We start from the raw sequence: 72,089 nt of genomic DNA on the forward strand, positions 1-72,089 counted from the left end.
CCGAGTCTGTCCTTTCCCGCTCCTACAGGCCACCTGGGACCCGGATGATTACATTAATACGATATCATGTTAATGCAATTGTCCAGGTCCTGACTCCCGGCACACAGGAGCAGGAGAGGACAGAGCGAGGGAGCAGCGCAGCAGTGACTCAAGACAGAAAGGTGTGTGGTGGTGGCAGCCTGGGAGGGGGAGGGGCGCACAGCAGTCCAGTCCTGCCCCAGGCCCGGCTGTCTCTGAGGCCCTGTATACCGCTGACCAGCAAACTTTCTGGCCTACTATCTTTAGTATACAGTGGGGGAAATAAGTATTTGATCCCTTGCTGATTTTGTAAGTTTGCCCACTGACAAAGACATGAGCAGCCCATAATTGAAGGGTAGGTTATTGGTAACAGTGAGAGATAGCACATCACAATTTAAATCCGGAAAATCACATTGTGGAAAGTATATGAATTTATTTGCATTCTGCAGAGGGAAATAAGTATTTGATCCCCACCAACCAGTAAGAGATCTGGCCCCTACAGACCAGGTAGATGCTCCAAATCAACTCGTTACCTGCATGACAGACAGCTGTCGGCAATGGTCACCTGTATGAAAGACACCTGTCCACAGACTCAGTGAATCAGTCAGACTCTAACCTCTACAAAATGGCCAAGAGCAAGGAGCTGTCTAAGGATGTCAGGGACAAGATCATACACCTGCACAAGGCTGGAATGGGCTACAAAACCATCAGTAAGACGCTGGGCGAGAAGGAGACAACTGTTGGTGCCATAGTAAGAAAATGGAAGAAGTACAAAATGACTGTCAATCGACAAAGATCTGGGGCTCCACGCACAATCTCACCTCGTGGGGTATCCTTGATCATGAGGAAGGTTAGAAATCAGCCTACAACTACAAGGGGGGAACTTGTCAATGATCTCAAGGCAGCTGGGACCACTGTCACCACGAAAACCATTGGTAACACATTACGACATAACGGATTGCAATCCTGCAGTGCCCGCAAGGTCCCCCTGCTCCGGAAGGCACATGTGACGGCCCGTCTGAAGTTTGCCAGTGAACACCTGGATGATGCCGAGAGTGATTGGGAGAAGGTGCTGTGGTCAGATGAGACAAAAATTGAGCTCTTTGGCATGAACTCAACTCGCCGTGTTTGGAGGAAGAGAAATGCTGCCTATGACCCAAAGAACACCGTCCCCACTGTCAAGCATGGAGGTGGAAATGTTATGTTTTGGGGGTGTTTCTCTGCTAAGGGCACAGGACTACTTCACCGCATCAATGGGAGAATGGATGGGGCCATGTACCGTACAATTCTGAGTGACAACCTCCTTCCCTCCGCCAGGGCCTTAAAATGGGTCGTGGCTGGGTCTTCCAGCACGACAATGACCCAAAACATACAGCCAAGGCAACAAAGGAGTGGCTCAGGAAGGAGCACATTAGGGTCATGGAGTGGCCTAGCCAGTCACCAGACCTTAATCCCATTGAAAACTTATGGAGGGAGCTGAAGATGCGAGTTGCCAAGCGACAGCCCAGAACTCTTAATGATTTAGAGATGATCTGCAAAGAGGAGTGGACCAAAATTCCTCCTGACATGTGTGCAAACCTCATCATCAACTACAGAAGACGTCTGACCGCTGTGCTTGCCAACAAGGGTTTTGCCACCAAGTATTAGGTCTTGTTTGCCAGAGGGATCAAATACTTATTTCCCTCTGCAGAATGCAAATAAATTCATATACTTTCCACAATGTGATTTTCCGGATTTAATTTGTGATGTGCTATCTCTCACTGTTACCAATAACCTACCCTTCAATTATGGGCTGCTCATGTCTTTGTCAGTGGGCAAACTTACAAAATCAGCAAGGGATCAAATACTTATTTCCCCCACTGTATACATAGATTTGTTGCATAAAAAATAGTGGATAGCCAGCAAGAGAATGGTCCAAGGATATTTTAAGAAACAGAGGCCAGGAGTTAGGTGTCACCAGGGTCCTAGGAGGTGATCAGATTGTTGGATCATAACTGGATGCTCCAAGGAACCCTAAGGATTTCTCAAACGGTTATCGCCTCTTGAGATATCCACTGGCACCTCTCGACAAATTTAGACAAGAGTGGAATGAAGGAGTAGCCTAGTGGTTACAACACTGGTCTTGCAATCCAGAGGTGGCCACTTCAAATCCCACTGCTGCTCCTTGTGATCTTGGGCAAATCACTTAACCCTCCATTGCCTCAGGTACAAACTTGATTGTGAGCCCTCCAAAGACAGGGAAATACCCAGTGTACCTGTGTAACTCACCTTGAGCAACTACTGAAAAAGGTGTGAGCAAAATCTAAATAAATAAAATATACTTAATAGATTTTTTTAATATGTGTTTATTTTTACTTAGTTGCAAAATAAATTTTACACAGTGAAACATTTTTTTGCGTTCTACAGATCAAATAGCCCATATTGCTGTAAGATACACCTGCACATTACAAGAACTCATTTTAGGTAGTTGCCCTTTAAAGCTGCCTGTCTACACTGTGGTGTGGCCAATCTTGAATAAAACTTTATTGAAAATTCACATATACCCTAGGAACACCTCTTAGTCCAGCTAAAATAATACAAACAGTGAAAGTAACTTAAATGTATTAACATTCTGATTTTGTTTCTAATGGTAAAGTAGTTCCTTAGCAAGTCTTATATTTCACATATATTTAAGGGGTTTTAAAATGCTGCACAAATTCCAGCTCTTTACAAGAAACATACAAAATATACAAAAAATTATTTTGCAGTTAACATGAACTGAAACTTATCTAAATGTATTTCAGGTTATATAAATTCATCATTTCAGTACGCTGCCATTTCCTGACAGTTAACATGCAATGTATCCAATACTGAGGACATGCCAATTAAAAAGATAAATCTTATAGGGAACATTTTCATTTTTAATTCAGAAATTCTACACTAATCAGAACTGGCTTATTACAGTTGCTAGCTGGGAGTTGAGATTTTCTGCAGTTAATGAATATTCTTGAGACAACTAGGACTATATAGTTCCATCTTGACTTAATGGATGTTTTACATGCTATTAAATTTTTAGCCACCTACAAAAATTCCTGATGTGATTTTTCAAAAAACCACACACTAATGGGTCAATATTCAAACACTGCGGTCAACTGTTTTTAAATCACCAGCCACAGTATTTAAATATATTCAGGACAGCGAGCAATACTGCGGACTGCTGCTGACTCTACAGATAACAGCAATGTTCAACTGTCATCCATACAGAAGGTAAAATTATGTATAATCATACCTGATAATTTTCTTTCCATTAATCATAGCTGATCAATCCATAGACTGGTGGGTTGTGTCCATCTACCAGCAGGTGGAGATAGAGAGCAAACTTTTGCCTCCCTATATGTGGTCATGTGCTGCCGGAAACTCCTCAGTATGTCGATATCAAAGCTCCATCCGCAGGACTCAGCACTTAGAGAATTACACCCACGAAGGGACACTCTGCCCAGCTCACCACCGCCGAAACGGGGGAGGGGAATTAACCCAGCTCATCCCCACACAAGTGGGGGAGGGGAATCCGTCCAGCTCATCCCCGCGGAGCGGGGGAGGGACACCACACCCGCCGATGCGGGGGGATCTGGCTTATCCTGCAACCGCAACCGCGGGAGGAGCTGACTGACCCTAACACCGCCGAAGCGGGAGGGGTACAAAGCTGCCCTACAGCCGCACGAAGCGGGAGGGAGTGCCGGCAGAATTTATGTCTCAATCCAGCCCCGTAAAACGGAGGGGAGAGGAATGCAGCAGCTCACTGTAACACAAACTCGTCTCAACTCTTGAAGAATCCAAGTGAAAGAAGAACTTGAACACGAAGTCCTCCTGAAGTAACTGAAGGCTAAACTTGAACCTAAAATTCAACCAGAATATAAACAGTACAGATATCTGGGAGGGGCTATGGATTGATCAGCTATGATTAATGGAAAGAAAATTATCAGGTATGATTATACATAATTTTACCTTCCATATCATCAAGCTGATCAATCCATAGACTGGTGGGATGTACCGAAGCAGTACTCACCCAGGGCGGGACATAGAAATCCCTGACCTCAACACTGAAGCTCCAAACCGGGCCTCCGCCCGTGCAGCCACAGTCAAACGGTAATGCTTGGAGAATGTATGAGCCGAAGCCCCGTTGCCGCCTTGCATATCTCTTCCAAGGAGACGGATCCGGCCTCTGCCATCGAGGCCGCCTGAGCTCTCGTGGAGTGAGCCTTCAGCTGGATAGGCGGCACCTTCCCCGCGGCCACATAAGCCGCTGCAATGGCTTCCTTGACCCATTTTGCCACTGTAGGCTTAGCAGCCTGCAGACCCTTACGAGGACCTGCAAACAGGACAAACAGATGATCCGATTTCCGGAAATCATTGGTCACTTCCAAGTATCTGATGATGACTCGTCTCACATCCAGATATTCAAGAGCGGAGTACTCCTCTGGGTAGTCCTCCCTACGAAAGGAAGGGAGACAGAGCTGCTGATTCACATGGAAGCGAGAAACAATCTTGGGCAGGAAGGAAGGCACTGTGCGAATAGTCACTCCTGCCTCAGTGAACTGCAGCAAAGGCTCTCGACATGAGCGCCTGGAGCTCGGAAACTCTTCTGGCTGAAGTGATAGCCACCAAAAAGACTGCTTTCAACGTCAGGTCTTTCAGAGATGCCCTCGACAAGGGTTCAAAAGGCGGCTTCTGCAATGCTCTTAGCACCAGGTTGAGATTCCACGCAGGCACCACTGAGTGCAGAGGAGGGCGCAGGTGATTAACTCCCTTGAGAAAGCGCACCACATCTGGCTGCGAAGCCAGGGAAGCACCCTTCAGGCGGCCCCTGAAGCAAGCCAGAGCCGCTACCTGGACTTTAAGGGAACTGAGCGACAGGCCTTTCTCCAGACCTTCTTGCAGGAACGCCAACACTGAAGAAATTGGAGCAGTGAAGGGAGAAAGTGAGCCTGCTTCACACCATGCTGCAAAGATACGCCAAACCCTGGCGTAAGCAGTAGAAGTAGAGCGCTTCCTCGCTCTCAGCATAGTGGCGATGACCTTGTCTGAGAAGCCCTTCTTCCTCAGACGCTGCCGCTCAATAGCCAGGCCGTAAGACCAAAGGGACAGGGATCCTCCATCACCACGGGACCCTGATGTAACAGGCCCTGCTCCACTGACAGCCGCAGAGGATCGTCGACTGAGAGCCTGATCAAGTCCGCATACCAGGGACGTCTGGGCCAATCCGGACCCACCAGGATTACCCTGCCGGGATGCTTTGCCACCCGGTCTAGCACCCTGCCCAACATGGGCCAGGGCGGGAACACATAGAGGAGCTCTTGTGTCGGCCACTGTTGGAGAAGAGCATCTACTCCCAGGGATCGAGGGTCCCGTCCTCTGCTGAAGAAGCGCGGCACTTGGCAATTGGCCGATGACGCCATCAGATCTAGGCTCGGCTGGCCCCAGCGCTTCGTGATGTCCAAGAACGCCTGAGCAGATAGTTGCCACTCTCCGGGCTCCAAGGTATGGCGACTGAGAAAGTCCGCCTTGACATTCATGACTCCGGCAATGTGGGCCGCTGAAAGCTGCTCCAGGTTCGCTTCCGCCCACTGGCAAAGACTCATAGCCTCCTTGGCTAGAGGGGCGCTCTTGGTACCTCCCTGGCGGTTGATATAGGCCACAGCCGTGGCATTGTCCGACAGGACCCGTACAGGCTACAACACCAGTACCGGGATGAACTCCAATAACACCAACCGAATGGCTCTGAGTTCCAGGAGGTTGATAGACCACTTGCCTCTGCAGGAGACTAGAGCCCCTGCGCTGTCCTTCCCAAGCAGTGGGCTCCCCAGCCCATCAAAGAGGCGTCTGTCGTGACGACAATCCACTCCGGGGTCACCAGAGGCATTCCTGCAGACAACTTGTCTGTCTGCGTCCACCAGCTCAGCGCCTTGCGCACTGCTGGGTCCACGGGAAGGCGCACAGCATAATCCTCCGACATCTGAGTCCAGCGCAGCAGCAGAGATAGCTGTAGTGGTCTCATATGAGCCCTGGCCCAGGGCACTACTTCCATCGTGGCCGTCATAGAGCCCAACAGCTGCACGTAGTCCCAAGCCCGAATAGGAGAGGCTACTAGGAACTAGTCCACCTGAGCCTGAAGCTTGACAATCCGATTGTCTGGCAGGAACACTCTGCCCACTTGGGTGTCGAATCGAACTCCCAGATACTCCAGGGACTGAGTCGGGCGCAGCTGGCTCTTCTTCCAGTTGATGATCCATCCCAGGGAGCTCACCAGAGCAACTACCCGGTCCATAGCTTTGCCGCACTCTGCATAAGAGGGGGCTCGGATCAACCAGTCGTCCAGATAAGGATGGACTTGTACTCCTTCCTTTAGCAGGAAGGCCGCTATGACCCCCATTACTTTGGAAAAGGTCCGCGGAGCAGTAGCCAACCCGAAAGGGAGGGCTCTGAACTGGAAGTGTCGTCTCAGGACTGTAAAACGCAGAAAGCGTTGGAGAGGAGGCCAGATGGGAATATGCAGGTACGCTTCCTTGATGTCCAAGGAAGCCAAGAACTCTCCTGCCTTCACTACCGCTATAACAGAGCGGAGAGTCTCCATGCGAAAGTGCCTCACTTTCCAGGCCCGATTGACCCCTTTGAGGTCGAGGATAGGCCGGACAGAACCTCCTTTCTTTGGAACCACAAAGTAAATGGAGTAACGTCCCTTGCCAATCTGATTTTTTGGCACCGGAACGACCGCACCCAGGCGGATCAGGTTGTCCAAGGTCTGCTGCACTGCCACAGCTTGACCGGAGACTTGCAGGGAGAGAGTACAAACCCGTCTCTTAAGGGTTGGCAGAACTCTAGCTTGTAGCCGTCTCTGATGACTTCCAGCACCCACGCGTCTGAAGTTATAGTGGTCCACTCGCCCAGAAACGAGGACAGCCGTCCTCCAATCTGCACTGGGGCGTGGACCAAGGCCCCGTCATTGGGTACGAGACCCTGGGGGAGGACCGGAGGGAGCACCTCCGGGACGGCGGTCTCTGCGAAAGGAATGCTGCTTGGGGGAGAAATTCCTCTTGAAGGAAGAGGGGGCAGAGGAACCCGACTTGCCCGGGCGGTACCGACGGGCTTCCAGCAACCGTCCTCTGGAGGTACCAGGACGAGTACTAGCCCGAGCCCTGACCTCTGGTAATTTCTTGCCCTTAGACGTGCCGAGATCGGTCACGATTTTGTCCAGCTCGACCCCAAAGAGCAGCTTGCCTTTAAAAGGCAATCTAGCCAGGCGGGATTTAGAGGCGTGGTCAGCCGACCAATGTTTCAGCCAAAGCCACCGCCGCGCAGAGACTGTCTGAGCCATGCCCTTAGCTGAGGCTCTCAAGACATCATACAGCAAGTCTGCCAAATAGGCTAAGCCCGGTTCCAGGGCCGGCCAATCAGCCCTCAAGGAAAGATCCGAGGGGGAAGCCCGCTGCACCATAGTCAGGCACGCCCTGGCCACATAGGAGCCGCAAACTGAGGCCTGCAAATTTAGCGCAGCTGCCTCAAAGGACGACCTTAAGGCCGCCTCCAATCTTCTGTCTTGGGCGTCCTTTAGGGCCGTGCCACCTTCCACCGGCAACGCCATTTTCTTAGTCACCGCAGTGATTAAAGAATCCACGGTAGGCCACAGATAGGCCTCACGTTCACTCACAGCCAAAGGATAGAGGCGGGACATAGCCCTAGCCACTTTAAGGCTCGTTTCCGGGACATCCCATTGAGCCGCAATTAAGGTGTGCATGGCATCATGCACGTGGAAGGATCTAGGCGGGCGCTTCGTCCCCAGCATAATGGCAGAGCCAACAGGGGCTGAGGGAGAGACGTCCTCCGGAGAGGAAATCTTCAAAGTGTCCATGGCCTGTAACAACAGGTTGGGCAAATCCTCTGGGCTAAAAAGCCGCGCTGCAGAGGGGTCATCCGCTCCATCCGAGCGGGGATCTATCTCCTCCAAGGAATCCGCAAAGGACCGTTGGGAGACCTCAGACACGCTGCCCTCATCTACATCGGAGGAGACAAAGTCCTCCAAGGCCTGGAAATCAACCCGAGGGCGTTTACCTCTGGGAACCTTAACCTCTTTATCAGAAGAGGGAGCAGGGGCAGCGTTTTGCATGAGGAAAGCCTGATGCAGCAGCAAAACAAACTCGGGGGAGAAACCCCCCAGACTGTGCACTTCCGCAGCCTGGGCAACAGCCCTAGAGGCACTCTCAACCGGCGCTCACAATAGCGGGGGAGAGACATGCTGCGCATCCAAAATGGCGTCCGGCGCGAAACTCCGCGAAGGAGCCGCGCGGGAAGAACGGCGCTTAACTTTAGCCGCTTTGTGCCGTCGCCCAAATTAAGGGCGTTCATGGCATTAATGTCTCCAACCTCAAGGGTGGCCCACGAGGAAGCCGTCCGAGCCGCGTGGCCGGCCAAGATGGCGGAGGCGAGGAGCGGGGGATGGGCGTTTATGGCGGGAAAAAACCGCCACGCCGGAGGAACGACCGGGACATTCATCGGTCACTAAACTGTCACCCATCAAGGGCGAATCAGGTTGTAAAACCCCCACATCCCCTCTAGAAGCGCTCCAGCGATCCGGGGAGCGACCCTTCGCGCCCTCGCCCTCCGACGCCATATGCCACGAGGAGAAGAATCGGGCAACCCCCTGCCCGCTATAAAAAGGTAAAATTACCTGCTTGCCGCTCCGAGCTGTAACGAACTGGTGTCCCAGTGAGTAGCTGCAATGAACGTTTAAAGAAACGTCGAATTAAACGCCTTTAAAGACGTTTAAAAATTTTTTTTTTTTTTTTAAACGGAGCCAGCGGGAGGGGGGAGAAAAGGAGGGACCTGGCACCACCAGGTTTGCACTTGCTCAAAAGAGCCCTCAACCCCAGGCCTCAACAAAACCTAAGGATTAGGCTTGGAGGCCTAGCCAGAGCTGCTGCTGTGTGTGACCACCACCTGCTGAGATAGAGAACATACTGGGGAGTTTCCGGCAGCACATGACCACATATAGGGAGGCAAAAGTTTGCTCTCTATCTCCACCTGCTGGTAGATGGACACAACCCACCAGTCTATGGATTGATCAGCTTGATGATATGGAACTGAGGTTTAAGTTAGGACAGCCTTCTTTATTCACATAGCTACGCGGATAGCATGGAATATCGCTGACTACCTGTAGAGTTATCAACTTAATGGGACAAATGGTTTAATTGCAGGGACCCCTCAATACTATAATAATGCTCTCCCAGCAATATGTAAAACAATCTGGAGAACACAGTTATCTCAATAATATTAATTAAGATCTTGATTGTACCCTCGGCGGTTTGGCAAAATTCAAGTACATCAAAGTTTTTAGTGCAGAACAACCCATTCTATCATCGGTTCACTTTTTAAAAATGTTTTAAATGTAATTTTCATCATTTCTTTCAACTTCTTTAATTATTTTTGCAAGATAGCACTCCCAAATACTCAAACTTTCAATTTTTGTTTATATAGTACTTAGCTGTAATCATGGTTGTAGTACTGTAATTAAAGTACAACTGGACCTACTGCCAACATGGCCAGGTTTCGAGATCTTCAAAAGGGTAGAGATCCGAGCAACATAACTTCCATGCTCTTCACAAGCAGCCAATCTTTACTATCTTGCAAAAATAATTAAAGAAGTTAGAAGAAATGATGAAAATTACATTTAAAAATGTAAAAAAATAAAGTGGACCGATGAACAAATGGGCTGTTCTGCACTAAGAAAACTTTGAGGTGCTTGAATTTTGCCAATCCTCTGAGGGTCCAATCAAGATCTTTATTATTGAGATACTGTGTTCCTCAGATTCATTATGGGCCCCTTTTACATAGCTGCAGTAAGAGGAGCCCTGCGGTAGCATCAGCGCATGGATTTGCTGCACGCGAGGTCCCCTTTCATCAGAATTTCAAATCTCACTGGTCTAAGCAGTACACGAGGTTCAGAGCAAGACAAAGTTGGATTTTTTTTTTTTTTTTTTTTTTTTTTTTTTTTGAGTAAGCACAGGAAATTTCACAGAAACCCAGAAATCTCAGCACAAAAGAATGAAATAGCCATATGGAAAGGATGAGAGAATGCAGATGCATTTTAAAAGTTATCAGCTTGACAGGCAATTAAATGATCCTGATCTTACAATTTTAATTTTGCTATGCTGTCCTTTGTTTTTCCATCAGAGCTGTTTACAATTAAATTCACAAAAGTACAAAAGAAAACAGCCAGATATCAAAAATTGTAGGGAAAACTGTTAATCTAGCTAACTTAGCTTATTCTATTCTTCTCCATGTTAATATTTATTAAGTAATTAGAGTTCACACACAGATTCATCATTTTCACTTTTACTACAACTGTTTCACTGCAGCAGGCAAAAGGCTTCTCTTTTTTTTGAAAAAAGGAAATGGTCGTGAAGTGAACCATTTGTCGCATGGCCATTTCTCGGGGGAGACCTTACCGCCATCTATTTAGGAGGTGGTAAGGGCTTCCGCATTAACTGCACGATTACCGCCAGGTAAGCCCCCGGCGCTAAGAAAAATAAAAGTAATTTTTTTCAGTGCTGTAAATGGCGTGTTGGGGGTAGGCACTATCACCGGGCTCCTGCAGTAGTGCCGGACTGGTGTGCGGCAAATTGGCGGTACAGGTATCGCCGCTCTATAAAAGGGGCCCTATTGCTGGGAGAGCATTATCTGTAGCGTCAGAAATAACTCCTACTCTTCTCCCTTGCTCCATTTTTACACTATGCAGCTCGTGCTAAAGCAGTCTAAGAATTTTCAGCAGCAGCATTCAGACAGTACAACTAAAACCCAGCAGAGTAGGGCACTTATCCATATAGCAGCTGCTGCTCCACAGATAAGTGCTTTTGAAAACCGACATGTAAACCTCTAGAAAAGCACTAGCAGCAAGAAAAACGGTATATGCTGTGGTCGACAGAAGAATATGTTCCCATCTGATAATCCATCTTTGTAAGGTAACTGGGCAGGACATCCTGAACTCAGATTATATTGGTTTGTAGAGCAATGTGGTAACATATTTCTTCTTATAACGGTGGGTAGCACTGAGTACCATCACACCATCCTACAGGAAAAGTTTAGGCAATTTAGAATAGGAACAGAATAATGGAAGGATCATTTGGTCTATTCGGTCTTTAGCCCGCAAAAATACAAACGGGTAATGGCAGCCAGTATGCAAGTGTGTTCTTACCTTGATTGAAAGTGCATAAAGATGATTCAGCATTACATGATTAGGTTCAGGCAGTAAGGCAGGATCACACTGAAAAAATAAAGTAACCCTTTAAACATTAAACATGACTTTTGCATATCTTATTTTAAAATAATTTTGTGGGGTTCTCTTCCAATCCAGAACTTTGGAAAATACATACGAGGATCTCTAATTAAACATTGCTGCTCACCTATAACAGATATCTTTGATCAGGCACACAAGTAAGGGAGCATCACCACATGTCACCAAAGCAGAACAGATCTCCCAGAGCTCAGAACCAAATGTAAAGTCCTGATCATGTGCATCCCTTCCCATGCATAGCAGTCTCCTCAGCACTTCAAGTTTCAAAGCTCAAAAAGGAACGTTACTCTCAGGAAGGAGAAAGGGATTGAGTACCAATTACAAATGAGCAACAGTGCTTTTTCAACTGACAAATAGGGCTGAGTCAGGCACACAAATGGGTGCCTGCCAAGCCCAGGGCTGATCATCTTGCTAAGCACTGCCCCACTGTTCAGGAACAGCCTGATCACCAAGAACATGTGACAGGTGCAAAGCCATTTAAGATAACTTGGCAAACACAGTTTGACCAGATACACCGATTATGGACTGGTCAAAACAGTTGTGTGAAGTAAAAGGTATGAAGCGAGGACCAAGTAGCTGCCTTGCATATGGTACTTAGTTAAGCAGACTTCAGAAAACCCACAGCAATAGCAGTACCAGTATGCTTGTAACAGAATTGGATACAAGATGCTAGACAATTTGCCAAAGTCCACTAAGGTGAGAGACAAATGGCTGTGTAAACTTTCTGTTAAATGTAGTTTTTTTGTGGTAGACAGCCCAAAGTTTGGACGTACTTCAACCGTTGATTCTTACACGGTTTTAGACAGAAAGTGGGTAGCATATGGAAAGGTGCTGTTGACTTAGGTAAGAACTTGGGATGAATATGAAGATCTATTTTGTTGTAATGAAACAAGAATATACAGTTCATAGGCTTGAAGTGTCATTTATTCTTCCAGTCAAGGTGAAAGGTACTGGAAAGAGCACTTCCCGGGTCAAGTGCATAAGTGAAGCAAATTCCATTGCCTCAACCTGTGGCTTAAATAAGAGATACAAGCACAGCAATGAGGTCTCAGGGTACAGGAGGCATCTGCAATGATGGTTTCTCATACACAAGCCCTTTAATTAAATCAAGAAATGATAGGACAGTGAGAAGCTGGGAGCCTCTCAACTTAAGCATGATAGGTTGAAAGAGCATAGAGATATATTCTGATGGAAAATGTGGAGCCTAGATGATAGATATAAGTATTACAACATGGCATTGGGAGAACAGCAAATGAGGTGGGGGGGGGGGGGGGGGGAAAGGCCATTTGTGAAACACCAGATGGAATACCTCTCCCACTTAAAGGCATAGATCGGTCTGTCCCAGTATTGCAATAATGTTTTTATCTACCAGACCTCACTCTGCCCAGTATCCTGTTTCCCACAGTGGCCAATCCAGGTTACAAGTACCTGGCACGATCCCAAAACAGTAAAACAGATTTATGCTGCTTATGCTAGAAATAAGCAGTAGATTTTTCCCAAGTCCATCTTAACAATGACTTATGGAGTTTTCTTTTAGGAAGGTATCCAAACCTTTTTTAAACTTTGCTAATTCCAGAGTTTAATTATAAACTGAGTGAGTCCTCATAGGTAAGTCATTCCATTCCCTTTATCACTTTCACCGTCCTTCTCGGTACCTCAGCTCAATTTTCAGTTCTCTTTCTCCACCTGCTGGTTGATTGGACACAATTATCCCACAGATTCTGGAACAGTGGGAAGCTACGTAATGGCATGATCCTTCCACTCCCTCTACCTGTTCTGCAGACTGACAAAATTCCTCATCTGAACCAAACAGCCCCCCCCCCCCCCCCAAAAAAAAAAAAAAAAAAAAAAATTCAAAAGAACTGGAGTTAACTTTAATTCTGATAAGAGATCTGAGTTGATATGCAGACAGGCTATGCTGTGTGTTGCTGTGGTTGAAATGTCATTTATAACACCCTGGCACAAGCTGTGCTGGGGGATACTAATTAATAAAACTTCAGCCGTGATGTGCTTTTGAAGGCATCAATGACACTCTTCAGGTCTGTGACATTCTGAAGACAACTGCATTTTAAGTCCTACTACAAGAACAAGACTAGTTAACTTTAATAAACTAGGCGCCTCTTATTAAAGGGTGTTAAGCACACAGTAAAAGGCTACTTCATAAATGCATCAAAGGGGTTGTGCGTTAATTTGCCTGTTACCACACATTATTGCATTTTTCTGATTTTTTTCTCTGAGGGAGTGTGGCATAGACAGCGAGGGAGGAAGTATTAGCCAGCTAGCGTGTTATACTTAGCATGTGCTAATTGATTAATGCAGAACGAACCCATGCACTAATGGATACAATAACGTATGACCTGCAATAAAAAAATAGAGGGAACATCCCTAAATGGTGCTGAATTAAATCGGGGCTTAGTGTGTGTGGTAAAATTCTACATTTCCCTGCGTTAAGCCCAGCACACCTTAGTAAAAAGGACCCTTAGTCATTTGATAAATATTTAAAGAAATTATCCTGGGTTTTTTTTTTTGTTTGTTTTTTTTTTTATTTACTGCAATGGTGTTTATTTTATTGTATTTGAATTGTATTTTACTTATTGTAAACCACCCATTAGGTCAAGGCAGTACATAAATTCGTGTTATGATAAAAGTTATCCAGAAATTATCCTAATTCTTACATGCAATCATAACACCCATTTACAGCAAAGTTTCCAAGACTTTTTTCCTCCATTGATGTATCCCCACAACTTCAAAAAGCTCAGGATGGTTACAACAACAAAACAAAATATAGAAATCAACAGACAGACATTTTTAAACGGAGCCAGCGGGAGGGGGGAGAAAAGGAGGGACCTGGCGCCACCAGGTTTGCACTTGCTCAAGAAGAGCCCTCAACCCCAGGCACTCAACAAAACCTAAAAATTAGGCTTGGAGGCCTAGCCAGAGCTGCTGCTGTGTGTGACCACCACCTGCTGAGATAGAGAACATACTGAGGAGTTTCCGGCAGCACATGACCACATATAGGGAGGCAAAAGGATTGCTCTCTATCTCCACCTGCTGGTAGATGGACACAACCCACCAGTCTATGGATTGATCAGCATGATGATATGGAATCAGGTTTTACTCCGAGGATAAGGATGCAAGGTACGTAGATGACAGTAACGTAATAGCCTGACCACAAATAGTTGGCGACAACTGAGGGAGAGGTTGCTTCCTAGCAATCCAAAAACCCTCCAACTTAGTAGAATTGATGTGGAGACCATTGTTTAATAACCAGTTTGAGTCAGCATTGAAACAGACATTAAAAGGTCCAAAATCCAGAGATAAAAGAGAAAATGTATGCCACAATTTCATCATAATAGCCACTAAGTCCCTTGCTTTGGATTATAATGGCTAAGGTGCCAAAAGATTTAGGTTTAATAATTTTTATTGATGAATGCATCTCCAAAACAATTCCATATTAACATAACATCTCAGGCATTTAACATTGCCATCCTGCACTAATACAGCAAAACCGCTATCATCAATTTTTCTTTTCTCCCCCCCCCCCACCTTCCCCCCTCCCCTCCCCCCTCTAAATTACTGTATTAATTAACCCTGGCTTATGCAAGCAATAATGTCATAAATAGCTATTATCAACATCTCTGTCTGCGATTTCTGAAATATATCCATTAGTGATCAGAGTATTATGCAATGAGATTTGTGAACAATAAATGCAAATCCCTGATATCATTCTGTGTGCTTGGTTTTATTCATAATGTAATAAAATTTAAAAATAAATATATATCACTGATGTCGTTCTGTGTACTTAGCTTCATTCCATTACTCTATTATATCAGCCTCCGTCAGCCAGCAAGTCATCACTCCTTAGCAGGAGAATCACAGCAATCCTGCATTATGTCAGTATCTCAAACAGGCTTTACTGGTTATAAATTAAATTGATCTGCATCTTGCATATCCAGGCTCCGCTTACCAAGCTGTTCCATTGCCATCCCATAATACACCCAGAACATCACTCTCAGAATCCTCCATTCATACCAATAGATACATATCGATACGATAATACACTCTTTCCCCCCTCATTGCATGTAACCCCCTTCCTTCAGAAATCACATTCCTTTATCTGGTCTCAGTTTCATCAATTGCAGCATAAGCCCAGCACACATCCCCCCCTTTCCCTCCCTCCTCCCTCTTCCTCCCATCACCTCACCCACCCCCCTCCCTCCCACTCCAGCCTACTCTACCCAGTCTTCTTCCCTATCCCAAGCTACAATGAGAGTGAGTTTACTAGTAAGCTGCGGGCTCTACCTGACAGGGCCTGCACATATGGCTCCCAAATCTCCCAGAATCGTTGTTTACTCCTAGGGCTTCGATGTACCTCACGCGCCTCCAGCAGCACCAAGGCATGAAGTGAATTCCTCCACTGCCAGAAAGAGGGTCCACTTTCCTGGGTCCAAAATTGCATAATACATTGCTTCCCTATTATTATAGCCTTATACATAAATATACCTTCTGTATGTTTCAGATTTAGCCCTCTCCCCCCTGGACCCAATATTAGATTTTTAGGTGCCCATCTAATTGTCTTATGAATTAATGTCTCACAAAATTTCCTAATGTCCGGACACTCCCACAGCATATGATAAAGTGATGCTCTCTGAAAGTTACACTTGCTGCACTGTAAGTCTACCAGCATGGTAGGCCTGTACAGGGGAGAAGTATGCTCTCATAATAATTCTAAATTGAATCTCCCTATGTCGTGCACTGGTCACTTTATATACTATCTCCTTCAGAGCCTGGGCTATATCTCCGCTTCGAACCTCCACTCTCATATCCGCAGACCACCTCCGAGCAACCTCCTCATATCCACGGGGCGGGAAAATCATTCTCAGCTGTTTATAAAGTATTGAGATTGAGGTCTGTTCTCTACCTTGTGGCAGAAATAAATTCACCAATAAGTCATACATCCCTCTCTCGCATCCAGCAGAATTTAGCTGCTTAATGTAACTATGTAATTGATAATAATCATACCATGTCACATTCTCAGCTCCCACTATATTCTCTAAGGCCTCTCTAGATATAATCTTCCCCGAATCCTGCATAACATCGGCCACTAATACTATCCCTTCCCGTGCCCATTTTCTGAATCTCGGTTGTGTATTCCCAGGATCAAAGGCACTATTCCCCACCAGAGGAAGCAGATCTGTATAATGTGGATTCTTATTTAATCCCTTTAAAATATATCGCCATACCCGTCGCATTGGTTGTAACAAGAGATGCTGACTCCATCCCTTAGGTATCCACTTTCCTTGAACATGCATCATATAGTAGGGGTGATAAGGCTCAAACAGCACACACTCCGTACTCCACGCCGTATGTTCCTCTGAATCTAATATCCAGTCCGCTAAATGTCTGGTCAAACATGCCCAATTATATTGTTGGATATCAGGCATCCCTAAGCCTCCCTCTTTCCTACTCCCATACATATATTCCAGTTTAACTTTGGCCTTCTTTCCACCCCAGCAGAATCTAGTCACCATTCTCCTAAGTTTCTTTACATCCTTGATCTGTAGCAATATTGGCAGCTGTCTTAAGACATATAGCCATCTCGGGAACAGCATCATGGCATACATACCAATTCGGCCACTCAGTGTTAACGGCAGTCCTTCCCATAGATCCAATTGATTCCTTGTATAGTTTAATAACTCATCAACGTTTCTTCTATATAATCTTCTCAAGTCCCCCGTTAATTTTATACCCAAGTATTTAAATTCCTGATCCGCCCACTTCAATGGAAATGATCCCTTCCACCTCTCCCTTACCATGCTGCTAGTGGGTAGTCCTTCTGATTTTTGAAAATTTAAACTAAAGCCCGAAAAAGCCCCGTATTCTGCAAATACTTCCATCAGCACCGGCAACGTTTCCTCCGGTCTCGCCAAATGGACTAAAATGTCATCAGCAAACGCCGCAACTTTAAATTCTTGGTGTCCCAATTTAATCCCCTCTATCTCCACATTCCCCAGAATTTCTCTAATCAGGGGATCCAATGTAATGGCAAATAATAAGGGGGACAGAGGACAACCCTGTCTAGTTCCCCGATTTATTGGGAAACATCGTGAATAAGTACCATTAACCAACACCCTTGCTGTCGGGTTCTTATACAGAATGGATATCGCTTGTGTAAAAAATCCCTCAAAGCCATATGCCCTGAGCGATGCGAATAAAAACTCCCATTCAACCCGATCGAACGCCTTTTCGGCGTCGAAGCTGATCAAGAGGGATTCCCCTCCTTCTCTTCGCACTCTCTCCATCGTGGCCAATATCAACCTAATATTCTTCCCACTCTGTCTTCCCTGTATAAATCCCACCTGCGGGGGCGCCACTATATGTGTCAGTACTGTTGCCAGTCTAGCAGCCAAGATCTGAGCCAATAGTTTAGCTTCATAGCTAATAAGTGATATAGGCCTATAGGATTCTGGTAAGATCACATTTCTTCCTGGTTTCAAAAAAACCATAATATCCGCTAGACATAAGGATTGCGGTAATTCCCCCAATTCCACCGACTTGTTAAAGGCATCTGCCAGTGGTTCTCCTATATCTTGCATTAAGATCTTATACAGTTCTGCCCTGAACCCATCTGGCCCCGCAGCTTTATGTAATGCACTGCCTCTAATTTCTCTCAGGACCTCTTCTACTTCTATTGGCTTGTTTAGCTCTTCTTGCTGCTGCACTGTTATCTTCGGCAGTTTAACATTCTCAAGATAAATATCTGGATCCAAATCCTCCTTTTCATTCTTAGTGTACAACTTAGCATAATAGTCATGAAATACATCTAGTATCTCTGCATCAGTATGTACCAATCCCCCTTCCTGTGTCCGAATGGCTAGCACTCTCCTCTGTCCCTTCCCCCTTTTTACTAATCCTGCCATCATCCTCCCTGTCTTATTACCAAACTTATACAATTGGTATCTGTAATACTCTGCTGATTTATTAGCACGCTGATGTAATAGCTCATTCAGAGATGTCTGCGTGGCTAATAATTGCTCACGAAGGTGGTCCGCGGATTGCTGTCCGTAAGCTCTCCTCAACCGTATCAGGCTATCTCCTAATCTTATGATCTCTTTATCTCTTCGTCTCTTTTTTCTGATGCTATACGCTATTATCTCTCCCCTTAGGACAGCCTTTCCAGCTTCCCAAAACAATATCGGGGTATGCCTGTGAGATGCGTTGTGTAATGAATATTCTTTCCACTTTGCTCTGATATAAGTCCAAAACTCCGAATCCTTATATAGATCCATAGGAAATGCCCACCTATACTGTCTATTATGTGAGGTATTATCTTGAAATTTGATATATATAGCCGCATGATCTGATATAATCGTAGGATCAATATCGGCCTCCGCTATATGTGTGAAGCTCTCTTCATCTATCAATAGATAATCAATCCTTGATTGAGTGTGATGGGCTCTTGAGTAGTGTGTATAGTCTTTAGTATTTGGATGCAATACCCTCCACACATCAACCACTCCCAATGTTTCACATAGCAGTTTTATGCCTTTACCGGCCCCCACCATCGTGCTTGCTGTCCCGTGTGATCTATCCAACATTGTGTCCGCCACCACATTAAAGTCCCCTCCTATTATCTTATTTTTAACGTTGAAGTGTTGTATCTTACTAATGATTAAATGGTAAAATTTCTTACAATACACATTGGGAGCATATATATTACTAATGAGACATATATTGCCATTCACTTTTACCTGTGCTATTATATACCTCCCTTCAGGATCAACACACACCTGTTCCACCTCCACCTGTAGAGCTTTATGAAATAAAATAACAACGCCCGCTTTTTTCCCTACTGCCGGGGCCTCCAATATGGTCCCCACCCACCAAGTTCTCAGCTTCTCATGCTCCTGCTTTGATAAATGTGTTTCCTGAAGGAGCGCCACATCTGCCCTTTTCTTTTTAAGACTATGAAGGATTTTCTTTCTTTTAATGGGGGAGGATATTCCTCCCACATTCCAGGAGTATACTTTAAGGCCCATCAACCTCCGTCATCTCTTACATGTCCCCGCTCATGCCTCTTATCCAAAAGCAGGTAGACATGGTGTCCCAGCAGCACCACCCCCACCACTCTGTGTCGCAGCCATTCAACGTTCCACTCACTCACATATCTCCATCTATCATTTTTTGGTAATCGTTCCCCTACTTCCCGCCCTCTAATCCCTCCCCCCTCCCTCCCATATGTATCCTCTCTATTCCCTATTCCCCTATCCTTCCCCCCTAGCCCTCCTGTTCCCAGAACTAGTCACGCTATAACACCTGCACTCACCCACCAACATATCACACATCCCCCCCTCCCTCCTGATTCTTCCCCCAGCTTCCCCAACTTCCCCAACATACAAAACTTTATGTGTTATATCTCTAGCATCATATCTTAATTGTCTCACACTTCCATTCCTGTGTAACTCCTCCGGTGGCCAATGTTACTTAGTTCTTATATGATCAGACCCTGTAGACTTCTGACTTCTACTTCATTTCCAAGAGCCCCAAAGCAGTTTATTTAGCTCTGCCATGTCGTCATCTCCTGCAGTCAAATGGCGTCGAGACGTGCTAGGTACATCCAGAACACTGTCTTGGGCGCACTCCAAAAACACCCGCACTCCCGAAATATATCTGTCCAATCTATCAAGAGTCCATCAGTCATGTTCTCAATCCAAAAGGTCAGGTCAATATTCTCCCAATCTGGTTTCCACTATAAAGCTATAATATAATCTCCAGCGTCCTCTTTTATGCCGCTGTTCCATCCTGCACATTACCTCTGCTTCATTTAAGCTCTCCATGTTGTTGTATATATTCTTTAGCTGCCTCCACCTGTTCAAAAAATTGAGTTACACCATTTATGGTGAGTCTGAGCTTGGCAGGGTATAGGAGTGCAAATTTTATCTTCTTGTTATATAACTCCGTGCATAATGGCGCGAAGGATTTCCTCTTCAATTGCACCTGATGTGAATAATCTTGGAAGCAAAGGATTTTTCTCCCTTCATAGGTAAGTGCTTGCCCACCTCGAAGCGCATCCAATATGTATTGTTTATGCCTGAAATTAAGAGTCTTTAGGATCACCACTCTTGGTCTGTTCCCTGACTGCCTCGTGGTCCCCACCCGATGGGCTCGCTCCACACAGAATTGTGATACTTTATCCTCTATATGTAAAGTCTTTGGCAGCCATCCTTCCAAGAAGTTGGGCAGATCCCTATCCAATAAGGATTCTGGTAGTCCAATCAGGCGCAGGTTATTGCGCCTGCTGCGATTCTCCAAATCATCCAATTTAACCTCCAGATCCTGCACTTTCTTTTCCAGTTCTTTGTTTAACTCCTTCTGTGCCTCCACGCTCTCCTCTACCTCTGATATGCGCTGCAGGCCTTCATCCAACTCTAAGCTCATGCTATCAATACGTTCATGAGCCTCCTCTGTGCGATCGTAAAGTTGTTGAAGCTTCTTGTCCAGCGCTGTCTCAACCGCTGCAGTTACCTCCGCGGTAATTTCTGCTAACCACGCGGATCCCACAGCTAGCTCTCCGATCTCACGCTGGTCGGCCATCTTGGCATCGGCCGGCTTAGTCTTGTCTCTCTCTCTGCGAACTGTTTTCGCCGCCATGCCGTGCCTCTGCGCCGTTTTATCGATCGCTATCGATTTCCGCTTCTTTCATACACCAGACAGCGCCGTTTCTCTCCTCGGGACCGTCAAATTTGCTGATTTTTGGGCGAATGTGCGCGGAGCCTAGCTATCCAGCGTCAGCCCTGCATCATGGCGTCACGTGACCTCCGGTGCCAAAAAGATTTAAAAAAATATAGGCCAATGGTTCTGAAATCTGGTCCTGGAGGTACCACTGATGTGCCTATGTACTGAGCCCTATGCTATAAAATTTGACAGCTGTGAGATATAATAGAATGACATACTCACAGAGAAACAAAATGTATGGTTACTAAGATAGTAGGTACCTTGTTATAGATTACTCTAACACATCTTATCACTTTTCTTCAGCAGTGGCTTCCTTCTTGCCAACCTCCCATACAGACCAGCTCTGGGCATAACCTTGAAATTGTTGAACAGTCAACATTTTCTCCATCTTAGCCAAAGATTTCTATAGTGCTTTTTCAGTGCTTGTAATATATAGTCTTTGCTAAATTTTGGTTGATATATGTTTTGAGCTGCTGTTATGTTACTTTTTGTAAACGGCTGATAAAGAATTTAGGATCTGGTGATATAGATTTATAAATAAAATAAAGCAAACATATCCTGAGGGCTTAGGAGTGAGGTTCCTTACCGTCATGATGGACAGATTTTATAGACATACACAAGTATCTTTTATAAAATATTTGCTTACTTTTCTGCAACCTGACCTAGGCATCCTTTTTGGGGCTTCATATGCAAAATTAACCCATTTGGAGATACTGACCCCAGGATAAGTCCCTGACTTGCAACTGAGGTTTATTCCTATTACCTTATGCACAAAACAAACCCATTTGGAAACACCCCAGTAAACCAGTGGGACAAAGAACCTTGAAGAGGCTGTTTGGGAAAAGTTCTGTGGAAAAAGGATGGAGAGCCAATGAAGAACTCAAAAAGGGAAAAGCTAGTAAAAGTATCAGAAAGAAAGGATTCTGAAATCAGTACTGCAGACTCAGCGATAATGGAGAAGGCAACCAGTAGGAAAACAATGATAAATTTGGATAAGTGGGTTATAAAACTGAAATAAATGAAGACAGCACGGTGAAGACAATAGCAGGGATCATGTGCCTCCCTCATCACATCTTTCATCTCATGAACCCAAGGCAGCTGCAAGGAAAGGAGAAATTGGAGATTATACAGGAGGCAGATCTGATATTGGGGTGCTCAAGCCCCTGCAAAGCTGAGAATGTATGGCAGAAATGCAAGGAAAGAAAGATAATTATGTTAGAAGTGACTAGATTTAACATAGGTAACGACTGCAATACAGCCGATTCACAGTAAGTTAACATGTACCCAGACAATATTTTCACCTCAACTATATATACTGTATCATTTTAATATCTATATAAAATATTATAAATGAACATCTCTTCTATACTCACAGATATGCCAGTGTCTTTGTTCAGAATTACTTGCAGTAGGTGTGGCGGGAGAATAGGTGGCGCTTTAAAGCGCTCTTCAACTTTACAAACATAAGGATCCTGGTGGTATGGCCCAGGGGGTGAACTGGACATCTCTGCTAGGAAAAACATACAAGCTACTTTATAATCAAGATTATTATAAGCCTGTCTAAAGATTATTTTTAAAGCAGCAGTTTGCTACAGGAATTTGTATGTTTCCATGTTAGGCCACATGAAGAAATCAACTACTGTAAGATCCATGTATAACAATGATAGCAGAAAATCAAAATTTAATTGTCCCTTAAAGAAGGAAAAGCCTCAAGCCACTCAAGACCCTAAGGTCTAATGAGCCAGTATAGATCAAAACTGACTTTAATATTGGTCAAATGATTTGTTCCTCATTATTGGCAAAAACATTCTATTATTATGGACACAATATCAATCTTAGTATGTTCCTAAATATAGGCTATACACTTCAGTGCCCTTCTTCAGTCCTCTTTCAAAATCATTTGAAGCCAGAGAGTCTTTGAACGATACACTACAGTCCAACATTTATTGTACTTAGCTGTCGCATTGCTACTGTCCTTCTGAACAGCGCTGGTACTACTCTCAGTGGTGATCTGCTCCTTCCCGTACTTGACCAACGGTGATCAGCGTTTCGCTGAAGCTGGTCTTAAAGCAAAGCTGCTTCAGGGTTCTGTTGATCAGGGGTGTGGCAACACTTAAATGTCGTTGTCAGAGTGAAGCGGAGAGTTTAAGTGTTTCCACACCCCTGATTCAGCTGTGCATGAACATGGATCCAACCTGTACTGGCACACTATCTTTGGAGTGCCCAAAAAGGTATGGAGGACAGCAGCCTCATGGGGAAGGGAAAAGGCTGACCTGTATGTGAATATCTATGGTAAGTAAAAAATTTGTGCTAAAAGCACTAGTCTTTCTGATGACCTTGAAATGCTTTAAGGCAGATGTCCTATAAATTTTCTTTTGCCTTATCCATCTTCCTATGGATTTGCTTCTTTTTTTGGTTCCTCTTCTCTTATGGACTATGGTTAAAGTTGTATTTCTTGTGTGATGTATTACTATTGTTATTTCTTAATTTGTTCTGAATTTCTATTCAAAGATTTTGAACTTTGATATTTTTGTGAAATGCAAATTTAAAAAAAAAAAAAAAAAATTTGCCTAATATTTTTCTTATTCCTTTTCTAACTGGCAGGAAATTAAATTTTGGACAAAAAAATTTACTATTTCACAATTGTGCAGTGACCTGTTCTGTAGGCTCGTTACAAAATCCTTAAATCTGGTTCTATGAACTTTAGCATAACTTTCTAGGAGATCAAGCAAATAATTGAGGACATTGTGAAATTGGAAACAATTGATGGGAAATTCAAAACAAAAGAATTTAATGTGCCTTATCAAATATGCTGAAATTAAACATTTTCTGTTTGCACCAACTCTCAGCAGACTGAAGAGTGACGAAAGCTACTAACTGCAGATTTGTAGCAGTATGTACTGTAACTGAATGACTATGTTTTCCTTAATCTAAATGTGTGCCCTAGTTATTTAAAACATCTTACAGTACTTTAGGAAAGTAATTGATTACTAATTACAAATACCTGCTTAACAGTGACTAATTGCTTTCCCTTTACAGATACCACATTCAAGAATACTTATGGTATGTGAAGAGGTAAAAATATTCATCTTACACACAACTCCAATATGAATATTGCATAACTTCAGCTCTTGATGCTTATTTCAAGGCGGTTTGACCAACTCATGCAAACCACATCCTCTGTCATGTCGTGCTAGTTACCCTTCAAAAGTAATTAATTACAGTTACTGGAATAGTACGTAAGTAATTAACTACTTTATTGGTTACTGCAAGAAAGAAATTAAGTAATTAGTTCTAGTAACTCCATATCGCACAACACTGCTGATCAGATCAATATTAGCTTTCAGGCGAAATAAAACTAAAATATCAGGTTGCAGGAGTTGTGTTAATCATTTTCTATATTACATATAGGATAATATGAAAACCAATAATTCCAAAATTACAGTATTTTCTTTTATCATCACTTTAAACCTCTTGGCATGGCATTTCTTGGCACTGATTAGAATCGCTACTGCATTCTGGCAATATGAAAAATCCATCCAGCTTTCTTCAAGAGAAAAAAGGTGACTACAGACTGCATTTACCTCCTATCATACGCTCAAGCACATATTATAAAATGATTAATATACTCATACCAGATGGATCTGAGCCTTTTTGCGAATCCACCATTAGAGCATCAAATACTTCGAAGTCGGTTTTCTTTACTTGAATGATGTTATTAACAGTGCCAAGTTGGCTGGTTACTACTGGCTGAGAAGAGAGAGGCACAAATCATAACTCTGCTACTTAACATGTTTTAGTCTTAATTAACGTATTCCTTATGTTTCTTACTAAGTAGGATTTTTATGTTTGAACTGCAATAATCATTTTTATGAAGAAACCAAATCTAAGACAGCATTAACTCTAGTGCCAGCAGTAAACAAATGAGCTTATTACAAGCTATCCAGCAAGGTCAGATTTGAGACCTGTTCCTCAGGGCTGAGATCACTTGCAATCCCACAGGACAAAGTAACTAAGGTTCTGTTATTCAGTAATATCTATGGTCCACTGTTGGCTTCTAGAGTACTACCATCCACTGCTGAGGAGGAAGAGTCACTAGAGCTAGTTTCCTTGCAGGCTCGGGCCAATAATTCATTTATATTCCACCAAAAAACTAAGCAGTTACAGTAAAAACATAAAATGAATACAAAACCACATATCAAAACCAATAAAGCGGTGTGCTGGAAAGTCTCACATTACTATACTTCAGATCCCAGGGTATGCAAAAAAAAATAAATACATGGGTCCTCAAAAGTTATTAAACTGTACTAAATTCCCACAAATATCCAGGCAAGTCATTCCACAAGAGCAGACCTGCAATGCAAAAAGCAGCTGCCCTTGTCAGCATAGCATATTTTCCCAGATGCACCACCTCCAAACATTTTGTGTTCACAGATCGTAGTGCGCGTACTGGTTGGTACACTTTCAAAATCTGAATACCAAGGTGCTGTCTCAAATTGCCTGGATGCATAAGGTTCAATATTTTAAAAGATGCTGAAAGATACCAACAACCAAAACAATTGCTTCAATAGAGGTGTCACATGCATACACTTAGAAGACCCAGTAATCAATCCCACAAGCCATCTGCTGACAAAATCAGTTTCAACTTGATCAACAAGCAAAGCTGATAAAAAGAGAAACATTACCTGTCCTATTTGCTCTTGCAAATACAAGCTTGAACAAGGACTAGTGGAAATTAGGTGGGGGGTAGCTATTAAGGTGCGTTATTTGCTCCCTAACACACATTAAAGGACAATAACGTGCATTCTATTACCATAATGAACATTAATGTAAGGTACCAAGCTATGCCTCTCTCTTCTATTCATTTACCAACCACGCCCAGTCTCTCAACACCATTCTGAGGTAGATAAAGACCACATGGCCTATCCAGTTTGCCCATCCATGCCATCTACTCTCCCTATCACTTTCCCTTAGAGATCCTATGTACTTCTCCCAAGCCCTCTTGAATTTTACTGTTTTCAACTCCACCACTTCCACCGGGAGGCCATTCCATGAATTCACCACCCTTTCCGTGAAGAAGTGCAGTGTCCAAGAAAGTGGACAACTGACTCTCTTAGTCACAAAACCTCTAGTTAGATGTCTGAAGTACATGTTCCCAGGTCCTCAATATTCCGGCAGGTTGTTCACCAGCCATGGTGCAATCTTGACAAATGGGAGCTATCCCTAGGAGACTTGCTTGGATAGTGAGTAATTGGGGCTGCGGTGTCTACTCTGCATTGCATCAAGTTCAATACCACAAGGTGCCTCAACCTTTGGTCTATGGAGATGCGAGTGAAAGGTTCAACAAATGGAGAACTGCCTTCTCTGCATACCAATTGTCAAGATTCACCAAACCCACTAGTACGCTAAAGAGATAAGGCAGTTTTGAGACAGAAAAAAAAAGGCATGGCTACACTAGCAGTTACCAGAAACAGGTGACAGTATGCACCTATGCTATGAGGGTTGCTCCTTTGCTCCAGGAACATTTGTAGGTTTTTCATTGCTCTTAATGCTGGGACACAGTAGCATTTCAAGCTGACTGAAGGATTCTTGTAAGTCCACCTTGGTTCAGAATTCCTTTGTGTGGATCTAAATAGTCTTAGATAATGTCTCTTTTTTTCAGATGGAGATGCTTCTTTGTCAGAGGCCAGTATTTATGGAATCTGACTCCGTTCTGTGGCAGGTCACTTGAGTGTTCCGGTTTTTCACTTTGTACATCTTCATAGGTAGGGCCGGTCTTAGCAAGTGCGGGGCCCTATGCAGACCAATTTGATGGGGCTCCACGGCCAGCTACCCCTCCCTCCGAGCTCCAAGGCTTGTCGAGCCTGCACAGTCAATGCCAACTGAAAACCATGTCTTTTTCACAAACACAGATACACCCTAATCCACTATATAATAAGTAGTAATATTTAAACTTTCTATTTAGACAAAAATTAAACTGAACCCCCAAGATGCCAGACTCTGCATACAATTCAACACCACAGAAACAGAAAATGTCCCCTAGTACTGTGCAAAATAAAGACATCAGATGTAAATTTGAAAAAAAATATCAACCACTTTAAAAATTAGCAAATAAAATATAGAAAATAAAATACCATTTTATTGGACTACTACATTTAGCTTTCAGAGGCCAAAACATCCTTCCTCAGGTCAATACAGTATGGTAAAATTATGTATCATACCTGATAATTTTCTTTCCATTAATCATAGCTGATCAATCCATAGACTGGTGGGTTGTGTCCATCTACCAGCAGGTGGAGATAGAGAGCAATCCTTTTGCCTCCCTATATGTGGTCATGTGCTGCCGGAAAGTCCTCAGTATGTCAATATCCAAGCTCCATCCGCAGGACTCAGCACTTAGAGAATTACACCCACAAAGGGTCACTCTGCCCAGCTCACCACCGCCGAAACGGGGGAGGGGAATTAACCCAGCTCATCCCCACACAAGTGGGGGAGGGGAATCCGTCCAGCTCATCCCCGCGGAGCGGGGGAGGGACACCACACCCGCCGATGCGGGGGGATCTGGCTTATCCTGCAACCGCAACCGCGGGAGGAGCTGACTGACCCTAACACCGCCGAAGCGGGAGGGGTACAAAGCTGCCCTACTGCCGCACGAAGCGGGAGGGAGTGCCGGCAGAATTTAAGTCTCAATCCAGCCCCGTAAAACGGAGGGGAGAGGAATGCAGCAGCTCACTGTAACACAAACTCGTCTCAACTCTTGAAGAATCCATTGAAAAACTTGAACACGAAGTCCTCCTGAACAGGAACTGAAGACTAAACTTGAACCTGAAATGCAACCAGAATATAACCAATACAGATATCTGGGAGGGACTATGGATTGATCAGCTATGATTAATGGAAAGAAAATCATCATCAGGTATGATACATAATTTTACCTTCTATATTATCATGCTGATCAATCCATAGACTGGTGGGATGTACCGAAGCAGTACTCACCCAGGGCAGGACAATGAAATCCCTGACCGCAACACTGAAGCTCCAAACCGGGCCTCCGCCCGAGCAGCCACAGTCAAGCGGTAATGCCTGGAGAAGGTATGGGCCGATGCCCAAGTTGCCGCCTTGCAAATCTCTTCCAAGGAGACGGACCCGGCCTCTGCCATCGAGGCCGCCTGAGCTCTAGTGGAGTGAGCCTTCAGCTGGATAGGCGGCACCATCCCCGCGGCCACATAAGCCGCTGCAATGGCTTCCTTGACCCATCTTGCCACTGTAGGCTTAGCAGCCTGCAGACCCTTACGAGGACCTGCAAACAGGACAAACAGATGATCCGATTTCCGGAAATCATTGGTCACTTCCAAGTATCTGATGATGACTCGTCTCACATCCAGACATTTGAGAGCAGAGTATTCCTCTGGGTAGTCCTCCCTACGAAAGGAAGGGAGACAGAGCTGCTGATTCACATGGAAGCGAGAAACAATCTTGGGCAGGAAGGAAGGCACTGTGCAAATAGTCACTCCTGCCTCAGTGAACTGCAGAAAAAAGGCTCTCTACATGAGAGCGCCTGGAGCTCGGAAACTCTTCTGGCTGAAGTGATAGCCACCAAAAAGACTGCTTTCAACGTCAGGTCTTTCAGAGATGCCCTCGACAAGGGTTCAAAGGGCGGCTTCTGCAATGCTCTTAGCACCAGATTGAGATTCCACACAGGCACCACTGAGTGCAGAGGAGGGCGCAGGTGATTAACTCCCTTGAGAAAGCGCACCACATCTGGCTGAGAAGCCAGGGAAACACCCTTCAGGCGGCCCCTGAAGCAAGCCAGAGCCGCTACCTGGACTTTAAGGGAACTGAGCGACAGGCCTTTCTCCAGACCTTCTTGCAGGAACGCCAACACTGAAGAAATTGGAGCAGTGAAGGGAGAAAGTGAGCCTGCTTCACACCACGCTGCAAAGATACGCCAAACCCTGGCGTAAGCAGTAGAAGTAGAGCGCTTCCTCTCTCTCAGCATAGTGGCGATGACCTTGTCTGAGAAGCCCTTCTTTCTCAGACGCTGCCGCTCAATAGCCAGGCCGTAAGACCAAAGGGGGAGGGATCCTCCATCACCACGGGACCCTGATGTAACAGGCCATGCTCCACTGGCAGCCGCAGAGGATCGTCGACTGAGAGCCTGATCAAGTCCGCATACCAGGGACGTCTGGGCCAGTCCGGACCCACCAGGATTATCCGGCCCGGATGCTTTGCCACCCGGTCTAGCACCCTGCCCAACATGGGCCAGGGCGGGAACACATAGAGAAGCTCTTGTGTCGGCCACTGTTGGAGAAGAGCATCTACTCCCAGGGATCGAGGGTCCCGTCCTCTGCTGAAAAAGCGCGGCACTTGGCAATTGGCCAATGACGCCATCAGATCTAGGCTCGGCTGGCCCCAGCGCTTCGTGATGTCCAAGAACGCCTGAGCAGATAGCTGCCACTCTCCGGGCTCCAAGGTATGGCGACTGAGAAAGTCCGCCTTGACATTCATGACTCCGGCAATGTGGGCCGCTGACAGCTGTTCCAGGTTCGCTTCCGCCCACTGGCATAGATTCATGGCCTCCTTGGCTAGAGGGGCGCTCTTGGTACCTCCCTGGCGGTTGACATAGGCCACAGCCGTGGCATTGTCCGACAGGACCCGTACTGGCTTCAACGCCAGTACCGGGATGAACTCCAAAAGCGCCAACCGAATGGCTCCGAGTTCCAGGAGGTTGATAGACCACTTTGCCTCTGCAGGAGACCAGAGCCCCTGCGCTGTCCTTCCCAAGCAGTGGGCTCCCCAGCCCGACAAAGAGGCGTCCGTCGTGACGACAATCCACTCCGGGGTCACCAGAGGCATTCCTGCAGACAACTTGTCTGTCTGCATCCACCAGCTCAGCACCTTGCGCACTGCTGGGTCCAAGGGAAGGCGCAAAGCATAATCCTCCAACATCGGAGTCCAGCGCTGCAGCAGAGAGTGTTGTAGTGGTCTCATATGAGCCCTGGCCCAGGGCACTACTTCCATCGTGGCCGTCATAGAGCCCAACAGCTGCACATAGTCCCAAGCCCGAAGAGGAGAGGCTACTAGGAACTGGTCCACCTGAGCCTGAAGCTTGACAATCCGATTGTCTGGCAGGAACACTCTGCCCACCTGGGTGTCGAATCGAACTCCCAGATACTCCAGGGACTGAGTCGGGCGCAGCTGGCTCTTCTCCCAGTGATGATCCACCCCAGGGAGCTCAAAAGAGCAACCACCCGGTTCACAGCTTTGCCGCACTCTGCATAAGAGGGGGCTCGGATCAACCAGTCGTCCAGATAAGGATGGACTTGTACTCCTTCCTTTCGCAGGAAGGCCGCGATGACCACCATTACTTTGGAGAAGGTCCGCGGAGCAGTAGCCAACCCGAAAGGGAGGGCTCTGAACTGGAAGTGTCGGCCCAGGACTGCAAAACGCAGAAAGCGTGGATGAGGAGGCCAGATGGGAATATGCAGGTACGCTTCCTTGATGTCCAAGGAAGCCAAGAACTCTCCTGCCTTCACTGCCGCTATAACAGAGCGGAGAGTCTCCATGCGAAAGTGCCGCACTTTCAAGGCCCGATTGACCCCTTTGAGGTCGAGGATAGGCCGGACAGAACCTCCTTTCTTTGGTACCACAAAGTAAATGGAGTAACGTCCCTTGCCAGTCTGATTTTCTGGCACCGGAACGACCGCACCCAGGCGGATCAGGTTGTCCAAGGTCTGCTGCACTGCCACAGCTTTGACCGGAGACTTGCAGGGAGAGAGTACAAACCCGTCTCTTAAGGGTCGGCAGAACTCTAACTTGTAGCCGTCTCTGATGACTTCCAGCACCCAAGCGTCTGAAGTTACTCTGGTCCACTCGCCCAGAAACGAGGACAGGCGTCCTCCAATCTGCACTGGGCCATGGACCAGGACCCCGTCATTGGGTACGAGACCCTGGGGGAGGACCGGAGGGCGTACCTCCGGGACGGCGGTCTCTGCGAAAGGAATGCTGCTTGGGGGAGAAGTTCCTTTTGAAGGAAGAGGGGGCAGAGGAGCCCGACTTGCCCGGGCGGTACCGACGGGCTTCTTGAAACCGTCCTCTGGAGATACCGGGGCGAGCACTGGCCCGAGCCCTGACCTCTGGTAACTTCTTGCCCTTAGACGTGCCGAGATCGGTCACGATTTTGTCCAGCTCGACCCCAAAGAGCAGCTTGCCTTTAAAAGGCAACTTAGCCAGGCGGGACTTAGAGGCGTGGTCCGCAAACCAATGTTTCAGCCAAAGCCAGCGCCGCGCAGAGACTGTCTGAGCCATGCCTTTAGCCGAGGCTCTCAAGACATCATAAAGTCTGCCAAATAAGCCAAACCCGATTCCAGGGCCGGCCAGTCAGCCCTCAAGGAAGGATCCGAGGGGGAAGCCCGCTGCACCATCGTCAGGCACGCCCTTGCCACATAGGAGCCGCAAACCGAGGCCTGCAAACTTAAGGCAGCTGCCTCGAAGGACGACCTTAAAGCCGCTTCCAATCTTCTGTCTTGGGCGTCCTTTAGGGCCGTGCCACCTTCCACCGGCAATGCCGTTTTCTTAGTCACCGCAGTGATTAAAGAATCCACGGTAGGCCAAATAAAGGCCTCACGCTCACTTTCAGGCAAAGGATAGAGGCGGGACATAGCCCTAGCCACTTTGAGGCTCGCTTCCGGGACATCCCATTGAGCCGAAATTAAGGTGTGCATGGCATCATGCACGTGGAAGGTTCTAGGCGGGCGCTTCGTCCCCAGCATAATGGCGGAGCCAACAGGGGCTGAGGGAGAGACGTCCTCCGGAGAGGAAATCTTCAAAATGCTCATGGCCTGCATTAACAGGTTGGGCAAATCCTCTGAGCGAAAGATCCGTGCTGCAGAGAGGTCATCCGCTCCATCCGAGCGGGAATCCGTCTCCTCCAAGGAATCCCCAAAGGACCGTTGGGAGAACTCAGATACGCTGCCCTCATCTACATCAGAGGAAACAGCGTCCTCTAAGGCCTGGGCATCCACCCGAGGGCGTTTACTTCCAGGGGCCTCAACCCCTTTATCGGACAAGGGAGAAGGAGCAGCGTTCTGCATAAGGAAGGCCTGATGCAGCAGCAAAATAAACTCGGGGGAGAAACCCCCCAAACTGTGCAATTCAGCAGCCTGGGCCACAGCCCTAGATGCACCCTCAACCGGCGCTCACAAGAGCGGGGGAGAACCATGCTGCGCATCCAAGATGGCGTCCGGCGCGACACTCCGCGTGGGAAGAACGGCGCTTAACTTTATCCGCTTTTTTGCCTTCGCCCAAATCAAGGGCGGCCATGGCATGAACGTCTCCCAGCTCAAGGGCGGCCCAAGAAGAAGCCGTCCGAGCAGAGTGGCCGGCCAAGATGGCGGAGGCGAGCAGCGGGGGATGGGCGTTTATGGCTGGAAAAACCGCCGCGCCGGAGGAAGACCCGGGACACTGACCGGCCTCCAAACTGACACCCAACAAGGGCGAATCAGACTTTAAAACCCCCGCATCCCCGCTAGAAGCGCACACGCGGTCCGGGGAGCGATTCTTCGCGCCCTCGCCGTCCGACGCCATAGGCCACGTGGAGATCAATCGGGGAACCCCCTGCCCGCTATAAAAAGGTAAAAATTACCTGCTTCTCGCTCCGAGCTGTAACGACCTGGTGTCCCAGTGAGTAGCTGCAATAAACGTCGAAATAAACGCCCTTAAGGACGTTCAAAATTTTTTTTTTTTTTTTTTTAACGGAGCCAGCGGGAGGGGGGAGAAAAGGAGTGACCTGGCACCACCAGGTTTGCACTTGCTCAAGAAGAGCCCTCAACCCCAGGCACTCAACAAAACCTAAAAATTAGGCTTGGAGGCCTAGCCAGAGCTGCTGCTGTGTGTGACCACCACCTGCTGAGATACAGAACATACTGAGGAGTTTCCGGCAGCACATGACCACATATAGGGAGGCAAAAGGATTGCTCTCTCTCTCCACCTGCTGGTAGATGGACACAACCCACCAGTCTATGGATTGATCAGCATGATGATATGGAAAGTACTATTACAGTATTCTATCCTGACCTGAGGAAGGCGGTTTTGTTCTCCAAAAGTTAGCCAAAATGTATTAAAATTAGTCCAATAAAAAGATTACCTTGTTTACATGTTCTATTATAAACATTAACACAGCTACAATACTACTTTATCCTAAAGCAAAAAAATAAAAATATTTACAGTTTGTCTCTGGTTTCTGCTTTCCTCATCTTCTTTTCACTGTCTTCCTTCCATCCAGCATCTGTCTTCGTTCTCTACCATCCAGTGTCTGCCCTCTGCTGTCCCCTCCATCCAATGTCTGCCCTCTCTCCCTGCCCCTTCCATCCACCATCTGCCCTCTCCCCCTTCCATTCACTGTCTGCCCTTTCTCTCTGCCCCTTCAATCCACCATTTGCCCTCCCTCTCCCATCCATCTGGGTCTGCCCTCCCTCTTGCTCCCCCTTCCATCCAGGATCTGCCCCTCTTTTTCAGCCCCCAGTTCCAGCCCCACTATCCCACCAGTCCCGTTTCAGCCCCAGCCCTTTTCTCCCACGTTCCAAGCTTCAGCCCCCAGCCACTCCTCCCTGTCCCCAGCCCTTTTCTCGCACCAGTCCCAAGCTTCAGCCCCAGCCTCTTCTCCCTATCTCCTTTTCAGCCCTCAGTACCCACAGTTTCAGCCCCTGCCCTCCAGTCCCAGTACTAGCCCCCTTATCCCACCTACCCTCCTTTTCAGCCCCCAGTTCCAGCCCCCTTCATCCACATGCCTTGTATTAGGGCCCCCCTTTTCAGCCCCAGAACCATTCTCCCACCTGACACACACATGCCCCATTTTCCCACCAGCCCCATGCATGGCCCCTTCTCAAACCCCAGTTCCAGCCCCCTTCCCACACCCTTCTCCCATCTGAGTCCCCCGTACCCCTCCCCCGTCTGAGAACCCCCCACCCCACAACCTTCTCCCATCTGAGTCCCCCTTACCCCCTCCCCCATCTGAGAACCCCCATCCCGCACCCTTCTCCCATCTGAGTTCCCCTTACCCCCTCCCCCAACTGAGAACCCCCATCCCACACCCTTCTCCCATCTGAGTTCCCCTTACCCCCTCCCCACAACCTTCTCCCATCTGAGTTCCCCGTACCCCCTCCCCCGTCTGAGAACCCCCCACCCCACAACCTTCTCCCATCTGACTCCCCCTTACCCCCTCCCCCATCTGAGAACCCCCATCCCGCACCCTTCTCCCATCTGAGTTCCCCTTACCCCCTCCCCCCAACTGAGAACCCCCATCCCACACCCTTCTCCCATCTGAGTTCCCCTTACCCCCTCCCCACAACCTTCTCCCATCTGAGTTCCCCTTACCCCCTCCCCCCATCTGAGAACCCCCATCCCACACCCTTCTCCCATCTGAGTCCCCCCCCCCCCCGACCCACCTACCAACTCTGTTCTCCTGCTGCCACCCACTAACTTTTAAAAAAAACTTGAGAAGCACCGAGTAGCAGGCAGCGCCTCGCGTCTGCCTTGCACGTGCAGGAGATTTTTACTAGCAGGGCAGACGCGAGGCGCTGCCTGCTACTCGGTGCTTCTCAAATTTTTTTTAAAGGTAGGAACAGAACAGCGATCGATCGTCGGGAAAGGGGGGGGGGGGGGGGGGGAGTGGCGGGTGGAGCCCTATGCGGTCGCCTCGCCCTAAGACCGGCCCTGTTCATAGGAAGAAATTGTCTAGCCTGGTACTTGGTCAAAATAGCACCAACAAAAGAGCCCAAACAAAATATCCCTGACAAAAAAAAAAAAAAAACACAAAAGCCCCTGACAAAATGGCCTGCCCCTGAGTGTTTTTCTGAGTCCCACTGCTGCTTTGAGCCAAGGTGTCTCCCCTTTTTCCTGGAAGGCTTCCCTCGTGTCCCGCTTCATCTGATGTAACTTCCTATGTCCATGTAGGCAGGACACAAGAGAGAATGCTTCTGGGGCCAGCCGAAGCAGCTTGTTGATGCTTCCAGTGGACCACAGGAATGTTGGAGGACGCTGGGGTGGAGGAGGAGATGGGCAAGAGAGATACCAGACTGCGGAGGGTGGGCAGGAGGAAAAGCGAGACATGTTGGGAGATGGGGATAGAAGGGGAGAAGAGATACTGCACCCTCAGAGGAAGGGAGACAAGAGTTTTTACTATACTAATTTTTTATGAAGGGCTATGGGCTATTTCGTTACAGGGGCTATTTTGTGAAGAGACTTTTGTCAAGGGCCATTTTGTCCTAGCTACTATCTAGCCTCTTCAGGTGACCCAGTATGCCACTTCGGTGCAGTGTGAGTCTCTCATGCTGTGCCAATAGTTCAGATCTTAGCATTTCTTCAGGAAGAATTTGAGAACTTTATAATTTCCTAAAGAGTTTGGAAACCTTGTCTTATCAGGACATGGAGAGAGGCTTTCTATTACAGCTCATTTGAGTATCATTCGCCTTCTTCAAATAATTTCCTGTACTCTTCCTCCTGTCAGGAGTGTAACCAATTTTTAGGGCTCCAGATTAGGTTTTCCATGTTTCTATGTTGCTAAGAGAACAACTTAAGGATTTTCCCTTGGCCAATTTTATTTTTCACAAAGCAGAGTCATCCTTAATTACAAATGTCTCGTGCAGATCTCTGCCTCCACTTTACAGAAGCAGATATCTTGATCACCACAGTCCTGACATTTTCAAGTAGTAGTACATTTTCCATGTGATTTAGGTTTCATGTTTCTCACCTTCCACAGAGAATGGGTGTGGTAGTGTGACAGACAGAAATGCATGGGATCTTCATAAAATACAGACAGAGGGCAGTGCAATGTCAACAGGAAAGCTTTATTACTGTACAAAAGAAACAGGCCTGTTTCCTCACAGATTTTGCACCCTCAATAAAGTCTCTCAAACACAATCCTTGAACCTTGTCCCTGACAGGTTCCACACTCAATATATACTACTTTTCTTTCTTGATTCAGGGTCCCTGAAGCTTGTCCTGGACACAGCCCCCACAGGGGATGGAAGGGGAAAGGGGGATGGGATTTGATATACCATCCTTCTGTGGTTACAATCGAAGCGGTTACATATTATATACAGGTACTTATTTTGTACCTGGGGCAACGGAAGGTTAAGTGACTTGCCCAGAGTCAGAAGCAGCTGCAATGGGAATCAAACCTAGCTCCCCTGGTTCTCAGGCCACTGCACATGCCACAGGATAAATACACTGTCACTTCCTTAACTCAGGCTCTTGTAGTCTGACACAGATTCACAGGGTTAGTCAGTACTCACTCTCTCAACTCCGAGGTTTCAAGGAAACCTCTATTTCACTGAAGCCTCTGCTTCTGGCAATTACAGGGTAACAATCTCTGCTGAGGGTGACTCCTCTTCCCCAGGCATTGAGCCATTAGAAACACCCTGGGAGTTCTCTGAACTCAGGCCTCTCTGATCTGCTCATTTAACTCCCACCTAGTTTGAGCCCCGCACCTCTGATTCAGCCTCATTATTCCATCCACTCCCTCACAAGGGGGTAGAGAAGAATTAAATCTCTGCATTTGCTCAACACTTGGAGAAAGCGCCTTAATATTCCTAGGAGTGTCCAATGACTTCAGACATTGACAGATTCTGCATGCTGTTTGAAGAATCCACAAAGGATCCATGACTTTTGTGCCTTGGCTGCAACAGATGTTTTCTTCAACTTTGTTTTGAATTTATCAGAAGTTTGCCTAGCTCTTAGATGTAACACTAACCAATGTCTCCAGTGGCATATAAAGTGGTACAAATCTGTAGATAAACTTCTAACCAGAGAAAGATGTTCAATTATTTGCACTTATTTACTAATGAAGGGAAAAGACGAACCTTACAATCATACCACCATCATTGGTTATAAAAATCCTTCATGTTTTTAATCACCACCACCAAATATTTTTATACGTTACTTGTTATGAACTGCTATAGTGTTAAAAATCATTTACTACATTCAAACTTATCAAAATAACTGCTCAATATCAAAACATCGATATTCAAATATTTGCAAACAATTCTCAAACTTTTTCATCTCTTAATATTAACCTTAGGCTTGATATTTCAAAAAGACAAGTGAAAAACTTTTCAGTTTATAGATCTCCCAGGCTTTACGGTGGTCAAGACTGCTAGGGGGTCAAGCTGTCGAACCTTACAGGCCATTATGAACCCAGTACAGGCAAAGAGGCAAGACAACTGGATATCGCTCCTGCTCCAACCCCACTAGACAACAGGGATTTTGCACAGTGGGGCCCACGAAAGTCTAGAAGGAGGAGCTTTTGGGGCAAGGGTGTCTTCAGAGCAGTGAGAAAACTGATTGAAGGGGGAAAACTGATTGTGGAAGACCACTGGAAGGAGGGTTGTGATTAGGGAAGTGTCAGTGGATGAGCCACTAGAAGGGGGGCATCAGTTTGCAGTCAGTTTGACCAGCCTGTTTAATACGCAGCCTAGTAGTACTGAGCCACAAATTAGCAGCCCAATGCTCTCGGGTAGCGTGAATAATGCCGGTTGGGAGGTTGATTGGAAGAAGCGTTATTCATATATCACAGGAGTAAACTGTGTTAATGAGCTACCACAGTCACTCCTGTGGTATATTAAGATGCGATAAAAGCCTGACATTTACCACATCTTAATAATTAACCCTCCAAGACAAGAAACCCCATTTAGAGTTTATTTACCCAGCCTAGTTTAACAATTTTAAGACAGATTATAAGTTTAATTGGAACTTGATATACCACCACTTTGTAGAAATGGAAGTGGTATACAGTCTACATTACAAACATAATAGGAAAAAAATCCATATTAAGCTAGTAACTCAAACAGATATCAACCATAATAAAACTATATATAGAATCCAATGAGCTTTATAATCCTCCACCTGAATGGATATTGTGGTTAAAAAATACCTCTGAGCCAAGATGGCGATCTGGAAAGACGCATGAACAGCAGCTCCTGACCCCTTACATCAAAATCGCGAGTGGGAACCTTCCCTAGTTGATTATGGGGGAAGAGAAAGGGTAAATCCAACTTACCGTGCTCCACAGGACGGGTGAACCCCCTTCCCTCTCGGCAGACGACGTTGGAGGAGGCGGGACTGCTATTACAGAGGACCCAAGCCGGCGCCTCGAGGGGCCCGATGGAATCTTCGGACCTCAGCATAGAGGGAGTGACGTTGAGTCCCCCTCCGATAACAACGCCCCAGAGACCTAGAGGGGAACAGATGGCTATGGAGAGGCAATTGGCGGGAGCGTCCGGAAGTGTAGTCCCTGCCGATAGCAGTGGCGACCCCATAGCTACCTCATCTCCGTTGGAAACATCTTCGCAAATAGGCTCGATGCTGCAAGCTTCTTTGCCTGAGCGACAACTGAGTGAGCCCTCCGTTAGCGTCCGGGAATTAGTTAGACCATCGGTTGTTACAATGGACTCCATTTGGGAGGCAATCCAAGGACTAAACAGCACGCTACTACAAGTGGCAGAAACTTTGCGTGGAGATATGGGGAAGCTATCTCAGGCTCATTCAGAACTTTCCACTAAGGTAACTGATCAGACGAACAGAATAGACCATCTTGAACTTGAGGTAAATTCTATAAAGAATTCTATTTCGGCAGTTATTAAAGATAATACTATTCAAAGGAAAAAAATTGATTATATGGAAAATCAATTACGAAGGAATAATCTACGTTTTCTGAATTTTCCTAAATCCCCTTTGACTCCAGCCAAGGAAATGTTAAAAAAAATACTTTACTGAAGTTCTGGGGCTTCCCTCAGAAGCCTTTCCTCCTTTGACTAGGGTGTTATACATTTCTGGAGCTCGAGTTAATAATGTACAACCTTCTCAGCCTGATTTGAATTTAACTCAGATTTTGGAAAGTTCAACGGATGTCATTACAGAAAGGACAACACTGTTGGTCTCGTTTGCATTAGAATTGGACCGTAATAATATATTTAGGTTATTTTTTCGCCATAACTCCACACCTTTCCTTGGTTCAAAAATTCAAGTGTTTCCCGACCTCTCTCGAGAGACACAAAGAAAAAGAAAAAAGACTTTTTACTATTAAAAGCAAGGGTCTTACAATTAGGTGGGACCTTTATACTTAAATTTCCTTGCAAATGCTATATTTCTTTTCAATCCACTAATTATATTTTCTTTGAGCCGGGAAAACTTTTAGAATTTATAGTGAGTAAAGAGTAGTCTGCTGTTTGTCTGGATTGAATGCTACATCGGCTGCTCCGACTTGATTTCTTGTCTTTCCTGTTGTAAAAGTTTTTTTCTCTTTGAATTCGAGTAGACTGGGGTGGGAAACCACCTCAGTTATCTTGTTTTAAATTTGAGTTCCTAGTTCTTGGATCATTAATGTGGACAAACAAATGTATATTTTTTTTACCTGATTGTTTCTTTTTTTTTTTCAATATTGTATATTTCTTTAAATTCCAATTTATGTATATGACATAAATGAAATGTTAAACTGAATAAATAAAAAAAAATTAAAAAAAAAAATACCTCTGAGGGGTCATGTGTCCATTGACCATCCACATAAAATTTGTACTGGTGCTCTCCTTCAGGCAGATCCAGAATCGCTACAAAATTATTGTGGCTGCAATTAAGTACAAAACATACAAAATTATTGGGGAACTATAACTTTTCTCCTAGTAGCAGTCCACATATTCCTCAGAGATTTTGGTTATTCTCTCCCTAAAACAGAAATGTCCGATACTGAATATGTCTTTACTGAGGGTGGATAAAAATGTATTTATAATTTTTAAAATGTTTTATTTCAATTAAAATTACACTTAAAGTATATAAAGTATATAAAATGCATGAAATTAGTATAATTCACTGTTTTAATATATTTTAAAAAAACAGATGAAAAAATATAACAAAATCTGATCTGACCTAAGGATGTCAAAGAAACATTAGTCATCACCAACTTTTCCCCTTTTCTCTCCCACCCACACTCCCTATATAGCTCTACTAAGTACATTAAACTCCATTTAAGGTTAAAAGCACATATACAATGTTCTCCGTCAAACTGTTACCCAAGGGAAAGATGTTCTGCCAGTCTACTATATCAAACACCAGCTATCTGGAATTCAGTCCCACAGGATGCGAGAAACTCGCAATTATCTCAAATTTAGGAGATCACTGAAACCTTTTGGTTTAAGAAATTATCTTAAAATTGAGATTGGCTACTGTACTGTTTCTTACCTTAATGCTATGTCAGTTTGCAGAGTCTGCCTGTTAAAATCTTTTTGTAATCTAAGGGCTATTGCAGAATAAGCAATAATTAACTTATTAGTCTAGCTCACACACACAAGGAGTGACACAGGCTGCACATACTGCAGCAGGACATGTTTATTCACTCCTACCCTAGCTGAGATAATATTTAACCATCTGACCTCATGTGAACCTTTCTTTAAATTAGTTACCTTAAACTCTAACTCCTTTTACTCTCTTACATATCTGTTTCATCTTTGCTTATACCCTACACTGTCAATTAAAATATTACGTATTGTGTTGGCATTGTAAGTAGTATACTATGCCATACTTTGTATTTGAATATTTTTATTGCTTTGCCTATTGCTCATGTTTGATCTATTCTTACTGTACACTGCGAGTGAATTCCTTCAAAAAGGCAGTAAATAAATCCTAATAAATAAAATGTAATGTAAAAATACATGCTTTCACTTTGGGGTCCTTTTACTAAGCTGTGGTAAAAAGTGGCCTTAGCATGTGCTTACATACGTCATTCCCTTGTGCTAAGGCCATTTTTACCATGTGGGTAAAATGGTTGATTCCTCTATTTCCAGCATTAATGGCCACACACTAATTTTCCCATTAGAGTATGAGCACAACTACACCTAGGGGTCTGTTTCCTAAGCCTCACTAGAAGCTTCTGCGCAGCATTGCCAACAGCCCATTCAAAATGAATAGGCTGTGTCGGCACTAGCGGCTTTGTAAACCCCAGAGCTATTCTGTAGGCAGTAAGGGCTCACACGCTAACCATGTATTAATCTGTTAACATGCGGCAATGTAGCTACACTAATCGATTAGCACAGATCACGCCTACTCTCTGCCCCAGCGCTAAAAAATAAAGTTACTGCAAGATGGTTCAGCGCGCTCCGCGGCAGGCATTTTTTTCCTGGTGCAGTAAGCACACGTTAGTGCTTACCGGCAGCTTAGTAAAAGGACCCCTAAAAAAAATAAATCTCCCTCTTTCATCCATACCCCTTCCCAGAGAAGAATTCTAAATCTAGTTTTATTATAGTAATATTTTACTCTAAAAATAAATTTATTCAAAACAAAAGTTTTTAGTATGTTAAAGCTTAAATATCTAAATATTAATTCTTTATATTAAAAATTAAGGGGTAAAGTTATCAAGGTGCAATAAAAGTTGGGCAGGTTACTGAACTCCCATGGTATCTGATTAACATAGCTTGTGAGCAATCTTGCAAACAACGTTATTCAACTGTACCAGGATCATCTTAAAAGGGACCAGCCACAGTTGATAAAGCTGCCCTCCCTGATACCTTCCACCGATCACAAGTCACCCTTCTGAATGCCCCCCCCCCCCATTCAACAGCACCCATCCAGAAGATCCCCCCCCCCAAACTCAAACCATCCATCACCCTGAAATACCCCTCTCCCAATTTGAAGGGCTGCCCCCTCTGTCTACCTTATGCTTTCCCTGAGGTCCAGGCAGGAGTGATCCCCAGTTGCTACTACTCTTGCCAGCACTGGCAACTCCTAGCGGTAGTTTTACAGTACCACCACTAGAGATCAGGTTTCCATATGCTAAACTACTGCCAGGAAAGGGCTGGGTTTGTTGGAAGTTTTTACAACTGTGGTTGGTCCCTTTAAGATGCAGCCTAGGAGCACCTGGCTGCAGCTTTTTGGCCTGATGCTCCCAGTATGGTAAAGGAACCCCACCTTTTTGGCAGGGTTATTTTTCTAGCTATAAACTGGTTTGCAAGTATTCACCACAAGCTACATTATGGAATTTCCATGGTAATGGACTGTTTTACATGCATTGCCATTCTTTTCATCTCCTTATTATGTACCCTGTGGCAACCTAAAAAACCCTGTATAACAGCACCAAAACTTGCACCAGAACCCTTTAACACGTTAAGGGACAAATCACACACAATATATCTGCAACAATACTTGATAACTACCCCCTAAATGTTATTGGGAGAAAGGTTCAGAGGAAACATGAAAAAACAGGCCATTACTGAGGGGGTGGTAGATGCCAGCAAAAGTGGCAAAGAAAACCATGATATAACTTAAATATGCTAGGATCCAGCAGGCTGATGGCAGAGACGGAATAATTAATTGTTTGAAGAAGTGACAAAGATCAAACCAAGAAGCATCTGTTTACAACTATCGGACAGAAAAGGGCCACCATTTGCTAACGTCACTAAGGAAATTTGTAGGATGGTATTCTGATGTATGAAAATAACTGAAGTGTGTGCTATAAATGGTCAGGTTTGAATAAAGGGAAATTAAAAAATAAAGTGGGGGGGGGGGGGGGGAGGGTGGAGATTGAGAGAGGGAATACCTTATTTTATACAAATTTTCACCCTTGAGTTCCTATTTAAGAAATCATGGATCCCCAAACTGTAAAGAAGGGGGGGGGGGCACACAACAAATCACTGAAAGGGCTTGTGAAGGTGGCTCCCTTGGCCGCTGGGGAGAGGGCATACCTCTCGGAGTTTGTCGAGTTTCTTGCAATGCCAGCATCATCTTTAGAATAAAAGTAAACGTCCCCTTCCAGCATGAAAATTAAAGCAGACCAGACAAAAATGAGCTTCTTAGGGAACAGTCTGGGGACACCAGCACCTTTACTTGCAACCTTTCTAAGGTAAAATTATGTATCATACCTGATAATTTTCTTTCCATTAATCATAGCTGATCAATCCATAGACTGGTGGGTTGTGTCCATCTACCAGCAGGTGGAGATAGAGAGCAATCCTTTTGCCTCCCTATATGTGGTCATGTGCTGCCGGAAACTCCTCAGTATGTCGATATCAAAGCTCCATCCGCAGGACTCAGCACTTAGAGAATTACACCCACAAAGGGACACTCTGCCCAGCTCACCACCGCCGAAACGGGGGAGGGGAATTAACCCAGCTCATCCCCACACAAGTGGGGGAGGGGAATCCGTCCAGCTCATCCCCGCGGAGCGGGGAGGGACACCACACCCGCCGATGCGGGGGGATCTGGCTTATCCTGCAACCGCAACCGCGGGAGGAGCTGACTGACCCTAACACCGCCGAAGCGGGAGGGGTACAAAGCTGCCCTACAGCCGCACGAAGCGGGAGGGAGTGCCGGCAGAATTTAAATCTCAATCCAGCCCCGTAAAACGGAGGGGAGAGGAATGCAGCAGCTCACTGTAACACAAACTCGTCTCAACTCTTGAAGAATCCAAGTGAAAAAATAACTTGAACACGAAGTCTTCCTGAACAGGAACTGAAGACTAAACTTGAATCTGAAATGCAACCAGAATATAAACAGTACAGATATCTGGGAGGGACTATGGATTGATCAGCTATGATTAATGGAAAGAAAATTATCAGGTATGATACATAATTTTACCTTCCATATCATCAAGCTGATCAATCCATAGACTGGTGGGATGTACCGAAGCAGTACTCACCCAGGGTGGGACATAGAAATCCCTGACCGCAACACTGAAGCTCCAAACCGGGCCTCCGCCCGAGCAGCCACAGTCAAGCGGTAATGCTTGGAGAATGTATGGGCCGAAGCCCAAGTTGCCGCCTTGCATATCTCTTCCAAGGAGACGGAACCGGCCTCTGCCCTCAAGGCCGCCTGAGCTCTTGTGGAGAGAGCCTTCAGCTGGATAGGCGGCACCTTCCCCGCGGCCACATAAGCCGCTGCAATGGCTTCCTTGACCCATCTTGCCACTGTAGGCTTAGCAGCCTGCAGACCCCTACGAGGACCTGCAAACAGGACAAACAGATGATCCGATTTCCGGAAATCATTGGTCACTTCCAAGTATCTGATGATGACTCGTCTCACATCCAGACATTTGAGAGCAGAGTATTCCTCTGGGTAGTCCTCCCTACGAAAGGAAGGGAGACAGAGCTGCTGATTCACATGGAAGCGAGAAACAATCTTGGGCAGGAAGGAAGGCACTGTGCGAATAGTCACTCCTGCCTCAGTGAACTGCAGAAAAGGCTCTCGACATGAGAGCGCCTGGAGCTCGGAAACTCTTCTGGCTGAAGTGATAGCCACCAAAAAGACTGCTTTCAACGTCAGGTCTTTCAGAGATGCCCTCGACAAGGGTTCAAAAGGCAGCTTCTGCAATGCTCTTAGCACCAGATTGAGATTCCATGCAGGCACCACAGAGTGCAGAGGAGGGCGCAGGTGATTAACTCCCTTGAGAAATCGCACCACATCTGGCTGAGAAGCCAGGGAAACACCCTTCAGGCGGCCCCTGAAGCAAGCCAGAGCCGCTACCTGGACTTTAAGGGAACTGAGCGACAGGCCTTTCTCCAGACCTTCTTGCAGGAACGCCAACACTGAAGAAATTGGAGCAGTGAAGGGAGAAAGTGAGCCTGCTTCACACCACGCTGCAAAGGTACGCCAAACCCTGGCGTAAGCAGTAGAAGTAGAGCGCTTCCTCGCTCTCAGCATAGTGGTGATGACCTTGTCTGAGAAGCCCTTCTTTCTCAGACGCTGCCGCTCAATAGCCAGGCCGTAAGACCAAAAGGGGAGGGATCCTCCATCACCACGGGACCCTGATGTAACAGGCCCTGCTCCACAGGCAATCGCAGAGGATCGTCGACTGAGAGCCTGATCAAGTCCGCATACCAGGGACGTCTGGGCCAGTCCGGACCCACCAGGATTATCCGGCCCGGATGCTTTGCCACCCGGTCTAGCACCCTGCCCAACATGGGCCAGGGCGGGAACACATAGAGAAGCTCTTGTGTCGGCCACTGTTGGAGAAGAGCATCTACTCCCAGGGATCGAGGGTCCCGTCCTCTGCTGAAAAAGCGCGGCACTTGGCAATTGGCCGATGACGCCATCAGATCTAGGCTCGGCTGGCCCCAGCGCTTCGTGATGTCCAAGAACGCCTGAGCAGATAGCTGCCACTCTCCGGGCTCCAAGGTATGGCGACTGAGAAAGTCCGCCTTGACATTCATGACTCCGGCAATGTGGGCCGCAGACAGCTGTTCCAGGTTCGCTTCCGCCCACTGGCATAGATTCATGGCCTCCTTGGCTAGAGGGGCGCTCTTGGTACCTCCCTGGCGGTTGACATAGGCCACAGCAGTGGCATTGTCCGACAGGACCCGTACTGGCTTCAACGCCAGTACCGGGATGAACTCCAAAAGCGCCAACCGAATGGCTCTGAGTTCCAGGAGGTTGATAGACCACTTTGCCTCTGCAGGAGACCAGAGCCCCTGCGCTGTCCTTCCCAAGCAGTGGGCTCCCCAGCCCGTCAAAGAGGCGTCCGTCATGACGACAATCCACTCTGGGGTCACCAGAGGCATTCCTGCAGACAACTTGTCTGTCTGCAACCACCAGCTCAGCGCCTTGCGCACTGCTGGGTCCAATGGAAGGCGCACAGCATAATCCTCCGACATCGGAGTCCAGCGCTGCAACAGAGAGTGTTGTAGTGGTCTCATATGAGCCCTGGCCCAGGGCACTACTTCCATCGTGGCCGTCATAGAGCCCAACAGCTGCACATAGTCCCAAGCCCGAAGAGGAGAGGCTACTCGGAACTGGTCCACCTGAGCCTGAAGTTTGACAATCCGATTGTCTGGCAGGAACACTCTGCCCACTTGGGTGTCGAATCGAACTCCCAGATACTCCAGGGACTGAGTCGGGCGCAGCTGGCTCTTCTCCCAGTTGATGATCCACCCCAGGGAGCTCAAAAGAGCAACCACCCGGTTCACAGCTTTGCCGCACTCTGCATAAGAGGGGGCTCGGATCAACCAGTCGTCCAGATAAGGATGGACTTGTACTCCTTCCTTTCGCAGGAAGGCCGCGATGACCACCATTACTTTGGAAAAGGTCCGCGGAGCAGTAGCCAACCCGAAAGGGAGGGCTCTGAACTGGAAGTGTCGTCCCAGGACTGCAAAACGCAGGAAGCGTTGATGAGGAGGCCAGATGGGAATATGCAGGTACGCTTCCTTGATGTCCAAGGAAGCCAAGAACTCTCCTGCCTTCACTGCCGCTATAACAGAGCGGAGAGTCTCCATGCGAAAGTGCCGCACTTTCAAGGCCCGATTGACCCCTTTGAGGTCGAGGATAGGCCGGACAGAACCTCCTTTCTTTGGTACCACAAAGTAAATGGAGTAACGTCCCTTGCCAATCTGATTTTCTGGCACCGGAACGACCGCACCCAGGCGGATCAGGTTGTCCAAGGTCTGCTGCACTGCCACAGCTTTGACCGGAGACTTGCAGGGAGAGAATACAAACCCGTCTCTTAAGGGTCGGCAGAACTCTAGCTTGTAGCCGTCTCTTATGACTTCCAGCACCCAAGCGTCTGAAGTTATTGTGGTCCACTCGCCCAGAAACGAGGACAGCCGTCCTCCAATCTGCACTGGGGCGTGGACCAAGGCCCCGTCATTGGGTACGAGACCCTGGGGGAGGACCGGAGGGAGCACCTCCTGGACGGCGGTCTCTGCGAAAGGAATGCTGCTTGGGGGAGAAAGTCCTCTTGAAGGAAGAGGGGGCAGAGGAGCCCGACCTGCCCAGGCGGTACCGACGGGCTTCCTGAAACCGTCCTCTGGAGGTACCGGAACGAGTACTAGCCCGAGCCCTGACCTCTGGTAACTTCTTGCCCTTAGACGTGCCGAGATCGGTCACGATTTTGTCCAGCTCGACCCCAAAGAGCAGCTTGCCTTTAAAAGGCAATCTAGCCAGGCGGGATTTAGAGGCGTGGTCAGCAGACCAATGTTTCAGCCAAAGCCACCGCCGCGCAGAGACTGTCTGAGCCATGCCTTTAGCTGAGGCTCTCAAGACATCATACAGCAAGTCTGCCAAATAGGCTAAGCCCGATTCCAGGGCCGGCCAATCAGCCCTCAAGGAATGATCCGAGGGGGAAGCCCGCTGCACCATAGTCAGGCACGCCCTGGCCACATAGGAACCGCAAACCGAGGCCTGCAAACTTAAAGCAGTCGCCTCAAAGGACGACCTTAAGGCCGCCTCCAATCTTCTGTCTTGGGCGTCCTTTAGGGCCGTGCCACCTTCCACCGGCAAAGCCGTTTTCTTAGTCACCGCAGTGATTAAAGAATCCACGGTAGGCCACAGATAGGCCTCACGTTCACTTTCAGGCAAAGGATAGAGGCGGGACATAGCCCTAGCCACTTTGAGGCTCGCTTCCGGGACATCCCATTGAGCCGAAATTAAGGTGTGCATGGCATCATGCACGTGGAAGGTTCTAGGCGGGCACTTCGTCCCCAGCATAATGGCGGAGCCAACAGGGGCTGAGGGAGAGACGTCCTCCGGAGAGGAAATCTTCAAAATGCTCATGGCCTGCATTAACAGGTTGGGCAAATCCTCTGAGCGAAAGATCCGTGCTGCAGAGAGGTCATCCGCTCCATCCGAGCGGGAATCCGTCTCCTCCAAGGAATCCGCAAAGGACCGTTGGGAGAACTCAGATACGCTGCCCTCATCTACATCGGAGGAGACAAGGTCCTCCAAGGCCTGGGAATCAACCCGAGGGCGTTTACCTCCGAGGACCTCAACCTCTTTACCAAACGAGGGAGCAGGGGCAGCGTTTTGCATAAGGAAGGCCTGATGCAGCAGCAAAACAAACTCGGGGGAGAAACCCCCCAGACTGTGCACTTCCGCAGCCTGGGCTACAGCCCTAGACGCACCCTCAACCGGCGCTCGCAAGAGCGGGGGAGAGACATGCTGCGCATCCAAAATGGCGTCCGGCGCGACACTCCGCGAAGGAGCCGCGCGGGGAAAAACGGCGCTTAACTTTAGCCGCTTTGGTGCCGTCGCCCAAATTAAGGGCGTCCATGGCATTAATGTCTCCCTCAAGGGCGGCCCACGAAGAAGCCGTCCGAGCCGCGTGGCCGGCCAAGATGGCGGAGGCGAGCAGCGGGGGATGGGCGTTTATGGCGGGAAAAACCGCCACACCGGAAGGACCGGGACACTCATCGGTCACGAAACTGTCACCCAACAAGGGCGAATCAGACTTTAAGACCCCCGCATCCCCTCTAGAAGCGCCTAAGCGATCCGGGGAGCGACTCTTTGCGCCCTCGCCCTCCGACGCCATATGCCACGTGGAGATCAATCGGGGAACCCCCTGCCCGCTATAAAAAGGTAAAAATTACCTGCTTCTCGCTCCGAGCTGTAACGACCTGGTGTCCCAGTGAGTAGCTGCAATAAACGTTTAAATAAACGTCGAAATAAACGCCTTTAAGGACGTTCAAAATTTTTTTTTTTTTAACGGAGCCAGCGGGAGGGGGGAGAAAAGGAGGGACCTGGCGCCACCAGGTTTGCACTTGCTCAAGAAGAGCCCTCAACCCCAGGCACTCAACAAAACCTAAAAATTAGGCTTGGAGGCCTAGCCAGAGCTGCTGCTGTGTGTGACCACCACCTGCTGAGATAGAGAACATACTGAGGAGTTTCCGGCAGCACATGACCACATATAGGGAGGCAAAAGGATTGCTCTCTATCTCCACCTGCTGGTAGATGGACACAACCCACCAGTCTATGGATTGATCAGCTTGATGATATGGAATACTCTCAACTTCCTTATCTGAATTTGTTCATGACGCTATGGCCATTATTTTAGAAACATATCCAGATGTAAACAGTGCCATTTACACAGTGTGTTTCTTCTAGCAAAAAAGGTGCCGGTACTCAAATGCCAGGCCACCCCTTCAGGGATGAGGTGATCAATGAGGGACTCACCCCACAATAGCCAGGACCCCTGCAACCAGTCACAGAATCTATGACAAGGCAGAATTGGTGTGTAGAGCCTGAGCTCTTTCATTAAAACTTGGGGACCATGGGCCAATTTCAGCACACAATGGAAAAGGTGCCGGTACTCAGTACCCCCAAGTACCCCCTCAAAAAAAGCCCTGCATTTACATGGTTTTTATAATGGAGCTGCTACACAAGGATGCAGTCAGGATCATGCCATTTTACCCATGTGTATGTTTCTAAAATGGCTGCTTCCACTGCACATGCTAGCAAACATATGTACCCCTGCAGAAATTGTAGAAAAAGGATCTGCAAAGGCAGATCATCACTAGAATTTAGCATGTCTCAACATCTTCTGCTTTAGTTGCTTCTGTTCCACACTGTGTAAGGTATGCCAATCTCCCACTTTAGCTCACTTCTACAGTTTGCCTTCTAAACTCCGCATCTCTAGCTAAAATCCTACACCCATGCCAACTTTCTATATTTTAAATTCATGCTCATCTCCTTTCCATTTACTATTATACTTGCCAATCCACATCAGCTCATTACCACTCAACTCCTGCTTCAAAATTCCTCTGCTTCTCATTCCACTTTATTATCTGCCCTGACATTTGCCAATTTCTTCCATAACAAGATTCAGAAGATTAATCATGAATTCATACAATTCCTTTCATTTCCTCATAGTCTCTTCACCTAAATCTGAATATACACTGTAAGGAAGATAAGGCACAGACCACCACTAGGAGGGAAACTTCTAAACTACAAATCCCAGAAGCCCTTGAGAAAAAGGGTCAGAAAGGCCCAGAATGGAACTTCAGTAAAGAAAGGGAAGAAAGCAGCACAGAAAAAGGTCTGCCCATTTCTCCAGCCACCCCTAGAGGGAGTGGGAGAAATGAAGCTCAGTATCCCTGGCTAAGAAGGCAATATGTGATTCCTCCAAGGTGTGCTGTGCAGAGGGAGGAATTCCTGAGGGCTCTCAAAGAACAGTAAGTCCAAGTAGAAGGCTCTGAAGGCAGAGCACATGGACTATCTGGAGGAGGAAAGAGAGGCATCTCTGGAACCCTCAGATGAGACTGCTGTAATGGATTGGGAGATTACAAACCAAGAGAACGCTAGCCAGTAAAGGCAGGTGAATATTTTGCTGTGTTGTGGGAGGTGATCTGCCAGCCCCAGTTGTTGAAGGGCTACTGGTCTAGGCAGAGGATTTAAGTGATTGACTGCTAATATTTTGCTGAACTTTTAAAGATAAACCGTTGGAACTGATTGGGGAGGGAGGAAAAGGACTTGGGTGAACTACTATCAGTGGCTTACTCCTGGGTTTATAACTAGGAAAGTCCACTAGTTTCCATGGACAATTTGGGGGACTTCTTGCTTTTGGACATTAGAAAAATATAACCCTGATGAGTGAATAACTCCCAGGGAATCCTTATTTGAAATTTTGAGGAGCTTCTAAAGAGCCTTGTGTGTTTGTGTGAGGAAACAAGTCCTGGGAGGAGAACTCGGCACCAATCCAAAGAAACAGCGGCTACCCCGAAAGTTTTACAACACAGACTTTCCAGCTCTTATATTCATATATTCCAAATGCCAGGCTTGTCAGATTACATTCTCTCTTACTCACCTGATGTTCACTGCCTGTGGCTTCTCTTTCATCTTGGGATTGGAACGTGTTGATTGTTTACCTAATAGATACTGGGTTGATTGAAATCTCCCATCATGTGTTAACTTTCCTATTTTCTGTTAGAATTTCACTGTCTTAATTACTCTTCTTCCTTGATGTGGGCTAACTTTTATAGATGTTTCTGATATAGGAAAAAACTATTGTTTTGGTCATTGTATCATGATATAGATACTGTTTCCTTTTTGTAATTTTTAGGAAATGTAAACTTCATAAAAGCAAATTAAAAAAAAACATGAATTTCACTGTCTGTCATCCTGTTCCAGTGGACAAGAGTTTAAAGAGAGCAACTATGATAAAGAGGCAGTAATGAAAAAAATAAAATTTCTAAGAAAATAAAAAGGGGTTGCAAAGGTTAAAAGTTTACATGCAGGGAAGGAACAGAAAGGTCGTACCTGCAAGGAACACCGCGAGAGGACAAGGAGGAGTGCTGTGTTCTGGTTCCAAAGGCCCAGCACGTCCTAGTGACATCACCAGACATGGCCCAGAGCTCTGAAAGGAGAAGCTAAGAGGATTCTGCAAAGGGCACAGTGGGAAGAGGTGCTGTGTTCTGGTTCTAGCATTTCAGTGTATCCTTGTCATCAGACGTGACCCAGAGCTTTAAAAAGACCTCCTGTGGTTGGAGCAGTAAGAGAGGTTGTACCTGCAAGGAATGACATGAGAGGACAAGGAGGAGGAGTGCTGTATTCCAGTTCCAACAGCCTGGCACGTCCTTGTGATGTCATCCGATGCAACTCGGAGCTTTAAAAAGACGCTCCTATAGCAGGCGGTTAGAGGGAAATTGATGCTGTTTTTATATATCTACATTGACTAAATATTTTTTTCTACATGGGTCTGTTCCTCTTTTTTGCTGTTCTCAATTTTGCAGATTGCGTGCCTGTGCGCTTTTTGGGACCATCCCTGAAGCTCACACTAAAAGCATTTTTATATTCTATTTTACTTTGTTTAGTATGTTTTCGAGCCTGAAAAGAACGTATTCTAGTTTCTAATATTGTTTTAGTATTTCACATTATACCTAAAAGCTAATTTTGTGTATTTTTTTTTTGTTGTTGAAGATAACAGGAGGGTAATGCAGATAAAAGCAGTTTGTTACTTATGACCCACTATATCAAATGGGACCTGTGGTAAAGCACATTAGCATGTTATTACACACTAGCAGGACAGAGCACGTCAGTAAATCTGGCCCTATATGTATTTATCATCTGAGAAATAAAATATATAAAAAGTCCTTAAAAAAAAAAAAAAAAAAAAAGAATTCTGTAACATCAAACTGTTTGACTAGCCAATCTTTTTTTTTTTTTTACCTTCTTATCAGTGGAATCTTGCTCCAGTTGTTGAAGGAACCTGACAGATATATCTCTTTACCTCCCCCAGTCCAGCGGAAAACAGTTGGTCGAGCTTGAGTGGGAGCTTTTTCATTCACTTCTAGATCCTGTTGCCAGGCCAGGAATTCCTCCTTTTCCAACGGGGCCTTGAAGCACAAATGAATCGATCAATTATTTAAGCCTTATGTGCCATTAAAAATGTAAGGGTCCTTTTACCAAGCTGCGGTAAAAAGAGCCCTGCGGTAGCCATTTTTACCACTGCGTGTAAAAAGCCTCAAAAAAAAAAAAAAAAAAAAAAAAGACACGGCCATGCGGTAAGATTATCCTTACCGCGTGGCCATGCGGGGAGGGGGGGGCAGCACCTACCACCATCCACTGAGGTAGCGGTTACAACTCCCGTGGTAATACAGCGCTCCCCGATTACCACTGAATTAGTGCTGCGCTAGAAAATGCAGAATTATTTTCCATAGCACCAAAAATGGTGCACAATCAAGACTGAACTACCACCACCAGCTGTTGTGCCAGCGGTAGTTCTGGGTTGCCACATGGCAACCCTTTAGTAAAAGGACCCCATAGCCCTGTAGAAGATAATTATAACATGAACTTCAAATAGTTGTAGTTAAGTAGTGGACTGCTGCCTGCCTCTTAGCACCACAAGTATCTGTGGGATTTAGTCCTGTACTGTCATGAGCTATTCCAGACCCCCTCCACCCCCAATGTTGTGAAAAGCTGACCCGGTACTGAACAGCAGGTGCACCTCCAAAGCAGGCTCACTCCTTGGTGTGCCATTTAGCATAACCAGTAGAGAGAATAATTGTTACTTGTAAAGCGATGAGGGTTGAGGGTGAAATGTGGGGAGGATATATGAAGGGAATGAGGGATAAGAAGGGAAGATGAAAGGGGGGAAAAATCTGTACAAAAAATAATATACATGAATAAGTGATGTGTGTTCTCAACTTCTATTTAAGGAAACAATGTTTTGAAAAGTTGAGATTTTTTTTTTTAATGTGAAAAATCAACCACAGGTTTATATTTGTGTAGCTCTACAATAACAGGGATTTAATAGCCCTGACCAGCTTCCATGTGAACAGTTGACTAGTAACAAATATTGCACAAAATAGCCCCGTTGACTAAGCTGAACTAGCAGCTGACCCACGGCAATGCTGACACAGCGTATTCAGTGAATGGGCTGTGTCAGCATTAGCACGCAGCTTGGTAAACAGGGGGGGGGGGGGGGGGTAAGATTAAAACCAGAAGAATAATTTTTGCTTTTCAGCATCAACAGTAGGAACTGAGAACTAACGGGCCCTTTTACCATGCCAAAGTAGGGCTACTGCAAGCTTGGCCCCACTAGTAGCGCCAACTCCCACCGCGAGGCTTTTCTGGCACTAAAATATTTTTAATTTTTTATGGCTGAGTTAGCATGGGAGCCCTTTAAATAAGGGTTCCCCCCGGAAATGGCCACGCAGCAAATGTTACATTTACTGCACCACTATTTCCATTTTTTTTTCTTAAAGTCCTTTGGCGATGGCCACCGCAGGGTTCCTTTTACTGAAGATGTGAACTTTTCACCAGCGTCTCTCCTCCCCTTACCCCTTAAAAACTTCATCTCTGTGTAATCCCTCTAACTCTCGAGTGTATAAAATGCTGCTCTGCATGCTCAGGTCCCTTATACAATTAACCCATGGTGGACAGTTTGGAAATTGCCCAATAAAGATTCAAAAGATACAAAAAAAAATTAACATCCAGGAAAAAAAAAAAAAAAAAAAGTTACCTTTATTTCATCTGTATGAAACATGTCTGCATCTTCAGGACTGTCCATCAGTAACTTTGGTCGGTCCCCATCCTTTGTACTAATAACTCCACCGCTGCTATCCATTCGATGTGTTTTGTGGCTCCCTGGACGTTCCAGTCCTCCTCGCTCACTACTTGTGTTCCCCATTGTTTATTTTGGTTCTTGGAAATACAAACACCACTTTTAATTGACTACTGATTTAGTAGAGTTCAAACAGGCAAACAGTGTGCCTGAACAGTCCAAAATATAAAGAAAGGGCTAATCACCACAAGTTATTTTCTAAAAATCACTAAATCACATTTTTACAACTTTTTTGTCATCTTCACAATGTTCATAAACTCAAGTTGTTTTGGGGGGGTGGGGGGGAGGTTTTTTTTTTTTTTTTTTTTAAGTATTCATACAGTCTGGAAACTCTCACATTTTATATATCAACTGTTGCTCTACAAGCTAAGAAAGGCCAAGCAACATGGAATCTTATCACTCCAAGCTTTAAGTTCCTGTCAGCCAAGTCAGGCAACGTTTATAACAATTTTGGAGAACTACCTGAAGAAATCTGTATAATTAATCACTTAGGAGACATGAATAAGCTGCTGTGATATGATTCCATCTTGCTTGGTGTTTCACATCTTATAAGCACCAACTAATATACAAAAATGTAAGAGTTCCCCGACTGCATTCAGGGGCCCTTGTAATAAAATGCATTAAGTTTTGGGTTTAACGTACTATAAAGCACAGCAAGCCCAAAACTAATGCTGCATCAAGAAGGGATGTTCCCACTATTTTTTACTACAGGTCATGCATTAACATTCAGATTAATATGCAGTACCTGCTCCTGGTTAATGCAGAAGCACTTAGGAGGATATTCTATATACGACGCCTAAAAAAATAAAAAAATAAAAATCAGTGCCAACTAAATGTATTCGCTAACCGGCACCTAGATTTAGGTGCCGATTATAGAATAGGCTTAGTTGATATTTCAGTACCTAAATCTGCACGCATCCATTTACACCAAGTAAAACATGGCCATAAATCCTGGTGCGTAGGTTTAGGCATATTCTATAACGAGGTGCCTACATTTCTAAACGCCCATTTCCCCACCCATAACCATGCCATTTTTGCCTGTGCATGTTAGAAGTTTGGCACCCATCACGACTTAGTCAGTTGTGCACCTAAATTCTAATCAGCATAAATTAGTGCTCATTATTGCTTGTTAAGTACCAATATCAGTGCTCATTAGTTTGCTGAGCCAATTAAGTTACATGCAGTGTTTTAAAATCCACTCCATTTTAGTGCCTAAATCTAAGTGCACTATATAGAATCCTTGGGTTTGTGCTTCCAGCATTAACCAGTTAGCTTACAGTAAGTATAACACTTCCGCACCCACTCTACGCACGCCATGCCAACAGAAAAATTCAGTAACGTGCAGTTTAATGTGTGGAAACAAGCAAACTACTGCAAAATTCCTTAACAGTCGCGCAGTAGGGCCCCTTATTTGATTTAATGATCCAAAGAAGCGAGTTACAAAATCATATATACAATTTCAAGAACTATCAATAAAATGAATAGGCACACCCTGGAGGGAGTGAGAAACATGAGGCATGATCTACAAAAATTAGAATCTTCAGCCATATTATAGAAACTATTTAGCATTGTATCTATGTTAGTTGAATGCTCTAATGCATACTTAAGTGTATTAATATTATGCTAACATTGTAGTATACCGCTGGTATTTGAATTCCAGTGCTGTTATTAAATGCTTATTTATACTGTTTCACAGTAGTTCTATTATTAGGTTTCAAGTTTACCTCATTAATTGTATTTATGTTTACTCTTGGTTATTTTACTATCATTATGCTGTTAACAACATTGTAGGTTTTATGTTGAATTGTACCTGCCGTATACCGACTGGGTAAATTTCTTCATAAAGGTGATTAATAATTCCAAATAAATAAATAATGCTTGGCAGTTAAGCTTTAACCCAAAGAAATCCAAAGAAGCTGTATATGATAAGAGGTAAAGCACAGAACAGGAAAGAAACCTCAGAGTGTCCGATTATCTCAAGGTTGCAAAACAATGTGACAAGGCAGTGGCCAAAACCAGCAGAAAGGAAAAGGTGATAATGCCCCTGTACAAATCAATGGCGAGATCTCACTTGCAGTACTATGATCAATTTTGGAGGCTATATTTCACTAACGTAGTGCTTCTCAACCCTCTCCTAAGGGGCACACCTAATCAGTTGGGTTTTCAGGATTACCACAATGAATATGTGCGAGAGATTGGACTACAAGAGGCCTCCAGTATATACAAACGTTTTGGCATGTATATGCAAATTTATGTCACGTATACTTACTGTGGTATTCCAGAAGAGGGATGAAAAGCACCGCACTAAGGATGAAAGGAAAGCAACCAAAATGAGATCAGAACATCTGATCCAAGATGTCTGAGAAGAGATTGGAAGACCTGCATATGTATATCCTTGAGAAGAGGAGAAATACAGATGTTTAAATATTTGAAAGGCATAAATGAACAAACAAAACTTTTTCAAAGACAGAGAAGCTATAGAACTAGACAGCATGAAATTAAGCTGCAAGAAAGTAAACTTGAAAACATCATCAGAAAAATACTTTTTCATAGGAAGGGTTGTGGATACCTGGAATGCTCTTTGGCTGGAAGTGGTGGGGGCAAAAACAATGATGGACTTCAAAAAGGATCCCTATACAGCAAAACACAAAGTAAATTTCAACTGAGTTTCATACTTGAAAATAAAGCATAGAGGGGTGTAACTCACACAGAGGGGAAGGGGCATGGGACTTGATATACCGCCTTTCTGAGGTTTTTTTTTTTTTTTTGCAACTACATTCAAAGCAGTTTACATATATTCAGGTACTTATTTTGTACCAGGGGCAATGGAGGGTTAAGTGACTTGCCCAGAGTCACAAGGTGCTGCAGTGAGAATTAGTGAACTCAGCTCCCCAGGATCAAAGTCCACTGCACTAACCACTAGGCTACTCCTCCACTCCCAGCAATTTAGTGGGCAGACTACATGGACCATGTTATTCTTTACCTGCCATGACTTATTGTGTTATACACCATAAGAAAATAATTACTACATCTAGCAAAGAAAGACAAACAAATGAAATACAGAACATTTAACATTTTTAAGTGATTTTTCAAAATATTTTTTCTCCGATTAAAACCTTTTTCTAAGACCTTTCATGTTAACTTGCATATTTTTTTCACATATTTAAAAGCAAAATCAGAAACCCCTCAGAAAAAAAGAGAGCCACAGTCTACATACAGAATAGGTTCTCGACCCAGTGCTGGAGACACACCTGAGGTATTCAGGATATCCACAACAGTCATGGGATTTGCATGCAAGTATATTCATTGTGAGTAGCCTGGCTACCTAACTGGCAGGGTGGGTCCCGACTCCGAGGACTGGGTTGAAAACTACTCGTCTACACTAGTCTAATATGTGCAAAATTACCAAGTCACACGCATTTGGTTGTACTCCACTCTCACACACCGAGCACCCCCTCCTCACACTCATTCAAGGATCGGTCTCTCTCCCCTCCATCCCCGTGATCTGCCATCTCTTACTCTATCTTCCACTATCCTCCTTGTCCGCGATACAGCACCTCTTCCTCAAACACCCCTCCCCCCGATTAAACTCCTACCTGAGATCGCTCACTTACAATCCCACAGTTCCTTCCCCAGCGACCCGTTCCCTATGATATTATATACACACAGAACTTCACACCTACATCCCGCCTTGCCGGAAACAGGAAGTTGCGTGACGTCAGAGAACGCGCAGCGCGTCAATTTCTAATCTGAACTAACTGGAGTCGGTTGACTAGGCAGCTGGTATCCTCGATGCCCCGCAGTGCACCGTAAAAAGTGTGCAGTGATCCCAATGTAGCTACTTCACAATCTATAGGGGAAGCTCTGTGAATCGCTTTTGTACTATCCATAGTCCGAAGACAATGAGCCCATTTTCATAATAGAAAAAGATACAAGCCGCTATCCATTGCGACAAAGTACATTTTGTGACTTTAGGCAGATGCCGCTCCCGTAGAGAGAAAAAAAAAATAACCGAGACGGGCGGCTTGGGAATGTTGTGCGAGTTAAATAAATGGGAAGTGCTCGCGCACAATCTAAAATATGCAATCGACGTTGGTTAGCATAAGTATGAGCAGGTGGACAATACTGGAAGTATTATGGATTGATTTAATTTAGTGTCCAATGTTCCCATCAGTCTGTTCCCATATGGCTTATTACGGGAACATTGGACACTAAAGGGTTAAGTGAAATGGAGACACCACCTTAGAAATTTGTCGGGTGTGGTCAAGAGCATCTTATTAGTCAGTATTTGAAGGATCATCATAGTGTACTAGCGCTTGTATCTCACCAATACGGTGTGCTGATGTGATTGTAATTAAAAAAAAAATCTTTGTGATATATTCGGCGCAACCGCACTTGCTTTCTGCCAGAGCCGATGCAATGAGGCTTATACCAACTACCAAGGAAGAGTAGTTACTTACCTGTAACAGGTGTTCTCCGAAGACAGCAGGCAATATATTCTCACATATGGGTGACGTCACGTCGGCCCGGAGGACTTTCTAGCAAAGTCCACATCAAAATCAAAAAATGTCCCCCGTCGCGCGGGCGGATGCAGTGCGCATGCGCGCGTCCGTTTTCCCGCCCGCCGCGAGGGCACATTCCTCAGTTAATTTTCAAGAATTAGAGGAATACAACTCCAAAGGGGAGGTGGGAGGGTTGTGAGAATATATTGCCTGCTGTCTTCGGAGAACACCTGTTACAGGTAAGTAACTACTCTTTCTCCAAAGACAAGCAGGCCAATATTCTCACATATGGGTATCCCTAGCCCCCAGGCTCACTCAACATAACAAAGAATGGTCAATTGGGTCCCGCAACGGCGAGGACAAAAACAAAATTGACCTGAAACCAAACACAACTAACTGAGAGTGCAGCCTGGAACAGAATAAAAATGGGCCTAGGGGGGTGGAGTTGGATTCTAAACCCCAAACAGACTCTGCAGCACCGACTGCCCAAACCGACTGTCGCGTCGGCTATGCTGCTGAAGGCAGTAATAAGTACATAAGTAGTGCCATACTGGGAAAGACCAAAGGTCCATCTAGCCCAGCATCCTGTCACCGACAGTGGCCAATCCAGGTCAAGGGCACCTGGCACGCTCCCCAAACGTAAAAACATTCCAGACAAGTTATACCTAAAAATGCGGAATTTTTCCAAGTCCATTTAATAGCGGTCTATGGACTTGTCCTTTAGGAATCTATCTAACCCCTTTTTAAACTCCGTCAAGCTAACCGCCCGTACCACGTTCTCCGGCAACGAATTCCAGAGTCTAATTACACGGGTGAAGAAAACGTTTCTCCGATTCGTTTTAAATTTACCACACTGTAGCTTCAACTCATGCCCTCTAGTCCTAGTATTTTTGGATAGCGTGAACAGTCGCTTCACATCCACCCGATCCATTCCACTCATTATTTTATACACTTCTATCATATCTCCCCTCAGCCGTCTCTTCTCCAAGCTGAAAAGCCCTAGCCTTCTCAGCCTCTCTTCATAGGAAAGTCGTCCCATCCCCACTATCATTTTCGTCGCCCTTCGCTGTACCTTTTCCAATTCTACTATATCTTTTTTGAGATACGGAGACCAGTACTGAACACAATACTCCAGGTGCGTTCGCACCATGGAGCGATACAACGGCATTATAACATCCGCACACCTGGACTCCATACCCTTCCTAATAACACCCAACATTCTATTCGCTTTCCTAGCCGCAGCAGCACACTGAGCAGAAGGTTTCAGCGTATCATCGACGACGACACCCAGATCCCTTTCTTGATCCGTAACTCCTAACGCGGAACCTTGCAAGACGTAGCTATAATTCGGGTTCCTCTTACCCACATGCATCACTTTGCACTTGTCAACATTGAACTTGTCATCTGCCACTTGCACGCCCATTCTTCCAGTCTCGCAAGGTCCTCCTGTAATCGTTCACATTCCTCCTGCGACTTGACGACCCTGAATAATTTTGTGTCATCGGCGAATTTAATTACCTCACTAGTTATTCCCATCTCTAGGTCATTTATAAATACATTAAAAAGCAACGGACCCAGCACAGACCCCTGCGGGACCCCACTAACTACCCTCCTCCACTGAGAATACTGGCCACGCAATCCTACTCTCTGCTTCCTATCTTTCAACCAGTTCTTAATCCATAATAATACCCTACCTCCGATTCCATGACTCTGCAATTTCTTCAGGAGTCTTTCGTGCGGCACTTTGTCAAACGCCTTCTGAAAATCCAGATATACAATATCAACCGGCTCCCCATTGTCCACATGTTTGCTTACCCCCTCAAAAAAATGCATTAGATTGGTGAGGCAAGACTTCCCTTCACTAAATCCGTGCTGACTTTGTCTCATCAGTCCATGTTTTTGTATATGCTCTGCAATTTTATTCTTAATAATAGCCTCCACCATCTTGCCCGGCACCGACGTCAGACTCACCGGTCTATAATTTCCCGGATCTCCTCTGGAACCCTTCTTAAAAATCGGAGTAACATTGGCTACCCTCCAGTCTTCCGGTACTACACTCGATTTTAGGGACAGATTGCATATTTCTAACAGTAGCTCCGCAAGTTCATTTTTTAGTTCTATTAATACTCTGGGATGAATACCATCAGGTCCCGGTGATTTACTACTCTTCAGCTTGCTGAACTGACCCATTACATCCTCCAAGGTTACAGAGAATTTGTTTAGTTTCTCCGACTCCCCCGCTTCAAATATTCTTTCCGGCACCGGTGTCCCCCCCAAATCCTCCTCGGTGAAGACCGAAGCAAAGAATTCATTTAATTTCTCCGCTACGGCTTTGTCCTCCTTGATCGCCCCTTTAACACCATTTTCGTCCAGCGGCCCAACCGACTCTTTGGCCGGTTTCCTGCTTTTAATGTATCTAAAAAAATTTTTACTATGTATTTTTGCTTCCAACGCTAATTTCTTCTCAAAGTCCTTTTTTGCCCTCCTTATCTCCGCTTTGCATTTGGCTTGGCATTCCTTATGATCTATCCTGTTACTTTCAGTTGGTTCTCTTCTCCACTTTCTGAAGGATTGTTTTTTGGCTCTAATGATTTCCTTTATCTTACTGTTTAGCCACGCCGGCTGACGTTTAGTCTTTTTTCCCTTTTTTCTAATACGTGGAATATATTTGTCCTGAACCTCCAGGATGGTGTTTTTAAACAGCATCCACGCCTGATGCAAGTTTTTTACTCTGCGAGCTGCTCCTTTCAGTCTTTTTTTCACCATTTTTCTCATTTTGTCGTAATCACCTTTTCTATAGTTAAACGCTAGCGTACTTGATTTCCTAGTTTCACTTCCTTCAATGCCAATATCAAAACCGATCATATTATGATCACTGTTATCAAGCGGCCCTCGTATCGTTACCCCCTGCACTAGATCATGAGCACCACTAAGGACTAAGTCTAGTATTTTTCCTTCTCTTGTCGGCTCCTGAACTAGCTGTTCCATGAAGCTGTCCTTGATTTCATCAAGAAATCTTATGTCCCTTGCGTGTACAGATGTTACATTAACCCAGTCTATATGCGGGTAATTGAAATCCCCCATTATTATTGTGTTGCCCAGTTTGTTTGCGTCCCTGATTTCCTTTAACATTTCCGCATCCGTCTGTTCGTCCTGGCCAGGCGGACGGTAGTACACTCCTATCCTTTTCCCCTTTGCACATGGAATTTCAATCCACAGTGATTCCAAGGAGTGTTTTGTTTCCTGCAGAATTTTCAATCTATTTGATTCAAGGCTCTCGTTAATATACAATGCTACCCCTCCACCAATCCGATTCACCCTATCACTACGATATAATTTGTACCCCGGTATGACAGTGTCCCACTGGTTATCCTCCTTCCACCAGGTCTCAGAGATGCCTATTATATCTAATTTTTCATTTAGTGCAATATATTCCAACTCCCCCATCTTATTTCTTAGGCTCCTGGCATTCGCATATAGACATTTCAAACTATGTTTGTTGTTCCTAAGTACATCATGCTTAGTACTTGACAGTATTAATTGGCAATCTTTTGTCTGATTTTTATTGTTATTTAAAGATACCCGATCTACTACAATCTCTTTTGCAACCTCACTATCAGGATACTCTATCTTCCCTGTTATGGTGATATCTTTGAAAGATACCTTATCCCGAACCATGCTCTTTTGAGCGACTGTCGGCCTTCCCCCCATTTCTAGTTTAAAAGCTGCTCTATCTCCTTCTTAAACGCCGATGTGAATGTGTGGATTGAAGACCACGTCGCAGCCTTGCAAATCTCTTCTATGGTGGCTGACTTTAGATGAGCCAGTGACGCCGCCATGGCTCTAACATTATGAGCCGTGACATGGCCATCCAAAGTCAGCCCAGCTTGGGCGTAAGAGAAGGAAATGCAATCTGCTAGCCAATTAGAAATGGTGCGTTTTCCGACAGCAACTCCCCTCTTATTGGGATTAAAAGAAATAAACAGATGGGCGGACTGTCTGAAGGGGCGTGTCCGCTCCACGTAACAGGCCAGTGCTCTTTTACAGTCCAAAGTGTGCAACTTGCTTTCGCCCGGGCTCATGTGAGGAGGGGGAAAAAATGTTGGCAAGACAATTGACTGGTTCAGATGGAACTTCGACACCACCTTCGGTAAAAACTTTGGGTGTGTGCGGAGAACTACTCTGTCATGATGAAAGACAAGGAAAGGTGCATGAACTACCAGGGCTTGAAGCTCACTGACCCTACGAGCTGAAGTAACAGCCACCAAGAAAATGACCTTCAAGGTCAAGTACTTCAGATGACAGGAATCCAGTGGCTCGAAAGGAGTTGTCATCAGCTGGGTGAGAACGACATTGAGATCCCATGGCACTGGAGGAGGTTTGACAGGGGGCTTTGTCAAAAACAAACCTCTCATGAAACTTATGTGTGGAATCTTTTCTGGAAGCAAACAGGACTCTGGAGACACCCTCAGAGAGACCAAAAGAGGCAACCTCTATGTTCGCAACATCCAGGCCGTGAGAGCTAGAGACCGGAGGTTGGGATGCAGAAGCGCCCCCTCGTTCTGAGTAATGAGGGTCGGAAAACAGTCCAATCTCCATGGCTCTTCTGAAGAAAGTTCCAGAAGAAGGGGAAACCATATCTGACGGGGCCAAAAGGGCGCTATCAGAATCATGGTTCCCTGGTCTTGCTTGAGTTTCAGGAGAGTCTTCCCCACTAAAGGGATGGGAGGATACGCATATAGGAGTCCTGTCCCCCAAAAAAGGAGGAAGGCATCCGACGCTAGTCTGCCGTGGGCCTGAAGTCTGGAACAGAATTGAGGAACCTTGTGAGTGTCCTGGGAAGCAAAAAGATCTATCGATGGAGTGCCCCAAACTCGAAAGATCTTTTTGGCAATAGTCATGTTCAAGGACCACTCGTGAGGCTGCATAACTCTGCTCAGCCTGTCGGCCAGACTGTTGTTTACACCGGCTAGATAAGTGGCTTGGAGAAACATTCCGTTTTGACAGGCCCATAGCCACATCTGCACGGCCTCCTGACACAGAGGACGAGATCTGGTACCCCCTTGCTTGTTGGTGTAATACATTGCCACCTGATTGTCTGTCTGAATGAGAACAATTTTGTTGGCTAGCCGATCTCTGAAGGCCTTCAGGGTGTTCCAGATCGCTCGCAATTCCAGGAGATTGATCTGGAGATGCCTCTCCTGAAGAGACCAAGCTCCTTGAGTGTGAAGCCCATCTACATGCGCGCCCCACCCGAGGAGGGATGCATCCGTCGTCAGCACTTTTTGAGGCTGAGGAATTTGGAATGGGCGTCCCAAGACCAGATTGGATCGAATGGTCCACCAATTGAGGGAGTTGCGAAAATTGATGGACAGCCGGATAACATCCTCTAGATTCCCCGTGGCTTGAAACCACTGAGAAGCTAGGGTCCATTGAGCAGATCTCATGTGTAAACGTGCCATGGGTGTCACATGAACTGTGGAGGCCATGTGGCCAAGCAATCTCAACATCTGCCGAGCTGTGATCTGCTGAGATGCTTGCACTTTGGAAACCAGAGACAGAAGTCTGTCCGCTCTGGGTCCTGGGAGATAAGCACAAGCTGTCTTTGTGCACAACAGAGCTCCTATGAATTCCAATTTCTGAGCTGGGACGAGATGGGACTTGGGATAATTGATGACAAACCCCAGCATCTCTAGCACCTGAATAGTCATCCGCATGGACTGCAAAGTTTCTTGCGGGGAGGTGTTCTTCACCAGCCAATCGTCCAGATAAGGGAACACATGCACTCCCAGTCTGCGTAGCGACGCTGCCACAACAGCCAGGCACTTTGTAAATACCCTGGGTGCAGACGCCAAGCCAAAAGGCAAAACACAGTACTGAAAGTGCTATGATCCCAGCTGAAATCGAAGATACTTCCTGTGAGTTGGAAGTATCGATATGTAAGTGTAAGCGTCCTTCAGAGAGCATAGCCAATCGTTTTCTTGAATCATGGGAAGAAGGGTGCCCAGGGAAAGCATCCTGAACTTTTCTTTGACCAGATATTTGTTCAGGGCCCTTAGGTCTAGGATGGGATGCATCCCCCCTGTTTTCTTTTCCACAAGGAAGTACCTGGAATAGAATCCCAGCCCTTCTTGCCCTGGTGGAACGGGCTCGACCGCATTGGCGCTGAGAAGGGCGGAGAGTTCCTCTGCAAGTACCTGCTTGTGGTAGGAGCTGAAAGACTGAGCTCCTGGTGGGCAATTTGGAGGTTCGGAAATCAAATTGAGAGCGTACCCGGACCGGACTATTTGGAGAACCCACCGATCGGAGGTTAAGAGAGGCCACCTTTGGTGAAAAAATTTTAACCTCCCTCCGACCGGCAGATCGTTCGGCACAGGTACTTTGATTCCGTCTATGCTCTGCTGGAGCCAGTCAAAAACCCGTCCCTGGTTTTTGCTGGGGAGCTGCAGGGGCCTGCTTCGGTGCCCGCTGCTGACGAGAGCGAGCGGGCTGGGGTCGAGCCTGAACCGGCTGACGGGAATAAGAAGTGTACTTGCGGTTTCTAGAAACGTAAGGAGCACTTCTTTTGTCCCTTAAAAAACTTCCTAGTAGTGGAAGTGGATGCAGAAGGCGCCCAGCGGGAGAGAGAATCCATAGCGTTGTCACGCTGGTAGAGATGATCAATCATCTCTTCTACCTTCTCTCCGAAAAGGTGATCCCCCCGGCATGGGATATCTGCTATCTTCCGCTGAGTTCGTTCCTCCAGGTTAGAGGCACGCAGCCATGAGAGCCTGCGCATCGCTATACCTTGAGCAGAGAAGCGAGATACTACATCGCAAGTGTCAAAAACGCCCCTGGACAGGAACTTGCGACACGCCTTCTGCTGCCTGATCACTTGACGAAAGGGTTCGGCTTTCTCCTCTGGGAGTGTATCTACCAAACTCTCAAGTTGCCTCACAGAGTTCCGCAAATGAATACTCGTGTAGAGTTGGTACGACTGAATCTTAGCGGCGAGCAGACCAGCCTGATACGCCTTTCTCCCAAAAGAGTCCAAAGTTCCATACTCCCGCCCCGGGGGCGCCGAGGAGAAGTTCCTGGAACTCTTGGCTCTTCTGAGAGCGGAATCCACCACCGCTGAATCATGAGACAATTGAGCCCGCATGAGACTGGGTTCCCCGTGGATCCAGTATTGGGACTCAACTTTTTTGGGGATGGTTGAGCAAGAAAAAGGCTTCTCCCAGTTCCTCAGCATAAGTTCCTTGAGAGTCTCATGAAAAGGAACTGTGGCAGAAGATGAAGGTGGAGATGGATAGTCCAGAACCTCAAGCATTTTAGCTCTGGGCTCAGCCACAATTTCCACGGGGAAGGGGATGGCCTCAGACATCTCCCGAACAAAAGATGAGAAAGACAAGCTCTCGGGAGGAGACAGCTGTCTTTGTGGCGAGTGAGTGGAGTCAGATGGAATGCCTTGAGAGTCCTCACCAGAGAACTCCCCATGCACTCCATCATCATCCTCTGATGAGGTATTGTCAGATGGGGCTAAAAGCTCAGACAGAGCCGCCCGGATCTGAGCCCGTCTCGACGAAGAGGCTTGACGGCCTCTATGACGATGCCGAGAAGTTGACGGTCCCTGAGACTCCGGAGAAGCTTCCTGCCCCGATGTCTCGGGAGAGCCAACTCGGGAAGTCAAAGACACCGGCGCCGGAGGCGGCACTGGTGAAACAGACCTCACCACAGGCTGAAGGCCTGATGCATAAACATCCGGCACCGGCAATGTCGATACCTCCGACGCCGTCGGCACCGGTGCCTCTGAAACCATCGACACCGGCACCGCCGACACCCTCGATGCCGATTGCCACTGCTGCATCATTTCCATAAAAAATGGGAACATGGCCTGCATACGCTCATCACGAGCTGCTGCCGGAAGATGCTGAGGGGTCGGTTGAGGCATTGGAGGCAAAGTCTACTGAGGTTGGGGAGTGGGGACTCGGCTGCCAGTGACCCCACGCGTCGGAACCTCAGTAATAGAGGGGGAGCGGTCCTCTCGGCACCAACGCTTCTCGGGTATCGAATGTATTGATGACCCGGAGCTCCCGGTGCCGTGACGCGAAGGAGACCGACGACTATGCCTCTTGGCCTTCGCCCAACGCCCGTCGTCGAGACTCCTCGGCACCGGAGAAGAGGACGTGGAATCCACACGTCTCTTCGGAGCCGGGTCCGATGCAGGACGGTCCCGGGGGGTCTGCAAAGCAGGAGGCACCGAGGTGGGTGGAGACCCACTCGATGCATCACTGCTCCCAGCGTGCATCGGTCGAATGGCAGCCTGTCCCCGGTCTCCCGGTGCCGACGCTTCCTTCGATGTCTGTTGGAATGTATTGTATTTTACATGCATTGCCTGTCACCAATTTTTTCTCTGTGATTACTCTGTGACCTCTGATGTGAATTACTTAGAGAGGTCACACCCATGCAACTTCCTGTGGGGGTTAGACACAGCACATGGAGCTCATGATCTCTCCTAACCTGAGAGGATCTATGGTGGTGTGAGCATCCATTACCATCTAAGCACATGGAAAGAGCTGATAATCCAAATGTATAGTATTATGTATATATAAGCCTGTCTGATTATAATCTAACTACAAACTGTGAGTAAACAGATGTTTTGTTACTTCAACTTTAAAGTGACTCAGCAGTGAATTATTCTGGAGTGTATGAGAGAGATGAAGAAAGAAATTAACATTTCTAAAGCTGAAGCTGTGTGTACTAAAATCTGCTAATTATTTACTACAAATAATCCAACAAAAGGGTTATGGGCCCAGGGCCAGGAATTGAAAAAGAATAGAAATATTACCAGGCAGTAAAAAAGCCACATTTTTCTCTTAAGTTTTAAAAGAAAGATTCAGTCTGTCTCTCTCTCCCCCCACACACCAAACAGCAGGCAAGGCTAAGAAAATGGCTGAGGGAGGAAATTCACCATTTTTCTACTCTCTCAAGGTGCCTAAATTAACTGAATTTAATTATCAGCAGTGGGAACTAAGATTCATATGTCTCCTTCAAGCAAAGAAACTAAATATATGCTTAGACCAAAACAGAACAGCTGAAAATATGGCTGAATGGGACAATGCAAACTATTATGTGAAGTGCATGTTTTTGGAAGCTCTCTCAGAGAAACAAGCCATATTAGTGGAGGGAAAAGATACACCAAAGGACATTTTATATAAACTGAGAACTATGTATGCAACTACATATGCAAAACAGCAACCAATTTGGTTAGCAGAGTTGAATGAAACCAAATTAAGGGATAAAAGTAAATGTAATGATCACATTATGCATCTTATGTCTTCATTTCAAAAGCTAGAACTTTCTGGAATTCCCATGTGTGATGCATTGAAAAGAGCATTTCTTTTTACCTCACTATCAAAGAAGTTTGATGTTTTTAGGTCTGTAAATGAAGCCATTGAAGGGCAATCTTTTGAACAGGCAGCATCAAAACTAAGGCAGGAATGCATAATAAATGATTCTGAGGAGATGTGTTCTCAAAGCAAGTCAGAGAGAAATGAAACAAATTTCTTGGCAAAGAACAGAGGAAGGCGGAGCTATGGGAAAACTCCACCCAAGGGCAAGCTGATTTGCTACTCATGTGGAAAGGAGGGACATGTATCTAAATGGTGTAAGGAAACACAAAACACTCCCTCTAGCTCACCTAAGCCAATGGAAGAAAAGAATTTTCCAACCAGGAAATGTATGAAAGACAATGATAAACATAAGGGCTTTCTAATGGCAGAAAAATCTTTGACTATGGTAAATAATAATTCAAATGAAAGTACTTGGATTTTGGATTCGGGGAGCACATGCCATTTAACCAATTGTAAGGATTTCTTTCAGGAAATGAGTCCAGAAGAAGGTATTCTTAATACTGCAAACGCAGGGACTGCTAAGATCCAAGCAAGAGGCATTGGATTCTTAAAATGCAAAGTGTCTAATGAAGTTAAAGAAATTCCTGTAAGTGATGTCTTGTATATTCCCCAAGCAGTTTGCAATATGCTTAGTGTATCTACATTAGATAAGAAGGGATTTGTGATTCATTTTGAAAACAGTAAGTGCACAATCTCTAAAAATGATGAAGTGTATGCTGAAGCTTTTATGCATAATGATGTTTATAAACTGAGCATTTCAGGTGAAGCCTCACATATGGCGCAAGTAAGGAAGAATGATGGTAAAATGGAGAAATGCATAGACTGTGTTACTCAAAAAGGTGTGAGACCCTCTTTTCCTGCATACACAGGAAATAGGAGTAATAAAGTGCTGGACTTAATACACAGTGACTTATGTGGACCGTTTAATATCCCATCATTGGGAAATAACAGATTTGTGCTAATATTCTTGGATGATTTCTCTAGATACTGTGTGGCCTATTTGCTGAAAGAAAAAAGTCAAGTCACAGACATGCTGAAGAAATACGTAGCCATGGTGAGCAATAAATTTGAAAGAAAACCAAAGGTTCTTCAGACCGACAATGGTGGTGAGTTCACTTCACAAAGCATGCGCACATTTCTAGAACAAGAAGGCATTCAGCATATCACAACAGTAGCTTATACACCAGAGCAAAATTCTGTTGCAGAGAGAAAATTTAGGTCACTTGTGGAAATGACCAGATGTATGCTGTCAGATAGCAATCTCCCTAAAAGACTATGGGGGGAAGCCATTCTCACAGCAGTGTACCTACAAAACAGAATGCCAACTAAAGGCGCTGAGCGCACACCACATGAGACATGGCATGGTAGGAAGCCAAACCTGTCACACATAAGAACATTTGGAAGTACAGCATATGCTCATGTACCAAAGCAAAGAAGGCATAAGCTAGATTCCACAACAGAAAGGGGCATTTTAGTTGGCTATGCTCCAGGACACAAAGGATATAGAATTTTAAATCTGAAAACTGGCATTGTTGGCATAAGACATGTTACATATTTTGATGAAAACAAAAGGGTTGATAAAGGCTGGATTATCCCAGATGAGCCTTATCATCCAGAATATGAAACTAGAACCATAATAGACATGCCAGTGTATATAAATGCCATACCAAGGCAGATGTCTGAAAGCAACTCATCTGTATCTAACGAGGAACAGGCAGAGGACGCAGACACAGAAAGGATCATCGCAGGAGACAGTACAGTTGGAGAAGGGGAATCAATTGGAGAAGGACTCTCAGATTTTGAGGATGCGGAAAGGTCAGACCAACCTGTTGTCAGACGCTCATCCAGGGAAAACAAAGGTGTTCCACCCCCAAGACTGTCTTACCTAACAAAGTCAGCAGAAGCTCAAGAGCCCTTAACATGGGATGAGATTGAGAAAATGCCAGCAGAAGAAGCTGCTGACTGGCGTAAAGCTGCACAAGAAGAAATTGATGCATTGGATAAAAATAATACTTGGATTCTTACAAAATTACCTCCTGGCAAGAAAGCTATAGGATGCAAATGGGTATTCAAGTTAAAAAGGAATGCACAAGGAAAAGTGGAAAGGTATAAAGCCAGATTAGTCGCAAAGGGATATCTTCAAAAATATGGAGAAGATTTTGATGAAGTGTTTGCACCTGTAGTGAAACACACGACAATTAGAACACTTCTGAGCATTGCAGTCTCAAAAGGCATGCAAGTCAACCACATTGATGTGAAAACAGCATTTCTTCATGGAGATATAACTGAAGACTTGTACATGGAACAGCCAACAGGTTTCATAAATACAAAACAAAGACAGCTAGTGTGTAAATTAAACAAAGGTCTTTATGGATTAAAGCAAAGTGCAAAATGTTGGAATGACAAATTGCATGAAATATTGACAAATTTAGGATTTAAGCAAGGTGAAGCAGATAAATGCTTGTACACTAGGTGCAGAAATGGACAATATGCATACATTTTAGCTTTTGTTGATGATCTGCTCATTGCAAGCAAAAGTGAGCAAGAGTACAAGGACATTGTAAAATATTTAAACCTGAATGTTGAGATAAAAGAACTTGGTAATGTGTCATACTATCTTGGTATAGAAATTGAGAAACAAAATGATGGTTCTTATCTTCTAAGCCAGAAGCAGAAAATAAATGAGCTTATTGAAAGTTTAGGTATGCAAGATGCCCAAGTTGTAAGCACTCCCATGATCACTGATTTTCTGAAGGATGAAACAGTAAGAGAACCTTTACCAGATAACATCCAATATAGATCAGCCATAGGTAAGCTTTTATATCTAACTACCACATACAGGGCTGATATAGCAAATGCAGTAGGAATTTTGAGCAGAAGGGTCAGCTCACCTACCAAATCAGATTGGACTGCAGTTAAAAGGATGGTAAGGTATTTAAAGGGTACCATTGATTGTAAATTAAAGATTTCAGCCAATAGTAATCCAAAACTAATATGTTACTGTGATTCAGATTGGGCAGGGGATCATTCTGATTATAAATCCACAAGTGGATATGTGTTTATGTATGGAAATGTACAAATTTCATGGGCCAGTCATAAACAAAGTATTGTGAGTCTGTCTTCTACAGAAGCTGAATATGTGGCCGTATCAGAAGCATGCAGAGAACTGATGTGGATTGAAAAACTTTTGCTGGATTTTGGAATAGCTGAACAGAGACCAATCCAGATAATGGAAGATAATCAAAGCTGCATCAGACTGTCACAGAATGACAAGGTTCAGTCACGCACCAAGCACATCGCAACGAAATACCACAACGTGCGAGAGTTGGCGAAAGAAGGGGTCATCAGTCTACACTATTGTCACACCAGTGAGATGACAGCTGACATCATGACCAAACCATTACCCAGAGAACATTTTGTGAATCTGCATATAAAGCTTGGACTTTGTATGAATAAATAATTGCATGACAGTTATGCATGAGAAGGGGTTTGTTGGAATGTATTGTATTTTACATGCATTGCCTGTCACCAATTTTTTCTCTGTGATTACTCTGTGACCTCTGATGTGAATTACTTAGAGAGGTCACACCCATGCAACTTCCTGTGGGGGTTAGACACAGCACATGGAGCTCATGATCTCTCCTAACCTGAGAGGATCTATGGTGGTGTGAGCATCCATTACCATCTAAGCACATGGAAAGAGCTGATAATCCAAATGTATAGTATTATGTATATATAAGCCTGTCTGATTATAATCTAACTACAAACTGTGAGTAAACAGATGTTTTGTTACTTCAACTTTAAAGTGACTCAGCAGTGAATTATTCTGGAGTGTATGAGAGAGATGAAGAAAGAAATTAACATTTCTAAAGCTGAAGCTGTGTGTACTAAAATCTGCTAATTATTTACTACAAATAATCCAACAATGTCGACCTCGACGACACCGGCTTCGAAGACATCGTCCTCGACGGCACCGACTTCACCGGCACCGACTTCAGTGCCGACGCCGAAGCACCGGGCCCAAAAATCTTCTCCCTTTGGGCATCTCGGGAGAGCAGTGTCCGCTTTTTCATAGCGAGACACAGTTTGCAGCCCTCCGAGCGGTGGTCTGGCCCAAGGCACTGAATACACCACGAGTGTGTGTCAGTGCCGGAGATGGCCCGATGACAGCGGGCACAAGGCTTGAAGCCGCTGGGCGTCTTCGATGACATCTCGGGAAAAACTGTCCCTGCCAAATCAAAAGACGCGATTGTGTCGTTAAAAGAAAGGACACAATAAAAAAAGGGGAAAAAACAAAAATAAATCCCGAACGA

The 72,089-nt window shown here is 45.7% G+C and overlaps 1 protein-coding gene across 5 annotated transcripts; it reads right to left on the reverse strand.

Moving 5' to 3' along the window:
- Positions 1-10,423: 10,423 nt before the first annotated feature.
- Positions 10,424-57,568, reverse strand: PRKAB1 (protein kinase AMP-activated non-catalytic subunit beta 1). Of its 5 annotated transcripts, none has more exons than XM_030217575.1 (10): positions 57,550-57,568; positions 56,452-56,514; positions 56,152-56,276; positions 53,781-53,962; positions 51,986-52,152; positions 39,602-39,695; positions 24,712-24,826; positions 22,450-22,586; positions 11,243-11,311; positions 10,424-11,116 (listed from the first exon to the last, which is right to left on the reverse strand). In XM_030217575.1, the coding sequence occupies exons 4-10, from the start codon at positions 53,946-53,948 to the stop codon at positions 11,039-11,041; spliced, it is 828 nt and encodes a 275-aa protein (XP_030073435.1). In that variant the 5' UTR covers positions 53,949-53,962; positions 56,152-56,276; positions 56,452-56,514; positions 57,550-57,568; the 3' UTR covers positions 10,424-11,038. The 5 variants fall into 5 exon arrangements, with proteins under 5 accessions (XP_030073435.1, XP_030073438.1, XP_030073433.1 ...); XM_030217578.1 differs by having other exon boundaries at positions 22,450-22,583; positions 57,479-57,561; XM_030217573.1 differs by having other exon boundaries at positions 57,479-57,561.
- Positions 57,569-72,089: the final 14,521 nt, after the last annotated feature.

The sequence above is a fragment of the Microcaecilia unicolor genome, chromosome 11, assembly GCF_901765095.1.
Source record: "Microcaecilia unicolor chromosome 11, aMicUni1.1, whole genome shotgun sequence".
Taxonomy (NCBI): Eukaryota; Metazoa; Chordata; class Amphibia; order Gymnophiona; family Siphonopidae; genus Microcaecilia; species Microcaecilia unicolor.

Coding starts and splice junctions, on each gene's coding strand:
- PRKAB1 (XM_030217575.1), bottom strand. CDS start 53,948: ATGGGGAACACAAGTAGTGAGCGAGGAGGACTGGAACGTCCAGGGAGC. Junction 52,153..53,780: donor TTCATACAGATGAAATAAAG/GTAACTTTTTTT, acceptor TTGTGCTTCAAG/GCCCCGTTGGAAAAGGAGGA. Junction 22,587..24,711: donor AAAAGGCTCAGATCCATCTG/GTATGAGTATAT, acceptor TGTTTTTCCTAG/CAGAGATGTCCAGTTCACCC.